The sequence below is a fragment of the Xenopus tropicalis genome, chromosome 2, assembly GCF_000004195.4.
Source record: "Xenopus tropicalis strain Nigerian chromosome 2, UCB_Xtro_10.0, whole genome shotgun sequence".
NCBI lineage: Eukaryota > Metazoa > Chordata > Amphibia > Anura > Pipidae > Xenopus > Xenopus tropicalis.
The window spans coordinates 86982710-87054798 of record NC_030678.2 but is presented as its reverse complement, the minus strand read 5'-3'; positions in this window follow the sequence as shown (position 1 = coordinate 87054798).

The following is a 72089-nucleotide window of genomic DNA, read 5'->3' as shown; positions in this document are numbered from 1 at the left end:
GCTGTCTTTTTTTACTAGTGAGATGCTTACCTTGCCTTGTCCCCTTAACGTTACAGTCCAAGGGATACATTTCAGGTAGTCCTGCTAGGAATAAAATAGTAACACACACATATAGTTATAACTAAGGAGGGAACGCTTCTTTCCTGTTTCCCTTGACTGCCTTACTCTCCTTCTGTGACTACCTGGGCTCCTTGACTGGCTTGTGGTAGAATCTCCCTTTCTGTGGTTACCATCTCTGAGCTCCTCCTGGATCATCAATACTTCCTCAAAATTCTAGGTAGGACCCGCTTTGAGAAAGTCAAATACTCCACCAACAGTGACATAGCCAATTGATGCTATGGTTGGGCAGTAGAGTTAAGTGAAGATGGGGTTGCCCAGTGGGAAGGGGGGGTATGAATTTTCTACTTCCTACAGTAGATTTGCTTATATTTTCTCTAATATCAGAGTTCTTGTATTTTACAGTTGCTTTCCATTTATTTTATTTTATAGGCCTTCCCCACTGTCGACTTGCCAGTCATAAACAGACTGAAAATATTTGCATGAGGAGGTGTATGAAGAATCATATTTCCCTAGGTACTATTTTATGTTGGATGTGTCTAATTGACTGAACAACATTGCAGTTAAAATATCATAACACCATCTAAAAAGGACATTTCTATTTTTAAATTACCTGCTTTCTTCTAGTTCCCCCAGATACTGCACTGTTGTAAATAGTAATAAAGAACGATTATAGAATCTAATTTATTTGAGGGAAATTACTCGTATAGTTACTCATAGTTAATACAATGGGAGGGAGTAAGAAAATGATCTTTTGTGATAACGCTTTTGGGAATTCACTAGGTTATCCCTTGAGAATCTGATAACCCCTTAAGTAGAGCAGTACAACTGTAGTCTGTAACAGAGATCCACTGTAATGATGTGACTTTATAGATGTCCTCGTTGGCTGGTTCCTGCACAAACCAAACCAAAATTTGGTGTATGGGTGGGGGGGCAACTTTCCCCTAGATACCTAGCGGGTAAGCAATAGAAAGAAAAGTTGCCGCATGTGTTGCATAGAAAAGGTATATAACCAATTTATTGTGGCCACAGAGTGTTAAAGCAGAATAATATTTCGGGTGGGAAAACCTCGCTTCATCAGAGATTATAGATATGTACACTGCTGCACTGCCCTGCTTAACCTACCTGTTGCTGGACTACAAACACTTTAACAACAATTAATGCATGCTAAGCACTATAGTCCAGCAACATCTGAGTTGTATTCTTAAAGTACTATAGGTGCATAAAACTTTATCTAGCTCTCTAGAACCAGCGGCAGCATAAATATGTAAACCATTCCACCAGTAATAATTCTAACTGCTCTGCAATTCTGGTTCCATGTTTTTTTTCTGCTTTCTACTTTGAGCACATTTTTCCAAGAACAGAATAAGTATTACCTTTTCCAGTATGTTAATGTGTAATATAATGAAGCCAAAATGACAAAATAATCTTGTATATAGAATAAAAGATGACATAGCAACAGTAATCAGCTTTCTTACTGGCATATTCTCTTACATCTATAATTAAATATCAGCAAAGTAGTCAGCTAAATTTTCCTTGTTGAATTCTCTTGTATGTGTAATTACAGTGACATGGGCTGTCCTGCAAATATTTTGTTCCCAGGCCCTCCCCACTTCCCCTGGAAATCATGGGTCACCCATAATGCAGGAAAAACTCATAGGTCATCCACTATTTGTTTTCCGTGACGTCACCCATGTACCACCCTACAGAGAAAGCAGACTCAGCCCCCCTGTGACCATGGGGTCTGCTTCCTCTATAGTTACACAACCATGTAATTAAGATTTTTTTGTCATCTTTTATAGAGAACTATAGGTTGGGTTTAGATCCCCTTTTTCTATTATCAAGCCAGCAAAATACATTGCACAATGGACAATCATTCCACTATATAGGAAACAGAAAGAAGAAGGCCCCAAATACAGCTGCTCTTGACTAACCCATGGATTACTTCTCAGATCCCCTAACATTTAGGGCCCTTGCATTTATCAAAAGATGTGTGCGAGTCACCATAATGATGCAATTAATCTCTACAACAATGTTAAGTTTAAATGAATCTTAAACGTTAAGTTTAAATGAATTACAGTGACTCATCATTTGACCACTTCCTTGACTGACAGAAACCTTCCCATGTCACCTAGTCTGTGTTCACCAGTAACTGTTCCAGACAGTGCATAATGGCACGGTGGCACTTTGTGTATGTGCTAGTGTGAAGGTCTAGTATTCTTTTCAAGAGTAATACTCGTCTTTTGACCTTGTCATAGGTGATACCTATACCTCTCTCAATTACAATTACCCTTATACTCATGCATGCTCTGGTTTTTCATATAGCAGCTTGATTTAGACAGTAGTTGGCCTTCAAAGTTATCTAGTCTTATCCAACCAAAAGCTCAGTCATTGGTTTGCCTATTCCTTGCAAAAACACTGTTAAAAGGAAGCAGTTAGATCACAATTAGTGATGAGAGAATTTTTTCGTCAGGCATGGATTCGCAGCGAATTTCCATATTTCGCCATTGGCAAATTGTTTTGTGAAAATTTGGCGCATCAAATCAGGCACAGTTGCGTCAAAAAAAAGTGTGTGGTCGTGGCAAAAAGCACAGGCGACAAAAAAAAAATAGCCGCGGGTGACAATAAAGACACAGACGACAAAAAAAAAATGTCCGACAAATGCATTTCGCAAATTTTTCACCATTTCATGAATTTTCTTGTTGTTTGGGACAGATTCGCTCATCACTAATCACTATGGATAGGGAATAGCTTCCAATAAATAAATGGACAAAAATGTCTACATTTCAACAACTTGCAAGCTATGGATCGCTAGACTCTAGAAACAACAAATCCCAACCATAACACAAATTACTATAGAAGTATCCTTTAATTTAAACTATGCAATAGCAACCCCAATTGATATTCATGAAAACCTTTTCTTTGCTATATGTCATTTATTATTTTTTCTGGTATGCCATATACTGAGATAAGAAATGTTATAAAAAATGAACTCTGTTCAAAAGTTAACTGCAATAAAAATACAGTTAAAAAAAGGTCTACATTTTAAATCTGTCACAGCATTACATTGAAGAGTGTACCATTCCGTGTCTGAGTGTACCTCAGGAGTAAATATGTAGTTATGTGTTTACTGGTATCACAGACTGTTACAATTAGAACTTCCAAAGGGAGAAAGAGAGAAATGTATTACCATTACCTAATTACATGCCGGTAACTCAAGCAGTGATAATGAAACAGAATATTTCTGAATATTAATTTCAATTCTGCAACAGAGACCTGTCAGTCATTGGTTATTACTGTGCAGATACAGTACACTGGAACACCATTGCAGCCATGGGAGTTGTGCTGATCTTGGCGAGAGACTTTGAGGGCATGAGAAATGTCCAAATTAATAGAGTAGTGAATTATAACTGTCCTACCAACCAATTTTATTTAGACTAAAAGGTCAGCTTTGCCATGGATTTTTTGCTGGATTATGCTTATTTCAAGGGGATACCTGCAGTTCACTTAATTTGTGTTATCTTTGTGTTATCTGTTTCTGGGCAAACACAAATGTCCCCCATACAGCTATGCTTGTGGAAAAATATTAATGGCTATTTTCTATGCCACCCAACACCCCCCCCCTTCTCCCATTTCACCAGGGTAAGGGTATTTTTACAATACTAAAAACAGAGAAGTAGAGTTATATGGCAGGTTGTGATCGGATAGCCATCAAGTAAACGAATAAAGCTTATAAAGGTAATAAAGACAATCATAGAAGCTAGGGAAAACAAAGCAAGAAGTGAATACATATACAGCCACCTCCTAATATTACATTAGACAAATTGAATTAAGGTGTAGGGTTAAAGTAACAGAAAGGGATATCTATATAGATATAAAATATGTATCAATATGACACAGAAGCCCTAACATTTCATGACACAGTGACCCCTGTGTTTCATGATTCTGTGATCACAGTGGTCCCAGCATTCCATGACAAAGTGGCAATATATGAACCAGCAGCAACAGTCACCAGCAATGGATGTCTCGATTATGGCAGCATTTTCTTAATGACATAGTGGCCCACTGCTCTAGCAATTTATGACACAGTGTTCCTTGCCAACTTAGCATTTTATTATACAGTGTACCCAAGCCCCAGAAGACCTGGATATGCTAGTGGAGCTTATTTATAAACACTGAGGAAATTAGTACATGGGCAGTAACGTAAAGGCCAATAGAGCCAAGAAAGGGTTATATAAATTATCTCTATATGCCAGGTATGTGTAGTACTGCATGTGATACTATGTTGTCCACAATACAGTTACATACCTCCCAACTGTCCCGATTTTCGGGGGACAGTCCCTCTTTTGACAGCTCGACCCGCAGTCCTGGATTCTTACTGAAAAGTCCCTCATTTCCCTTTGATCTCCTGAACTGAAGCTAAAAAAGATACAAATTTATTTAAAAAATAGCTTTTGGCAGAGAGCCCAGAAAGTTAAACAAGCTTCACCTGCATTTAGATACAAATGTTTCTCAAACTTAATTAAAAAGTAGCTTTTGGCAAAGAGCCCAGAAATATTAATGAGCGTCATCTGCACTTAGAAACATTGTTTCTCACATTTAATTAAATAAGTGGGCTTTTGGCAGAGAGCCTGGAAAGTTAAAAAGCCCCAATGCACTTAGATACAATTGTAACTAATAACCTAAACAGGTCTCTTGGGGGAACTGAGACTTGCAGCTTAAAGGGCAATTTCAGCTTTTTTAACCAAACTGTAATAACACATAAAATAAGACCGCAAAACCCACAGAAATGTGTTCAAATGTTAAATAACCTGCCACATTTAGTCAAATGGGAGTGGTATTTATGGGGGTGTGGTTACTAAAATGGGCATGGTCAAAATTTCTTTGTGTCACTCTTTCCATTTTCAAAATTTTGGGAGGTATGCAGTTATTGGCCATTGGTGCTCTGACAGAATACACACTAACCTGTGGCCTAACACACTGGACAGATTTTGCCCAGTGACTAATAACCTCTTCTTCTCCGTTATGGCACACAGAACTGTTCCTACTTACTATCCCTATATTACATCCCTTACATATGCTACAGGTATAGGATCCATTATCCAGAAAGCTATGAATTATGGGAAGGCCATCTCCCACAGACTGCATTTTAATCAAATAATTTACATTTTAAACATTATTTTCCTTTTTCTCTTAAATAATAAAACAGTACCTTGTACTATATCCCAACTAAGATCAAACAAATCCTTATTGGAGCAAAACAATCCTATTGGGCTTATTTAAAGTTTACATTTCAAGAAAACCCCAGGTCCTGAGAATTCTGGATAATAGGTCACATACTTAGCTGGTCCTCTTTATAGTGGCCCTGCAGCTCCAACTTCTCTAAGGTATAGGTTAATTTAGGATTAACTCCAATCCTGAATAGTGATCAGTGCCGAATTCCTTATCCGGACGTTCCAACGCCGCCCCCATTCTGCCCTACCCCGCACGCATGCGTGAACAACCCCCCCACGAGCATGCAAACATTTAAACTCCGAAGCCCCCGCATGGGAGCAAAATTTTCCCCAATGGCAAAATGCCAAACGAAAAAATGTGCTCATCACTAACCCTGAGGCTTTCTGTACCTCAGGGCTTACTGTGGCCACCTGCCTTACATTTTCCAGCAGCATCTACTGCCTCTTGAAGTGGAAGTCCATAGAGGCCAAGCACCTGTTGACTTCCCTTTATAAAGAAACCCTAACCAACTACAGAACCTGCAAAGGTTAATAGCTCCCCTTTGCCAACAGTAAACAGGCCCAGTCCTTGACTGGATTAACCCATCTGGGCACTACTTAAAGTAAAGGTGTACATTTTAAAAATGATGTTAAATTTTATTTTATAAATGTTTATATTAATAAAAAAAAACTGTTCATATATTAATATTAAATTAAACATTCCTGTTTCACTCTTTTGCAGCATATAATAGTCAAAAATGTGATATTAAGCATATTAGAGTAATGAGCAGGAACTATGTAGCTTGCCTCCTTGCAATACATTGTGTTTGATCTGAACATTCTATTGGTTTATTCCTATCTTAGGGTTATCAAAATTTTAAATAGCACATATTTTCTTTGCTATATTGTTTTTCAATCTCTGCTCTGATTCATTCTCTTGTATTTAATTGCTCAACGTACCTTTCGCTAAATAAGTGTAAAAACACTAGAAGGTACATGCCTAGGGCACTCATGGAGCAGTTCTATAATAACTAGCAGCACTCCTTTGATTCAGAAATATACATTTGATATTAATCTTGTTGCAGACAGTAGTTTGCTTGTGCTGAACTCTGCATGAGTCATTTCTCTACCCAAGCTGCCCGCTATGTGTGCTCAGTATTATTCTGCTCAGAATAAACTACATGTAAGGCTCATCCTGTTAGCAGGGAACCCACTGGGAAAATATCCTTGTCATGCACCTGTAACTGAATAACACATTCACAGCAGCACTACTTGAACACAAAGACTAGTTTTTTAGAGTCAGGGATTTTCAGATGCTAAAAAAGGGGGTACAAAACAAGCTTGGGGTCAATTATATGAGCTTATTGTCTTATGTAGAGCTCAAAATATTTGCCATCCATATTCTAGTTGGAGAATTGTTTTACCTAGCAAACATTAAAGGAGAAGGAAAGGTAAAAACTAAGTTAGCTTGATCAGAAAGGTCTATGTAAATACAGCCATAAGCACTTATAGAAACACTGCACTGACTTCTCTGACAAAAGATTTGTTGTGTCTGTTTTCCACTGCCAGAGACATGCAGCTCTCGCCTCTCTCCTGCTCCCCCCCCCAAGAATGCTAAGAACTCACTCCCCCCCCCCTTAGGAATGTGGATATGAGCCAATCAGTAGGAAGCTTCCTCATAGTCTTACAAACTGAGCATGTACACTGGTCTGGGTCTCGGTGGAGGAGCGAGGCATTATGGGAACTTTCTTTACACAGATCAGCGCCTTTTCTTTCTGTTTGGCTTCTGATCATCTGAACAGGTGATATATGGGGAGACTTATGGGCACTATTGAGAGAACTGAAGGTATGTCTGCAGCTTGAGATTAACTCTTTATTAGCCCTTCCTTCTCCTTTAAGTTGGAGAAAGGGCGGACCTTAAGACAAAGCAGAAGGATGGGCCTATTAGAGAAACTGAAACGGGTTAGGAAGACAGAGAGCCAAAGGGAGGATCAGATAGAAGGAAGAACATATTCGCATGGATTCGCAGCAAATCTCCACATTTCGCCATCGGCGTGAAAATTCGCTGTGAAAAAATTCTTTGCACATCAAAAAAAGTCACGTCAAAATGGGCACGGTCATGTCAAAATAGGCACGGTCATGTCAAAGTGGGCATGGTTGCATTAAAAAAAATTGTGCGACACCTGCTTTTCGGAGATTTTAAGTTTTCAGTGAAACAGAACAGATTCACTCATCACTACATATTGTAAAGGAGGCAGGGAAGAATAGGGCTCTAGGAGAGAGAAAACTGGGGAAAAAAGTGGATAAAAAAGTTGACTAATGAGGTAGAGAGTAGAAAGAGGGGAACAGTAGAAGATTAGAATAGAAGGTTTGAAATGTGGAGTTTAATGGGTTAACTACATAATAGCAGTGCGGCATGTGTCATTTGTGTTGCGGTCACCTAGATATATTCCTGTGTATAAATGTCTTTACTCATTGCTTTGTTTTAAAATAAATAATATACCAACCAGGTAGCAGGATATAAATACTGCCGTGGTGACTTGATGTAGATGCCTTTAACGGTTTCATTTGCCTTTACTACATACTGTATATTTAATGCTCAGTACCAACTTGCCTTTAAAATTTTGCTACATTGCTTCTGGTTGTGCTTTTGTAGAACAAGTGGTATAGTAAATGACCATGGTCAAATTGTGCCAAAACATGTTATGAGCAGTGTCAAAGATTCTCCCCCTTGTCCAAGAACCTCCCTCCCCCTGCCAAAGTTGAACTGCGTATTTGGTTGGGCTGAAAAAATGACTACACTGTGATGAATACTGTACTTCCCCTTAAATCCTGCCCTCCTAAAGATAACTGGTCTAAGAAATTAGAAATGTTTTATATAACATTTTTAAAATACCCAGTAGATCAAGAATTGTTATTATAGTACATCGCATTATACCTAGTTAAAAGTGTTTTACTAGTTTTCCAAGCATTTCACATCATGTTTGCTGCAGTACTAAAGTGATAATAATACATCAGTACCATGGCTGTAAAATTGGCGACACGTGCAGATATTATAGCCAGTGTTGCTGCAAATGCTCCAAAACTCACATTCTTAAGATTGTTTTTAAATGCATTTATGCACAAATTTATTTGTAAAGCACTAGTGGGAAACATAGCGCTGTGCAATTTTGTGATGCAGAAAGAACACACGGGGAGGACAAACAATAAAATAAATAACTAAACATACAAAAATGAAGTGCCATTCTGTAAGGGCACAATAGAAATGCAGTCCCTGCCCCATTGAACTAACAATCCCCCTCAATTGATAAAATGTGTCACTTTAATACATTTATAGACCATTCCCTACATTACATATGCTATTGCTGTTATTTACAGAATTGCATAACAGGAAATGTCTGTCTAATATATATATATCATGCTTTCAGGCTTGTAATTATTAGCAAGTGCTTTGTTGACCTGTTTTTGTCCCTCCCTTATTGCAGTGATTCATGCATCGTCCTCACTAGCTCTCCACATTATCCTTCCTTTTGAGACAAGATTACTGGCTGCTAGTAATTTTCAAATGGTTCTCTATATTTCTGCCTAGCTCACCAATCATTGTAATGAAAAAAGATAAACATCTGGAAGTGTGTTGGTCCAAACCTATGTGAAAAAAAAATTCAGTGATTGCTAAGGCTGCAGTGTTCTGCACTGTGATTTTCATGCACTTAAAACATTATGTTAAATTGTAGGGTTTTTATTTTAAATACTTTTGGAATATATTGGGAATATATATATATATATATATATATATAGCAAACCCAGGGCGGCACTCTGCTTCAGCTCTTAGCTCGGGTGCAAGGTAAATGATTTAAATATCCAAAAAAGACCAGCAACACCGAGTTATATTCCAAAAACAATCAATTGTTTATTAAAAACGCATGAACAGCTGTTCATGCGTTTTTAATACACAGTTGATTGTTTTTGGAATATAACTCGGTGCTGCTGGTCTTTTTTGGATATATATATGTATATATATTGTTGTGATAAATGTTTCATCATGTACCACCTACTGATAAACAATCCCAACATGGATAAACTCAGGAGGAGAATAAGTCTTTGAAGTATAGAGCTGATATCAGTGCAGAGGAAAGTGCACTAAATAAGCACTAATCTTCATATTTTATAATCAAAATGCATTTTTTATCCAGAATTCCAACAAAATAGTGGGTGCCTAAGTTGCATGTATCAGAACTTGTATGCAGGTACAAATTACTTTCCAATTTTTCCAGTTTAATTCGAGTGCAGATGTCACTTCCGATGTGCCAATGCACATGGGGTCAGTAGCAGCATTAGAGTCTTATTCACTCGGCCCAAATTCAAGTCAATCCATTGGGACCCTGGAATTATACAAGGCACTAGCTTATGGTATTTCCAGGATTTTATAGTGTCCATGTGTGTAATTGTATGCATTTCATCAGAACTGAATGCATGGGCACATAAGTGCTCAGTTAAAAGTGCAAGGAAAAAGTGAATAGTACCAAAGGGTGCTTTATTCTAGCATTTGTGCTTGAGTTTGGAAATGAGCCCTTTTAGTACTCATTGGACTGCTTCCTTTGGAAAAAATAAGTGCAGTACCTTTTCCATTCAATTGAAACTATTTCATTTGGATGCAAGGGTGGTCAACATTTTCTATTTATGCACCCTATCTTTAGAATAATAGTTATTTTATTTTTGTAAATGATGTAGCCCTGGATTGGACAAAAAAGGAAAAGTTAGTATAAAAAACATTATATGCTTTTTCCTTTTAGGGTTTTAAAAATAAAAGTGGCCACTTCACTTCAGGAATTTGTTTTATTTGTGATACAAATCATAGGTATGTACCTGGATGCAGTATATGCAAATGTTTTGCCCCCAGACAAAAAAGGTGAAAACAGCAATCAACAAAGCTACCAATGCTATTTTAGTATCTGATTTGGGAAATATAATACAATTTGCAAATTTGCTACTATTCTAATCACATATAGCAACCAATCAGCAGGAAGCTTTTTCTGGTCACCTTCTGAAAAGCATCTTATATGTTTCTATGGGTTACTGCACCTGGGCAAACTGTGCCGTTAATTACATTGGCGATAGAGTGTTCTTGGGATCAGTAGTAAACTAGAATATAACTCGATGGCTTCTTGCTGGGTCCAAAGGTTAAATAAACCAGAACGCAGGATCCGGCATGCCTCATCAACTTACATTTGCAACTATGGGGAATGCAAACGTTTAACAAAAGTAAAAGCTAATTAAGTTTAACACTTTCAGTGACCCATTGGATTTAGCAATCAACCTCGCATCAAATTTCTGCTCCAAATGTAAATTTTTCTACCTAGTCACAGCCGGCATCCACAGATACGACAATATGTACCAAAAGAAACAGAATATAGTTTGCACTGCTCAAAATGTTAGCAATATTTTAATGATTTTAAACTCAGCTTTAGTCCCTGTTTATAAAGAGCTGAAGAACATATTAAAACCTGTTGAAACTTGCAGATTTTGATTTCTCTCTTTTCAGAAATCTTTCATTCAGATACAGCTTCAGCACTGACGGTTACTTCATCCTCATAAACAGCTTCAACACTGACATTGTCAGCTTAGACCTTTTATTTCCTAAGAGGAAAGAGTCCCTTTGGGGCAAAATGAGAATAGAAATAATTGATATCTTATTATCTGTATAGTTTACTGGCAAAGTTTTGAACCCAAAATTGGCAGTGTGTCTGAAAGTATTTAAACGTAGTCTAATCCAGTACCAATAGAGAATATTGGTCCTTTACAGTTCTACAAGTCTCTGCTCTACTTACTCTCTGCTTGACAAATCTAAATGTAGTTTTGTATAAAATTATCTTTGTGACACCAGCAAAATACCCATCTCATTCTTATTGCTATTCTTTTTTTTATCTTTCCTAATTTCTGTAGGTCCTAGCAGTTACATAAGGCATTGGGGAAGCACCCATCACAATGTATACATTCTAGAGAAGGATATTTCCCAATGGGAGTTCTATCACATTCCTTGAGAGTGCAACAAACACAATTCATTCTTTTCCTTTACATCTTCTTTCCTTATCTCATGTTCATGCTTTCCTGTTATTATTACAATTTATTTAGGAAAATGAAAACTTCAAAAGCGTATTTGGTTTGCTTAGTAATTTCATATGGATGGAAAAGAGAATAGCTGAATACCAAATTCAAATAAGGTTATCACTTGCAAAATAGTATGGGTTAAGTCACTGTCTGACATGAGAAAATATATTTTTTGCCAGGACTATGAATAAGAGATAAGTAAATACCTTTTTTATATAAATAAGTTAATAAATGTAAGTATGTTTAAGGTTTTTACAGATAAAACCCTCAGTGCCAGCTGTGAGCTGAACAAATAGAGATTTCCCTTTCATTATAAAGCTTCCCTCACACTTGTAATAAAAGTCAGAGAGATTTAAGGAGAATAGGGTCTCCGAAGGGCAGGAAAGTGCTATTTTATTCTCAAAGTCATAAAAGCCCATTGAGGTGTAAGATAGGAAAGTGAGCATGGTTTAGAAGAGGTCAAAACAAAGATCTTTCTAGATAAAAGTGTCTGTTTTATGAAATGGATGAGCATGCTCATTTCTAAAAGCATCACAGATGTTGTGTACACGCTAAACTTTTTCTGCCGCACTAACAGAGCATTAACTCAGAAAATAAAGTTTTTCTGCTATTATCTTTATTCTTCCATTGAGCTACACATGGTACACAGCGTTTTAGGGACTTATTTGAAGTTCCTGATCCAGAGAACTTTGATCCAGTTTGGATGCTTGAGGAATATCTCATCCAGAATCCTCATCATTTATTTATATAGTGCCAGCAAGTTACACAGAGTGTTGCATCATTTATAACAAACAGGGGTCTTGCAATAATTTAACAAACAAAGGTTACAGAAAAAGATAAACATGGAAGCAAAAGTAGAGGAATACATTTCTGTTGGTATAAATCAAATTTATATTTGATGATATATTCAATGATTGTGTTCTTATAGAGCAGCACTTTCCAGTTTCACTTTGAGAAAGGCTGGGAGGCCAGTCAAAATGTTAGTATTTTCTTCAGTAAATCTTCTCACTTTGGATAAGGTCTGAGGGAGTGGTGCTTTGGGACCAGATCAATTCAAAGGTATGTGGGTTTAAAATTTTCACACCTTATTATGAAGGGACGGGGAGGTGTCAGGGGAGGTGGTGAGATTTTCTCTTTGGCCACTTTTCAATACCATAACCATTCCTTGTGCCCCAATTGCTAAAGTTAAAGGGGTGAGAAAAGCAAGCATGAGTGGGGAGTATCACTTAGTTTTGCATGTGTTTTTCTCCATTCTAAGAGTAATGGCACACAGGGTGTTTTCCTACCCTCATTAAAGAGCATTTTGTTATTTATTATTACCCCTACTAATTATATTGCATTACAATTAATCCAACTGTGGTGAGGCAGGAACAGTTTGTATGTGAAATAGCCACAGTGATTGCTGGCTGTTTGGTATCAGCTTGTTCAGTGTTGCCTCAATAAAATTCTACACATCCATTAATCTCAGACTCATAGCTAGGCTTTGTGAGGAGATAAGGAAGTAGTTAAGAATGAAAAATAGAAATAGCTTCTCCAAGTAGAACAGAAATTTATAACAGTTAAGCTCAGCATATACAAAAATATCGTTTCGTTTGGTGAGGTTGCCTGATTTGGCTACCCCTGCACTGGGCCAGATCTAGCAATGAGCTGCCAAACCCTAAGGGGCACATTTACTAAGCCACGAACGGGCCGAATGCGTCCGATTGCGTTTTTTTCGTAATGATCGGTATTTTGCGTTTTTTTCGGAAAAATGTCGCGACTTTTTCGTTACTAATACGATTTGTGCGAAAAAAAGCGAGTTTTTCGTAGCCATTCCGAAAGTTGCGCAAAATCTGGCGATTTTTCGTAGCGTTAAAACTTGCGCAAAAAGTTGCGCTTTTTTCGTAGCGTTAAAACTTGCACGAAACGTCGCACCTTTTGAGCAACTTTCGGAATGGCTACGAAAAACTCAAGTTTTTTCGCGCAAATCGTATTGGTAACGAAAAAGTCGTAAAGACGCCGAAAAAATCGCAAAAAATACAAAAAAGTCGCAAAATGTTCGTTTTCAAATCGGAATTTTTCCAATTCGGTTCAGATTCGTGTCTTAGTAAATGTGCCCCTAACAGTCTGGATAAAACACACTTTAATATTGTGTACATTGTATTGTAGCATCATTATATTTTATCTTTTAGTAAATATAACACTTATATTGTGAAGCACAAATTCCCTTTAGTATTTGTGACGCCAGGTTTGTAGTGAACAATCTGAGGTTCCATATAGGACAGAGCAGTACTGGAACTTAAAATAACAGGCGTTTGAATTTACCATTTACTTAATGCCAGTGTCATTTGATCCTAAAGAAATGACCTGCTATAAATATTATCACAAAACTAAGAATTAAGTAAAAGAGTATGAGACATAAAAAAGGTGGAAAAGGTGGCAAACCATTAACCTTTTGCATTAGTCTCTATTAACCTTAGGTAAAGCCGTTTAGGAGGAATGTTCTCATAAGTTTCTTGTTGTGCTTGTAACCAATGTGCAGAGTACTAGGCAACTCTTACTTTTATAAATAATTGCACTATAAAGCATTTTTCTCTTGCAAAAACACAGATCTTTTATTATTTTTGACTAGGATTCCAGCTACCTTAAATAAAGCATTTGGACGTCATTTGGTTCTGAAACAGAATATTTACATCACTCAAGATTAATTTGAGTTAGCAATGTTATTTAGGAAGAGATGTTAAGTAAGACAGAAGCTTTAGACTACAGAATTTTTTAAAAAAACTGTAGTATGGTAATAGAAATCTTCAGTGCACAGATTTATAGTAAATAAATAATAACATAGAAATATACATGGTGGCACAGTAGCTGGGAGGACTCTAAAGGAAAGGTATCAATTCCTCTAGAACAATTACAGAGTAGATGTGCAAAATTACATTGTCTGTGTTTGCTGAGGCTGGAAAAGCCAGTAAAGGTTTTGGGATTAATAAATCATCACCTGTGGAAAAAGGGGATGGGCCATGAATGAGCTGTCCAGGAAGTAGTAACCAGGAGTGGGTGCAACTTTTTTTTTATTAGTTTCACAAAAAATCCGCCAATGACAAAATGCGGAAATTCGTCAAAAATCCATGCCTCGCAAATTATTTAGCCCCTTCACTGCACCTAATTGTACCAGAAATTTGGTTTTGAAGAATGTGTTAATAATACTGATGTGAAGTGTGTTATATCATTAGACCATAGTGTTTAGGTGAATAGCGAATCTGTCCCATTTTCATATTTGAAAACCATTGAAAAGATTTTTGAAATGGCGAAAAATTTGCGAAAAATCAAAATGACGTGTCAATTTTTCGGGAATTTTTCACCTTTACGCAAATTTTTTCAATGTCTCATGAATTTTTTGCGGAGGCAAAACAGGACAGATTCACTTAAAAAAATGACACGCGGGACAATTATTTGTCTCAGTTTTTCCGGGGCAAATTTTTGTGCCAGTTTTGTGAAACAATCCGCCAATGGCGAAACAAGAAAATTTCCGTGAATCCATGCCTGCAGAAAAATTTTGCTCATCACTAAATTTGACCTATTAGATTAGATTCATGTTGTTGCATTGGGAGGTTAGTAAGTAGCTGAGGGCAGGGTAGGATTGGCTCATGCTTTTAGTTGTATTTGAGAAATCAGTTGTTTTGTATGGCTCGACAAAGGAGCATGTAGTTTTTAAATGTTTGTATCTGTTTCTATTGAAAACCATTTTAAGGCGTGCAAAGTAGCAATGCGCAAAGGTTTTCTCCAGGTATGGCTTTGCTGCGAGCTTCTGTATTTCGCCAATTTTTTGCAGCAATGACAAAAACAGTTGAGAAAAAAGTTGTGGTCATGTCAAAAACGTGATCACATCTAAAAAAGTAAAGCACATCAAAGACGTTGTAGTGAATCATTTACCCCCTACTGTAAAATATAAGGATATTATGGGGTACATTTACTAATCCACGAATCCGAATCCAAAAAATTCGGATTGGAAATGAACATTTTGCGACTTTTTTGTATTATTTGCGATTTTTGTCGTTGCTGTTACGACTTTTTTGTAAATTGTCGCGACTTTTTCATAGCCGTTACGACTTGCGCGAATTGTCGCGGCTTTTTCGTAGCCGTTACGATTTGCTCGTATATTGTCGCGACTTTTTCGTATTTAGCGCTCGTAAACGGCAGGCAAAACGTTCAGACTTTGCATGGAAGCCACAGAGGAATTCCCATGACTATTATAAAGCATTATGCTTTTATATAGGGCATGTTTAAATATGATAAATTCATTGTATTAAATAAGGGGAACACTGATTAGCAACAGTAGAGTTAAGTAAGAGGTGACTTATTTATTTAGGGAGACGATCCTGATCGTAAATACAAGATTATGAAAAGTGCTGTTCTTGCATTACTGTACCAGTTCTGGCAAATATCAGTGCAGTGGAAGCAAGAAATAAATCAGTTTAGTGCACAGGTTCTTTGTGTTAGAGTTTATAAAGTAAAACTGTCTTAAATACAGAAATCCCTAATGCCCCAGACAGGCAGGATAACTTAAGCACTGTAACATAAATACATCAGATAATCAATAGAGTTCATTAACCAACTGATTGGTAAGCGACACAGCATACGCCTTGCCCCAGCTTGGTTAGTGGCCAAATTGCTAAAGAGATTTTAACCAGCAGGTTTGGATAAATCATCTTAATGTTCCCACTGCGCTAATATAATCTTCCACATTGTATTGATATTCCCATCTTTCACTCACACACAATCCAACGTGCAGACTGGGCTAAATGTGCACAATACAATAGTGTTGATTGCAAGTAAATGTCAGTTTAATTTATAAATTAACATCAGGTCTTTCATTTACATTTTTCTAGCCACTGTCACTGTCTTCTGAGTGCAGCTACAGAAAGCAGTTATCTATACTGTACAAAAGCCTTGTAACTCTTTTTTGTTATTAAAGCATCCTTTCACTTGAGAAAGATAAAAAAAGGGAGCCCTTTTTTTTTGCCTTTTGAGGGCCCTCGTCTCATAATTATCATACAGATACGCTGTTGTATAAGCTATCTAACAATACTTCCAAGAATACGTAGAAAGGCAAATACATGATCATCTCAAATCTAATTTTGTTTGTCCTAAAGCTGAATATCCACGAGTATCATGGGTAGTAATTTAACATTCTACTCCTATTCTCCTGTTCTCCCCATAGCTTGCTTTCAGTCTGGTTTGTTATAATACATATATTACAATCTGAAGTCAGAAAATAAATTATTTGCAAATTTCTCCCTAAATGACCTTTAAGATTAACCCTCCCTGTTACTGCAGGCATTTGTCAACCACTGGGGAGAGCCCCTGTAAGAATTGCCCAAAATAACTAGTAAATATGTATGACCCGTTTCAGAATTCTGTACTACTACCAAAAATCAAGCTTTTTTTTTGGTAGTAGTACAGAAGTGAAAGAACATGATTTCTGGCAGTATTGCAGAATTTCTCAAAGAATGTAAGTTTAATGAACATTATTTGCTATAAATTTCTCCCCTGGGAGGACCATGAAACAGTATTTTGTATTCTACGTTGATATTCTAATTATGTAATAAATTAATACCTCTATGTTGTTTTATTGTTGGATTAGATGTAACACTAATGTTTGGGGGGAATTGCTATTAATACAATTACCAGATTTTTTAAATCCCATACATTTTCCATTCAGTCCCCATTTAAAAGATTTATGCTGCGCTGTGGAAATCTATTTAGATTTGTGCATTTTCCCTGGTGCCTCATTAGCACTACTTAACAGAATGCCCAACTCATAGCTTTAGTTTTCTCAATATTGTTGTTTTTTTCTGGAAACAGTTTCCAATTTGCTTCATGCTATTGTGCATTAAAATGTAGCATGGCTTTTTCCACCCCCTAAGGAACCTGCATGCATGGGGCACTTAAACATAACCTAAGCCCTGTCTGTGCTTTAGTACCACAACTTGTTGCGTTGTCTTCCATCTAATTTAATTGCTGCAGAATATTGATACTGACATTATCTGAATAGGGATGCTTGGTCTTTTAAATATATAGCAATCTATTTTGGATACAAAAAAAAATCCTCTCCTTGCACTCTCTATCTAAGATATACAGTTCTGTCAATACATTTTACCCAAGCAGCTCAAACTTACAGATGGGCTTAACTTTTAGCATTCATCTATAGACAGCTATTCATTATTTACATACTAATTTGAAATATGCATACAGTGCTTTCACTTTCAGAAAGGATATTATTATACTGTTCAAATCCAAATATAATCTTCTTCTGAATATAAAAATACTGGATTTTTAAATTATTATTTAAGTAAATGCAGCATAGAAGAGTATAGTATTTTGTGTAATGTTTCAGTGCACCAAATCTGTAGGTTTAGGGTCATCTAAAATTAATATCACCAATATAACTAGAAAACCATGGCATCTACTGAATGGTAGTGTGTTGGGGGTATCCTTAATGGAGAAGGATCTAGGGGTTTTTGTTGATAACAAGTTGTCTAATGCCAGGCAGTGTCATTCTGTGGCTACTAAAGCAAATAAAGTGCTGTCTTGTATAAAAAAGGTCAAAAGTTTTGTCAAAGTCTGGTGTAACAGCCGAAACGTTAGTTCACTCTTCTGGCAATAAATAATTTCTTATCTTCATAAGACCTGTGAGTGCGGCTTCCGAGTTCTTTTCCTGTACATTTTTGCTGAATTCTGCACCCAGGCGATTTGAACTTTTTGTTTCGTGAGTGCCGGTAGCCCTGCTATTGCTATATATATATATATATATATATATATATATATATGCTCTTATTTCATTTGTCACAGCTAATGGCGGGTGATAGTCCTTGGCCATTTAATCTCTGGTGTTGTTTGATGGTTTCCACATGCCCACTGCGCAGTGGCCGGCATTCGTTTTAAAACAGCTATAAAGTTAATTAAGATTTTGGTAAAGTTTGAAATACATGGCAAGGACTATTGTGATGTTTGGATTCGTAATAAAGCTGTGGCCGAACTCCACCCACATAACAGTGTCAGTGTGTTTTATTGTGTCAACTGGGTACATCAGGGTAAGGTCGGAAGGGAGGGAATAAGTCTCCACAGTCTGAATACAGATGAAGTACCACATATCTCAGATTGTGATTGCTAAAGCCAATGCCACACAAAGGTTTTTTGGATATTTGGCCACCTTATGTTTGGAAGCACTCAAAATGTAGCTCCTAAGTTCCATAAATCAACCCCTTTATTAGGTGTGTTGGAATCACCTGAAAACAGAGCACGTGCTGGCATTTATCACATTCAAACCTTTTCTCAAATAATTATTTCTTAACTTCTATGCATATTTTAAATCCTAAATGCTTACCCTAAGTTTTACCGGCATTGAATCTTACCCAAAGGGAGATGCCCCTTTCGTGGATTCTATTGTTAAACATAATTTAGTGTTATCTGCCAGCACACACATGTTTTTTTCTGTACCTGCTTATAACAGAGTCAATTAAAATTGTTCCTACTGCAATTTCCAACATTGACAGCAACCCTCTGTACCCTTTACATCAGTGTACTAATAGTTACATAATCTGCAAAACCACTGCCTTTTAAGAAAATGTATGATTATGTTCACTAAGGCATAATCATAAATGTGATTTCTTAATAAACTTTTAAAAGAACTTTCCTTTTACAGGCTTTAAGCTTACAGGTTTATAATTAGCAGGTTCACATGGTTTTTATAATGGAATCACAGTTCATTGTTTTCCTTTAGTTCATTGACAATATGTGAATATACCAATATACTAGACAAGAAGAAGTCTGTGAACATTTTAAATTATAATAATTAAGCATTTCAGGAGCACATAAACTGCCACCCATAGGCAACCTGTATGATCCAAGTTCAAGTGCCACTCATGGACAGCTTGTGCAATCTAAGTAAATACACTGTTATACCATAGTGTAAACCATGCATCACTGGTTGTTTTATTGTATATACCGAGTAAAGTTAGCCCTTTCAGTGACCCTGAATTAAAGTGTTTCTATATTCAGTGTAGGAGTGCTCTCGATCAACTTTTTTTCAAAGTTATTTTTTTTGTACTTCTGATAATATACAGTACTTTGAATTCTTTGGTATGTTGTCCTTACTTTGTGCAGCCATTTAATTCCTTTTCTATATATGCTCCCCTGATTAATGCTGAGAAACACTTTAAGCAGAGGTACCTAACCTTTGTCACCCGTGAGCCACATTCAAATATAAAAAACAGTTGGGGAGCAACAAAAGCATGAAAAAAAAAAAAAAAAAAGTTCCTGAGGGTGTAAAATAATGGGAGGTAATTGTCTAATTACCCTACGTGGGCCTACAGGAGACTCTGCTTGGCATTACACTGGGTTTTTGTGAAACCAAAACGTGCCTCCAAGACAGAAATTCAAAAATTAAAACCTGCTTTGAGGCTACTGGGAACAACATCCAAGGGGTTGGTGAGCAACATGTTTAGTGGGGTTACACAGAGTTCTGTATTGGGTCCTCTTTTATTTAATTTGTTAATAAATGGGGGTGGGCATTGTAAGTAATGTGTCAGTGTTTGCAGATAACACAAAATTATGCAGGCCAATTAATTTTATCCAGGATCTGGCATTTTTGCAACAGGGCCTGGCACATCAGTTTTAGTGTTGATAAATATAAGTTTATTTACATTAGGATGTAAAAATATGCAAGCCACTTATACCCTTAACCCTTTCACTGCCAGACGTTTTGGACAAGCAGAACTTCTACTGCCAGACAGTTTTTGAACATTTTGCACTGTTTCATTTTAGGGGCCTTTCCTAGGGAGGACTTTTAGTTTACCCAGGAAAACAATATGTTGTTTTTTTAAGGACAACCCAAGCTTTTAAAATATGGTAGAATTTTTGTGTAATTCCAATTCTGTAACAAGATATAGGCTTCTAAATATCTAAAAAAATAAAAATAAATTTTCCATAATATAAACACATACACCAGAAACAGAAATTATTTTATGCATGAAAAAAAACTGATTTGGAAAGTCCCATGTCTCCTGAATGTGCCAATACCAAATATATATAGCTTTATGGAGATTTCTCACTTGTATAGGCCAAAAACTCCCAGCAGTACACTACCAAATTTCCAAAGCACTGCTCCAGAAAGCTGAATACTTTAGATTTTAAGGCCCAAAATTCCACTAACAGAAGGTTTATCCCAGAAAATAATACATTTTTAGAAAGAACAGATTCTGGGGAATCCAGAAAAGGCACAACTGTCTGTCTACTCCAAACTACCAAGTTGCAATGCTTTCCTAAAGTTATTGGTTTTTATCAAAATTTTTGAAATTTTTTAAAAATCACTTCAAAGCTTTCAGTCTATAGTATCTTATCTCCTACAGGTCATAAAGTAACAAGATAAAACACCCTAAATATGAATGCCAGGGGTCCACTGAACAGTTTGATGCCCAATATGTATAGGTTTAACACTAGATAACACTAGTAAAAAGTACATTCACCCCAGAAAGCCATATATTTTTGGAAAGTATACATTCCCTCGAATCTAAAATAGGTACCCATGTCTTTCTACTCCAAAGTACCAAGCCGTAAAGCTTTCCTAAAGTTGGCAATTTTGATAACATTTCCAAAAATCCACTCAAAGCTTCCAGTTTCCAGCATCTTATCTCCCACGTATCATTAGGTACCAAGGTAAAACACCCCGAATTTGAACGCCAGGGGTCCGCTGAACAGTTTGATGCCCAATATGTATAGGTTTACCTAAATATGTGGCATGTAGGGGCCCCAATGTGAACATACCCCCATATGATCAATCATTTTTGTCATTTCAGCTTCTGCAAAATCAACACATTTACATCATTATATGTGGGATAATTCTAGTAAAAAGTACATTCACCCCAGGAAGTCATATATTTTTGGAAAGTACACATTCCCTCGAATCTAAAATGGGTACCCATGTCTTTCTACTCCAAAGTACCAAGCCGTAAAGCTTTCCTAAATTTGGCAAAATTATAACGTTTCCAAAAATCCACTCAAAGCTTCCAGTTTCCAGCATCTTATCTCCCACGTATCATTAGGTACCATGGTAAAACACCCTGAATTTGAACGCCAGGGGCCCACTGAACAGTTTGATGCCCAATATGTATAGGTTTACCTAAATATGTGGCATGTAGGGGCCCCAATGGGAACATACCCCCATATGATCTGTCATTTCTGTCATTTCAGCTTCTGCAAAATCAACACATTTACATTATTATATGTGGCATAATGCTAGTAAAAAGTACATTCACCCCAGAAAGTCATATATTTTTGGAAAGTACACATTCCCCCAAATCTAAAATGGGTACCCATGTCTTTCTACTCCAAAGTACCAAGCCGCAAAGCTTTCCTAAGTTTGCCGATTTTTATGGCATTTCCAAAAATCACCTCAAAACTTCCACTATGCAGCATCTTATTTTCTACAGGTCATTAGGTACAAAGATAAAACACCCTAAATATGAACCCCAGAGGTCTACTGAACAGTTTTATGCCCAGTGTACATAGGTTTTTCAAAGCACATGGCACTTAGAGACCCCCCAAATATACCTTGTGCACACTAAATTCATAAACACACGGCAGTTTTATGAGGGGTAAAAGCTGCAGAAATGTAGGGTGAACCCTAAAAACCCTATATTTTTGGAAAGTACACAATCTGACAAATCCAACATGGATAAAGAGTCCTTTCTACACCAAAGTACCAATCTGCAAAGCTTTCCTAAATTTAGTGGTTTTTATGACATTTCAGAAAATCGCTAAAAATGTTGCAATTTGCCGCATTTATCTCACACAATTTCTTGCATACAATGGCAAATCACCCCAAATAGGAACACCTAGGGTCTACTGAACAGTTTGATGCCCAATATACATAGATATACCAAAGTCTGTGGTGTGTACTGAACCCAAAATTAAAATAGCACATATGGATTTCTCGCCTGCCAACTCAGCTTTTGCACCCTGACAGCGTATTATGTACTGTAACCCCCCCTAACTATACAGAGACCCCCAGAAAATCATATATTTTTGGAAAGTACACATTCTGATGAATTCAAAATAAAAAAAATAAAATCGCACTTACCTACCCTGAAGATCAGATCGCTTGCCTGCTCCTCCATGCTGCAGTCCGTGGCGCTGGGGGTGGAAGGAGGATGCGATTGCGCCTGCTGCTTGTAGGACGGTCCTGCGACAATCGCATCGCAGGACCGACCCGCCAACCCCCTCGGCTCGTTGCCGAAGGGGTTGGGGGCACATCTGTCTCTCGGCCAAAGCCGCCGGTGCAGAGAGAATCGCTTAGGTACCAATAACGTAGCTACTACGTTGTTGGCACTTAACTGCTTTTTTACAACAACGTAGTACCTACGTTGTTGGGAGGGAAAGGGTTAAAGGACATGTAAACCCTACATTTTCCTACCATGTACATAGGCAGATTTTCAATAAGGCTAGGGGAGTTTCTTCACTGCTCTGGAACCCTTCATATCAGGGAATCTTCTTGAATTCCTGCATAGCTCCAGTTCTGTTGCAATCATCTGTGCTCTAATTGGATCTTTCTTCTTGTAGCTTCTCCAATTAGAGCATGGCTCTCTTGACAGACAGTAAAACTAACCAACAAGGCATATATGTAGGCAGGGCTGGGGAGATATTACAAACTGAAAGCACTGGAGAAATGGAGACTGGTAAGAAGGATCAGCAAGCTGTAAACTTTACCTAAGATCCTCACCAACTCTGAACTTTTGCTGCAAATTTCATCCCACTCCCACAGGTACTATACTGTATCATCATCCCACTCCCACAGGTACTATACTGTATCATCATCCCACTCCCACAGGTACTGTACTGTATCATCATCATACCCCACAGGTACTACACTGTATATGCTCTAATGGCTGAATCACTGACTGAAATTGAATAGTTATTTGTTACCTATAATATCCCTGTCACCCTTGCTCCAGTCCTTAATTAACTCTTTTCCCCTGAAAAAGCTAATTGGGCTTTTATATATATTTTGTTGCTGTTGTTTTTTGCCTTTACATTTTTTTTACTTACTTTTGTCATTGTTTTGTTCATTTCTAGTTATTTACAGTGTAGCCCTCATGAGACTGCATAGCTGGTGCCAATGTTATGGTGCGAGGGCCTGCCTGAATATCTGCCATCAGTACCCACTGCATCTCATTGCATATAATGTGCTGGTTTTGTAAATACAGACTGCATTTGACTGTATATAATGTGTCTGGGATGTCAGTACCCACTGTCTTTCTTGCTATAAAACTAACTAAAACACCTTTAAGCTAACTGATCGCAAACACAAATGGATGGAGAACCCCTCACAGGGGGTATGCACTTTTGCACAGTATCCCAGGAAGTCGGTGGGAACCGCAAGAAGTAGTGTGGAGGGTAATTTTTACACCAGCAGCGAATCCACATTAGCTTTAACTCAGTCTTTGTATGTCCCATATTTAGCCTCCCAAAACAAAAAAGTCGCCCTTTGCGCACCGTCACATTTTTCTAAAACAAATAGCAGCTTTTCACCCTCAGCCATTTGCCCTCTGACATCATCAGCAACATATACATTTGCAAACATCACATGTGTGCTGTAAATTTCATGCAACGAAAAATGCAGGCTTACAAAGGCAGAACTTAAGCTGAGCTCAGGATAGGAGGTTAGGGGAAAAAACATGTTTCTCCAGTTTCTCCAGCAGAGTCCACAGCTAGAGCAGAGTTTCTATGGAAAGAAAAATTGAGATAAAATTATTCACTGCTAGATTTGTGGGCATGTTTAGTAACCTGAGTTGAGAAGAACTGAGCATGCTCAGTTAGCCAAGAGCCGAAGCAAATTCCTAAGGAAAGGTAGGGGGGTTAGAGGAAGAGAAGGAATCCTAAGTGATTAAGGGGATTCTGCAGTTTTACTATCAACCTTTTAAGGCTGTTCGTTGATTCAATTTTTTAGTGGGGGGTTTAGGTGTCCTTTAATGGGACAACATTAGGCAAATGCATGATGGAGAAGGACCTAAAGGTACCTGTGGATAATAAACTTGGCTTTAGCAAGCAATGCTAGTCAGGGGCTGCAAAGGCAAAAAAAGGTTTTGAGCTGTATTAGAAGGGACATAGATTTGCGGGAGGAGCGGGTTATTCTTCCAATTTACAGAGTACTGGTAAATCCCCATCTAAAATATGCCATGCAGTTTTGGTCCCAGCACTCAAACAGGATATTATTGAAATAGAGTCCAAAGAAGGGTAATAAAGTTGGTAAAGAGAAAGGAAGGTCTCAGCTATGAAGAAAGGCTGGGCAAGTTGGGAATGTAGAATGAGGTTTCTATACTTTTCTTACTTAGGTAATTGGATTAGGGTGGTCCATTGTCTGTTCTGATGGGAGAACTTGGGAGTATAAACAATTCACTGGTTTTAAAAGAGAAAGAAAGGAATTAATAAGTAGTAACACTGAACATTTGTAAATATCAGAAGAAGGCATTTCACAAGGGTGACTGTACAGCAGAATTTTAATGCTGTTCTCAGAGATAATGACTTCTCCTTCTCAATTAGCTGCAGAGACAAAGCTGAATTTCCTTCAAGCACACAAAGATCAGGTCTAAAAAGCATTTGAATTTCAAAGGAATGCCACTTTTCTGTCAAAGTAAACAGTAGGGAACATGGCGTGAGAGATCCTGGCTTTATGATGATACTGAACTCGTTGCTCTTTTGCTCTGCTCCCTCCTTCATCAGATCTGGAACAATTGTGTTTTTTCCCTTCACAAACAGAATTACTTGTAAATGTGTTCCTTGTGGGACATACCACAGAACATCAGAAATTATTCAAGCAGAGCAATGTCAGCAATAGAGTCATCGCGAAACTTGGGAATATGACATGTCTGCATGATTGCATATTCCTTATCCATCATTGCTTTTAACTGTCTCTTGCTCTGGGGGACACAGGATCAGCACAATAATGCTGGAGTTCTAACATTCTGACTTAGTAATGCTTCTCTTAACATTCCTAGATGTAAAAATATAACATGTTAACTGCAAGCTGAATATTATATACTACTTTTGCTAAGGCCACTATCATGTACAACAGGTATTCTATGTGTATCATTATACTTACAGACATATAAGCATACTGCAGGCTACAGATAGAAATGAATTACAACTCCGTTGATATAAGGGTTGACCCTCAAAACATGTTGTGTATGACGACACAATAAAACCAGTTTGCAGAGGAGGTCTGCAGTTCAAGCCTGTTTGGTCAAAGACATATACTAGTAATAGTGATATTGTACTTCTATGGGGATTAGCCTCATGCCAGTCTCTGCTGGGGGGGGGGGCTTGAGTACAGAAATGCACAAATTAAATGTCTATATGAGCTCTTGTGCCTGATTCAGGTCACATATAGGTTTAGTTTCAAATACCAATATTTTCTAGCTATACTAGTGATTGTTTTTATGAAGATGACCCATTTTATGTTTCTAATTATCCAGTTTTTCAAGGCCAGGAGTACACTAGAACCCCCCCCCCCCCAGACAAACGACAACGGAACTACATTTTTAGGTACAAAATTGAGACTATGAAATATGTATTGATTTCCATGTAACTATTTTAATATCTAAATTGAGGACATTTTTTACAAGGTGCTCACAGTAAGCAATGGGGAATAAATGGAGGTTATTTTGGCATTCTGAGAAGGTTATTTCAGCGTAGAAAAACATGTTGAGAAAAGTGTTACATGGACATAAGGCAGTCCTAAATGCATTTGTTGGTTGGAACACAGTTCATTTACAGCTGAACACAGAGTAATTATTTACAATTGCAATGTAGTAGAAAGTGTGCGCATCACTAGCAGTCAGTGTATATGCCGTCATTTATAGAATAACAATAGCAGCAGGACTGAAAGTAAAACGCATTTTTTCTAATGTTTGAGCATAAAACAGGATGTTCTGTTACGTAATAGAATACTATTTCAATAAAAGGATCTGTTTATGATTATGATATCTGTCTTTTCAAATCATGGAAGAATGGGCAATATGGCTGACATGTATGTGAAATTACAAAATATAAATTACAGCCATTCCTTAAAAAATGAACACCTTTTTTTAATATCAACCTATGTACAAAAACTATCCAGATTTTCAATCCCCCAGGGATGTGCAAGCATATATTATTTGCTTTTCTTGAGTTTAGTACAAAGTATGCACGTTTGGATCCAATAGAATCTTGTTACGAACTGTCTTATGGATCCACCTCTAGCAAATCATTGATTAATACATTAGAAAAGCAATGTGCTGTAGGACAATATAGCAGCAATTTGAGACTTAAGAAAATGCAGTAATGCTGAGGGGAACTAAAGCCCAGTGAAAGTACCAGATGAAATCATTTACTTTTGGCAGGGTAGACTAGAAACAGGAATGTATTTCTTGGCACAAACAGCTGCAGCCTTGGGCAAAATAACCAAGTGGCTTTGAGAGAAGCTGACAGAACTCACAGCTTTCACATGAACTATTCTTTCTAAACCTGCTTCTCCGAAAAGCTCATACTGGCTTCCACATCATTCCAGCTAGATAAGAAAGACTTAATAGATTTAGCAGTTAGTCATTTAAGATCAATTTCACTCAACGATTGCAACAGGTCACCCACCTACTGTAAGCACAAATTCCTGTAATCATGTCTATCAGACATAGTAGTAATGGAGATGAACCCAAGTGCTTATTGTTTAATATCGCAGGCCCCTTGGAAAGAAGACTATGTATTCTGAGCGCGTCTTGTGGCAGCCTACAAAGGAATCAGGGAAAAAGCCAAAATCATCACAAGCAATCATATGTGTAATATAACTTTGATCGTCCTGATGTTTATACTAACGGAGGAGCAAAAATGTGAAGCATGAACCATCCTGAGTTGTGATATGTTTCAATAAGTTACAAATACAATGAAATAAACTAAAATACTGTATTTGTCCTACCCAAAATCACCCAGTGGATTTGAGAGAAACTGGAAGCACTCACCTATTCTTCTAAACCCTGTTCTATAAAATACTCACTTTGGACTCTGCATCATTGCAGCAAGATACAAAATACTTCACAGGTTAAGCAGTTAGGCTTCTAAGATCAAATTCACTGAACAATTGTTACAGGTCACCCACCTACTCATGTGTAACAGTCTTAGTAGTAATGGAGATGAACTGAAGAGCTTATTGTTTAATAGCGTAGGTCTCTTGGAAAGAAGACTATGCATTCCAAGCTCGTCTTGTGGCAGCCTACAAAAGAATCAGGGAGTAAGCCAAAATCAACAGAAGCAGTCATGTGTAATACAATTATATTCATCCTGATGTTTATACTCACTGATAATCAAAAAGGTGTAAGAAGCATGAACCATTTTCAGTTGTGATATCTAAACTGAGGTTTGTTGAAACAAGTAGAAATACACCTTTCTTTCAATTTTGGGGTCAGTCCTTCTTCTGTTTGGTGCTAAAACTCACAACAAGAGATAATTTAGGTTTTTCATCTCATGTTTCTAAATGTTCTGTCCAATGTCACTCAATTTGACCTTCTCTTGAGCCATAGTATAAAGTAGAAAATGCAAAGTAAAAAATTTCTTACTAATGCGAAATTCAAATGAAACATTCGTATGTGTATATATGTTTGCTGGGTTCATTTGAATTGTTTGAGTTTGATGTACTTTGGTCTTTTTTTAACCCAATGTAACAATGTATTGGGGTGTGTCTTTGTAAAGTCATATGTTGACAGGATTTAACACCAACATATTACTCTATATTTGTATATTTCCAGTGTGAGACTGACATGCAGCACAGATTTGCTATGCTGTTACAGGAATCTTACTCTTTTTTTAGTGGGTTTTCCATGTGTCCACCTCTATCTGCCATATAAGAAATAGTTCTGGTTTTGAATGCACATTTTAGGTGAGCCAAAACTTTAACTCACTATAAAGTTGCTATTGAGTACTTACTATTAAAGGGATACTGTCCTGATTTTTATGGTGTACTATCTATTTCTAAATTATACTGTTTACATAGAAAATAATTCACTCTAACATTAAATTTTATTCTTGAACCAACAAATTTTATTTTATTTTATTTTAGTTGTACTGCTGGTGTGTGGGCAGCCATCTCAGTGCATTGTGCCTGAGCTTTCAAAAAGAGACAGTGCTACATTAGAATTGCTTTCTGGTAACCTATTGTTTCTCCCATGTAACTGGAGGAGACCCAAGCCAGACTTGGATTTCTTACTATTGAGTGCTATTCTGATAGCTACTGGGAGCTGCTTTCTTGCTACCTTCCCATTGTTCTGCTGATTGGCTGCTGGGAGGGGGGTGATATCACTCCAACTTGCAGTAAAGTGTGACTCAAGTTTATCAGAGCACAGGTCACATGACTGTAGAACCCTGGGAAATTAAGAATAAGGCTAGCCCCATGTGAAATTTCAAATATTGAAAAAATTTGTTTGTGTTTTTGATAAACGTATATCAATGCAGGATTCTGCTGGAGAAGCTCTATTAACTGGTGCGTTTTGAAAAAAACGTGTTTTCCCATGACAGTATTCCTCTAAGTAGATACTCTAAAAAACATGTTACAAATACTTATTGAACTACCTACAGTTATTTTGTTAGCATTTTAATGTGTTTTAAAAGTATCAGTATCACTTTAGTTTCCCAGTAAAATTGCAGTAAGGGATAGACTGTGTACACAGACAGTTACAGTATATCTAGCTGACTGATCTTAGTTTACTGATTAGTATTCAATCACAGCTAAGGGCTTTTTATGTTTAAAATGTTACTGTAAGGGTGTAGATGCATAATGTCATATAAAATAATGTGTGTGCATGCAGCAGTAAGGGTTATCCTCTAGTTCCCAAAAGCAGAAAGTGATGTTGTGCTTTGTGATTATGCTGCATAGTCATATCTTTTTGCTGCACAGAGGAACATGAAACAGAAATATGGAGCTAATATGCCAAGTTTACGTTGCTTATCCACTCTGTTCTAACATGCAATCAGCAATGCCCAAGTAAATGTCGAGAAGGCCATCTGCATTGCAATAACAACGTTCTTGCTGTGAACAGCAGAAGAAATGCTTATTAACACTGATCATCTGGTGAATGTGCTTCAGTGTAAACCAACAAAGAGCAAAAAAAAACTCAATTCTGCAAACTTCAATAAATACTGTATACCATGCATAGGATCTGCCATCCACAGTGAATATTTCTAGAAGAGGTATTCTTTTTAAAACCATTTAAGGCCCATTCTCTGAACACAACCAAAAAGGCAAAACTACATTTTGGATGAACATTACTACCTTAACCCCTTACATGTGGATTTCTGCCTTGTTTAGAACTAATGTGTATGTGAAATAAATTAATTTCCAGCTCTGCAAGAACTAGGTGAAATAGCACTTTAAAAGAGCCCCATTCACTTAAGTGGAAGAGGTTAGGACTGACTTAACTTGACCTCCTGACTTGACCTCCTCTGATGAAGCACCCAATGGTGCGAAACGCGTTAGGAGAGTGGGTGCCATGAGGCACTGGGATGTACCTATCCATTGTTTGGTATAGTATGTTTACTGTTTAATTTTGAATTGTTTGTTTAATTTTGAGCCAATAAATGTTTTGTTTATTTCACTGAAATATGTTGTTATTTGTTCATATATTGATTCAGGACCTATCAGTGGGATATAACTTATAGATTCTCTTTCTTAATCTAATCTACTATTATAATTAGGACTGACTTAGACAGAGTATGGCACTGTAATAATACAGATACCTTCTAGTATGAGCAATAATGCCTAGGACAGCAAACATTAAATCATGTAACATATCAAACACTGGACAGAATTGCCTCCGGGCAGTGTATCAAGGCAACCAATTAAATTTTTGCTTTTATTGTCCTCCCTGCAGATGACTATAAAAACTAAGCACTGATTGGTTGCTACTGATTACTGCCCAGGTGCAAATTTATTCATTGTTGATAAATGAGCACCCGTGTTTGTAATAGGGATACAGAGTTTTTCCAACTCAGGAAAAAAACTGTTTTACTAGCGGCAGAAAAATTTGCAAAACTACAGAAAAATTTGTGAAACGGTGAAAACGAAACGCAAATTTTTGGTTGTGCACGACCGCACCCATTCCAATGATCTTGTCGCCAATATTGTCACATCCACGTCTATTTAGCCAAATTTAGGCAAATGTTTTGGAAGTTTTGCAAAACAATTCACCTTGGGTGAAATGCCTAAATTCGCTGCGAATCCATGCAAAGAAATTTACTCATCCCTATTATTTATGTTTGTGAGAAGACTACTAGAAATATTTCAACTGAAGAAATAGTTAGCAGTAACTGCAAGATCTAACAACTTCTGCATTTGTAAATAACCTGCGCAGTGCAGTCGGTATGATTCTGCATTTACCTTCAGCTTCCAGCATCTATAGGAGGATGCTAGAAAGTATAGTTTAACAGCTGGACAGCCCTAGGGTAACTCTGACCTATGTATGCTTTAGTCTTAATCTGATTAGGCAGCCTTGCCTATTCAAGCCACTTAATATCCAAGTTAGCATAGATAATTCCAGGAACCTCTATAATTCATTCTATGTTTTATAATGAAATAAAATATGGGTCAAGATTTTTGTTTGAACTTTTTGTTTTATGTCTAAAATCTTTGAACAATCTGAATAGTCCTCATAATATGATCCTTGCACGTGAAAATAAGAATGCACAAGACTTGAATGATGCCGGAGGGTCACCTTGTGCTGAACCTTACAGGATAATGGTTTCCAAGAGGTGAACAAGTGACACACAGCTCTCTGTTATGTTACTATCAGCTGATCCTGCCACTTCCTATATTTGTCTCTCCCACGCACAGACTCAGGCTTGCTTTTTTCACTAGTGATGCATCTGTTTAGATAGGGAATGCATGAAGCACTGAGAATGATACAAGGCAGGGTGGAGCTAAATGAACAGCAGATATATTTGTACAGAAAGCAAAGATGGGCCCATGTTGACTTAGCTGTGGATGTGTCGTAGCTGCATCATTTAGCCTTTATGTGAACTGAATAAAAATACATTTATAGAAAAACAAAAGTCATGTATTTTTAGTTTCTTAAAAACAAAAGTGCATGCAAAATATCTAAAGATGGCATAGTACACAGATAGCTTCTGTTTGACATGTACAGAGGGAGAAATCTTTTGTGATAAATGTGGCACACACAGTAGACCATAGGGTTGATTCACTAAAGTGCGATAACGATTATCGCATGCTTTTTTCGTTCAAATTGACGCAAAAAAACGTGTGATTCACAAGTATTATCGCGTGCGTAAAGTCGCATATCCCATGGGTTAAATTTCGCGCTACCGCATGTGTTCATTTTAATGCTTTGCGTTAATTTGCACGCAGAAATAATACTAACACATGATTCACAAACACTTAGGGGCACATTTACTAAGACACGAATCTGAACCGAATTGGAAAAATTCCGATTTGAAAACGAACATTTTGCGACTTTTTCGTATTTTTTGCGATTTTTTCGGCGTCTTTACGACTTTTCGGAAATTGTCGCGACTTTTTCGTTACCAATACGATTTGCGCGAAAAAACGCGAGTTTTTCGTAGCCATTCCGAAAGTTGCGCAAAATCTGGCGATTTTTTTGTAGCGTTAAAACTTGCGCGAAAAGTTGCGCCTTTTTCGTAGCGTTAAAACTTAAAAGGTGCGGCGTTTCGTGCAAGTTTTAACGCTACGAAAAAATCGCAACTTTTTGCGCAAGTTTTAACGCTACGAAAAATCGCAAGATTTTGCGCAACTTTCGGAATGGCTACGAAAAACTCGCGTTTTTTCGCACAAATCGTATTAGTAACGAAAAAGTCGCGACAATTTTCCGAAAAAATCGCAAAATACCGATCATTACGAAAAAAACGCAATCGGACGCATTCGGCCCGTTCGTGGGTTAGTAAATGTGCCCCTTAGACATGCTAAATATCGCATTTGTCTGTGCGAAAAATAACACCTTCTTAAGGCAGGCGGTAATTATAGAAAAGTACAGTTAATGAGTTTTTGGCAATAAAATATGGACTTTGCAGTGTGATTTATTCAAGTATGTGTTGGCCCTAGAGTGATGCAGCCTCCAGTTTGCAGGGAAATAGTCATTTTCATAAAAGTAGTTTTACGAAAGTAATGCCGTGTATGGCTAATATGGTGTGCGTTTTTTCGCGCGCGTTCCATCAAATACCGCACGAAAATAGTCTTCGTGACTTAAATAACGCAAGCAGCATCACGTCTAAATTAGCACAAGTATGCTTTTAGTGAATCGTGCGTTAAGACGCGAAAAATTAGACACGATAAAATTTTAACGCATACTAGAAATAACGCACTTTTTTGAATCCGCCCTCATATATTTTATTAGAAAGGGTGTGTGCAAGATGCAACAGAGATGTAAGATTGGTTTATCCATGTATAAGCAAAGATTTATAGAAAATATGAAACGATGCACCTTTTTATGTATCTTAGGTGGAGAAATTGAGAGGTCTGTGCCCTGACATCTATGCATAATGACACAGTAGTAATTAAAGGACTCGTCTCTTAATCACAGTGCCAATGTAATTGTATGTTAAGAGAAGTATAAACCCTAACATTGCTTTAGAAATTGTCCCTTGTACAAGTACTGATATGCATATTACTGTCTAAGTAATAGAGAGGGTAATGTTACACTATTTAGAACTAATCCGTGGCACCTAGGATCTTGGTGGTTCCTATCCAATTGGACTCAGCCAGTTGCAACTCCTGGTAGAGAATGTGTTACACAGGACATTCTCTTTCAGGTGGTCCTATGCTATAGAGTGTACTAAGGGTTAACCAGGCTGAATGCACACACAGAATAGATCTCACAATAACTTGGGCCCAGTGGTTTTTGAAACAAACAGTGAAAATTTTATTTGCTGGTAATTTAATTGTCTTTTTGTCATCATCTTCACAGATGGATGCTTACAGTAGTGCCTCACTGACATGAATCTCACTATCCCTGATCCTAACTGCTTAAGTTTCTATTCTGGTAGGTGTTACTGCGGAGTATTAACCCTTCTGATCTCCTCACTGGAGCCTTATGCTGCTCTACTAACTACCCTAAGCCTAACTTCCACTCCAAGATTAATCTATTACAGATTCTCTCCTGGCAATCACTGCTCCTACTGAGAACTTTTCAACATTACCAAACTACCAAAGTTTGCTCGAGGTCTAGTGACCCATAGCAAGAAACAATCTGATGTTTGCTGTCAAACAGCGGATTGGAAAATGCAGCTTGTTTATACTGTAGGTTGTTGTGGCAAGATAATATGATCTGTGTGTGTGTTTTTTCCTATGGCTTTTGCTCATTAATGAGATTTTTGGTACAGGTACACATGTCCTGAAAACTATGTATTTGGTTAGAAGAAAGTGAACTTTGATTCTCCTAATATTTATATATATATGAAAAAAACAAATTATTTATACTTCAGGGAAAGGGGAGATCTGTGTATGACTTTGTACTGACAGCAGAGGATAGAAATATTTTGCACATTTCACTCTTTATTATAGGGTGAGCATTATAATAAGAGAAGCAATCTCCTGCACCTGTATATATATATATATATATAAAGGTGTAAAAAGAAATTGATCCATTTCCTGTGTATGAAAGACATAAGTGGTATGTGTCCATATAATTGTGTTTTGGCCGAGAGAGAGGCAGGTGAAAGATCATTCCTACATTCTATCTGTGAGGCGGAAGTGAGATAAAACGTTCAAGTGGCTTCATAATAAGAATGGTAGAATCAAATATTCCTGGCATTGCTGGGAACTTGAAAGGCCTATGTGTTATAGGAAGGATAGAGCGTGTGTCAGGTATTTGTCCTTCACTTCTCTTTCTATTCCCAGTTGTCAGTTTTTTTGATTAGTCTGATTCCTCTGTTCATGAAAAGAAAATGAAGAGAAAAAAAAACACATTGATACTCTGTGAAATTTGCATAACACTGTAACGCTAATTAGCCAGAGCATGGTAATTATGAACACCTGTAGGACGGGGGAATCAGCCACAGAATATCAATCCTTGGATAGCAGAAGCAATCTGAATACGGGGAAAAAGAAACTGAAAAAGCACTCTTTTTCTAGTAATCATAAGAGTCTTAGCAGATGCAGGAGCCACAGGTCACAGGGTTTGGGTCAGACAGAGAATTCCCAATAAATAATTGAGTCTATAGTTACACTCATTGCTAATTATTTTGGGAAATATATGTATGTGATTTTACATTAAAGTACCACTACAGACATAAGAAAATACACTGGAAAGGTAATCTACGAGAGGATGCTATGCCCAACATAGAATCCCCTCAGCTTTGTCTTTTAGGTAATAGTTGGGATAGTTTGCTATCGCCCTTTGGTTTAAGTTAAATATCTATCGTAAATGTTTATTTAATGGATATTGTAAAATAGCATTGGATGGAACGTATATCCCTGCCTTCTAAGCTTTTTTTATGTTCTTTAATTTTTCCTAACGCATAAGTTTGTTAAAGACTCAATTAAAAAGAATCTTAGAAAATTATGTATTAATTAGATTTGATTGGTCTTCTGCAGTGCTAGAAAATTAAATATTAGATTGGCTGCTGGGCCCCTTGATTTATATCTCTTTATCAAGCAAGGCTTAAATTGCAGGCACAATATTATAGAAAGACCATGGACTTTTTGGGTGAAGACACCTGGAGCTACTTTGCAGCAGCTACTTGTAAACTCCAGAAAATACCCTGCCATAGACAATATTGAGAATTGACTCACTAAAACACACTGACATTATCAGTAAATGATCAGTATTGTCTATTTTGTAGCCATGATAAGTAGCTGCTAATAGTAGCTCCGTGTGTCTTCACCCTTAGGGCTCTGGCACGCGGGGGAGATTAGTCGCCCGCGACAAAACTCCCTGTTCGCGGGCGACTAATCTCCCCGAGTTGCCATGACCCGCCATCCCGCCGGCGAACATGTAAGTCGCCGGCGGGATGGCACACACGGCGGCGCGATTTCCCGAAATCGCCGAAAAAGACTCGCGCGTCTTCAAAAAATTGAAGTGATATATTTTTTTTTTAGCATCCCCTTTAGACAAATAATGCAAATGCAAATAATGCAAACAGAGTAAGTGTGCCTTTAAACGGGCTACATACATATGTGGTCAACACTAGCGAGATAAATAGAGCTGTCATAGAAAATGTGTTTTTGCATCAGCAATGCAGTCCCAGGAGTCCCACATATAATTAAATCTTCATTGTTATTACTGACAAAGGCTGCACAGATGAAAGCTCATTATACAGAGCTTAGTATCTGACCCTAGAGTTACTCTAGTGGGGTGGTAGTAAATGTGACAACAAACCTCTCCTAATTTGCACAGTTAAAAGGGCTGTAAACCCTCCAAATAATGTTTGCACCCCTTTGCTCTCCAAGGATGGCAACTAGTGATGAGTGAATCTGTCTTGTTTCGCTTTGCCAAAAAATTTAAGAAACTGTGGAAAACTTTTTATATGCACGTTACTTTTTTGCCATAATTATGAGGTTAATCACTTGAGATTTAAAAATATGCATGGTGCCTACACCCATAATGGAACCATGATAGGGCAAGCTTTGATGGAGAAGGATTTAAGAATACTTGTGGAGAATAAACTTAGCTGCAATAAGCAGCAATGGTAAGCAAGAAATTATCCTAGGAGATTTGGGGATTTATTGTGTAATTATTTCATTTTAAAAACAAGCATAAGGTCTTATATGGAATATGCAGTACAGATTCGGTCTTGGAAGAGCAACTACATTGGCCAACCCATGACTTAGAAAATTACAGGGAGGCCCATTCTAAAGATTCTACTTTTGCTAAATGCACATTTTGCTGGATATATAATTTTCTTGTCATTCCTCTAGAACAGGGGTCCCCAAACTTTTTACTCGTGAGCCACAGTCAAATATAAAAAGACTAGGAGAGCAACACAAGCATCATAAAAAGTTCATGGAGGTGCCGAATAAGGGATAAGACTGGCTATTTGGGAGCCTCTATGCACACTATCAGCTTACATGAGGCTTTATTTGGTAGGAAATCTTTTTTTTATTCAACCAAAACTTGCCACCAAGTCTGGAATTCAAAAATAACTATCTGGTTTGAGGGCACTGAGAGCAACATCCAAGCGGTTTGTGAGAAACATGTTGCTCACAAGCCACTGGTTGGGGATCACTGCTCTAGAATATATAAGAACAGTGCTGTCCAACTACTGTGGTACCAAGAGCCAGAATTTTTCTGGAAGCCAGTTTTGACCACTCCCCTTTTTTTTAAACCACACCTATGTTATCACAAGAGCTTTTAAGGCCATACCCACATTAATAGTGATAGCACAGCAAAACCCCAAATGGTGGGAGTAGGGATATCACCCTTCATTCATATGTGAAATAATTACATTATGTCATATTAAGACACACCTTTAAATCCATATGCCTCCTCCTACCCTGTGGATAGCACAGCTACCCCCAGCATATAAGTACACACCTCAGGGGCCATATAATGACTATTTTCAAATGCTAACAGAATCCCAGAACAAATCCCTGCCAGGTTCGCCTCCCACAGGCAGCATAGGGCTGGCAGAGTATGACACAAACAGGCAGCATAGGGCAGGAAGAGTATGGCACACACAGGTATCATAGGGCAGGTGTGAACAGGTGAACAATGTGGGTACTTACAGTCTGAGCCTGAGGTGTGAACAATGCTGTCATTAAAAGGTGTGAACAGTACAGGGGATTACATGTTTAAACAATACAGAGCTTTATAGCCTGAATACTGATACCATTTAAAGATTAAAAAAGTAAGCAGTCACAGCAGCCAGACAGGTGGAGGGCCACACGGGGGGGGTAACTCTTTAGCATGTAGTAAACTAAAACTTTATTTAAATTGACTCCTAGTACAAAATTAATTCAAGGACTGTGGATTCAAAATGGAATTTTAACCCCCTTAGAGAGGTTGCACATGGTTGCACGTGGTTGCACATGGGATTAGCCATAACAAAAGTGTGTAAAAGATTACACAAACTAGCTATGGCAAGAATAACTTCCTCCAAAACAGAAAAAGCATATATTCATAGCTATCATCTTATATACACATTCAAAAAGCAGTCTTGGAAAATGAAACAAGAGAGCTTCATTGACCTTAATTGTTACTTAACAGTTGGTTGAAACCCTATCATAAAATAATATGTGGCAGGTAAACCCACCCAGTAATGCTGCAGCCAGTTGCACTACAGACCATGGGATGTTAGACAAAAAAGACACTTCTCACAGTTTCTTCTAACGTAATGACTTTTGAATACAGTGATTGCACCGATTAGATCCCAGCTGCTTTAACCCCCTTTTGGGTTCCAATGGGTAAAGTGGCACAGTAAATGAGTGCTTGTGTAGAACCACACATACAGATGTTGTTATTGAGCTACTGAGTATGTAAGTTTTGGATGCTGATTTTTGTTTTCCGATGCCTATAAGAAGGCATTCTCTGCAGATAGCAGCGGCAGTTGGTCTTTATTCTAAAGTGCCCTTTATTGCTTTGGTTTCATACTTAACACCAAGACAGACAGGTTTGTAAATTACATTTCTGTCTGGCTGAAATACGAATGTACTTACACTATTTTAAAGTGTTAGGGGAAAGATGAAACAGGGTTTCTTCCAAGCAGAATGAGCACCACACACCTTATGGAAAAAACTTTCTGAAACATTACTGTCCTTGCAGATCGATACAAGAGACACAGTGTTTCGGGAGACGAATCCTCCTTTCATCAGCTGCTGCTGTTTGCCTATTGATTTAGAAAAAAAAAGTACAGTATGTGTCTGAATTTCCGCACCTAAAATGATGTCCACAGTTATTCCTTGTAAGGAGAAATGTCTGTGAGGTAAAATAATACAAAGCATTCTGTATCTCCCAGAAACCTCACAGTATATCACATAGACTTTCTAGAGAAAGGTCACAGCATCAAATGGAAGAAGTGCAGATGTCATCCAATTGAATTCTAACTGACTTCAAATAGAATCAACACTACGCACAGGTTGCTAAGAAAAAGAATAGAAAAGTAGCAACAGAAGTGATTTCCTCAAAGTAGCAAATGTAATCATTATAGTGACATGTTTACGAGCTCAGTCCCCTGAGACCAATGATTATTAATGGCAGTTTAGCTGATACACTGCCAACCCTTTCAAGTTCCCAGCTATGCCACATTGGCTTCTTTACAAGTCACAACAAAATGCTGTTTAGGTGTTGACTGAAAAAGGGACTTTAAATCTTCACAGTCTAGTGTCAACTAAGCAGCCTTGAGCCATGTCCTGTTAAGTCTATGCCAGGATGGAGCTTTCGCCACAGTATCTACAAAAGTTCCAGATTAGCTGATGTCTGCATGTGAAAAGTAGAGGGAGTAGGATATAGCACCAAATGATGGTGTTGGGGAATCATTGGCATAATGAGACCAAAAATGGAGCACAATTTTGTGAATAAGACAAAGGCCTAAACTAAGACCCCAATTTTGCTTCTTTTTTAACTGTTTTGCCCAGAGAGCAACATGTATTACAGTTCACTATATAAATATATATAGCTTCAATTTTTAAGCCAAAGTAACAAAAATGTTAACCTGTTATTCCTCTCTAAAACATGTATCAAATTGTTGCAAATTAATGAGCTGATACCACATATTTTCTTCAACTGTGATTTAGATTTAAATTTAGGTTAATCATTGCAAACTGTGGTAAAAATATCCATAGCTCTTTGTCTAAGATTCTGCCTCTGATATTAGTGGCGTTTTCTCCAAACATATTCACTGACTCCCTCCTCTTGAATTCTTGCAACAATGTTAAGGGTGAAGACACATGTAGCTACTTAGTAGCAGCTATTTATCATGGCTACTAAACAGCAGCAAATTCCCTGCCACAGACAACACTGAGAATTGCCTCTGCTAAAACACACATAGAGACAATTATCAGTAAATTATCAGCATTGTCTACTTCTGTAGCCAAAACAATTAGCTGCTACTAGTGGCTATATGTGTCTTCAGCCTAAATGAGAACCAGGCCTTTATAATCTATGATAGTGATATAACTCTTGTTTTTAGCCTTTGCATTAATGTCTTGCCCTGCAGATCACAATAAAATCTATTTCTAGCCACTACATTAGTAATACTAATAACATATACCATATTAAAGGTTATTTTGATATCTGCCAGTAACCCCAATCATGCAAAGTGAAAAATAATAAATGATTTGGGGCAACAAGAACAAAATAATAACACTTAACTGCATATTATGCAAAAGACTATACTGCACAAGTGACAGAAATTCATTTAATGTGTTTGTAGCAGACTGGTAGCACCTAAAAAGAATTGTTTTAATATTTTCTTTTATAAAATATAGCCATAGAAAGTAAATACCTTGATGGCCAAGTGGTATGCATGCATAATCTGCTAGTGATAAAGCTGTTTGTGTGCAGGAATGATTTTGCTAATCTCCGTTTATAGCTTTTGTTCTTAGTAAATTAATTGTTCTCATTAGCTGAGTGAATAAAAACACAGCAAAATCACTATCTGATTTAAACATAAAGTCAAGTCAATACTCTAGTAAAAAAAAATGGAAAGAGATCTAATTGTTCAATGCTGCACAGACAGACTAGGCCCATTGTCCATTATCCTCATGCTAAAAGGGTAACTGATGTTTGACAAAGGATTAGGATAGAAGTAATGTACCTTTTGCATAAGCGTTGCTGATCCAGACCAGAGGCACAGCAGCCCTGTGACAGTCATCCATGCCACTCTTATTAAATTTAACACCCATCTTTCATTTCTTAGAGGCCCTGTCTCTAAGGCTCATGGCTCTGTGCATGCAGATGACCCAGGGTGACTAAAGGCATTTTAATGTTGTTATATTATGGCAGTGGAAGAGGCCAGTTTCTATACCTGTTACCGCTGGAATATTTCATTAATATTATAGCCTGGGTGACTAAAGGCATTTCTAGACTTAAAGACTTTTATCACTATGAACAATCATATTAAACTTTAAACTCACATAAGAAAAAGGATCTCTAACTGTTCATTTATTAAGAATGGCAAATTAGCTCAAACAAGGAAAAAACTCTGCCTGCTTCTTACACGATTACTATTTAGTCAGTTTGAAAGGATACCTTAAAAATATACATGCAGATGGGTTGATAATCAGCTCCCATTGATCCTGCATACCTCTTTTCTTTGCAGTGCACATCATTGTAATGACAGTTAGTGATGAGCAGATCTGTCCCGTTTCGCTTCGCCAATAAATTCGCGAATCTTTCAAAAGATTCACGAAACGGCAAAAAAATCACGAAACGGCGAAAATGTTGCACGGAAAAAAATCGCGACTATTCTTTTGATGCCTGTGACTATTCTTGCGACTATTCTTTTGACACCCGCTACTATTCTTGCGCCAATTTTTGGACGCGCGACTATTCTTGCGACAATTTTTGGGTGCGCTGCAAATTTTTCCGCAGTGAATTTTTTCATCCGTTTCGCGAAACAATCCGCCAATGGCGAAACGTGGATATTCGACGCGAATCCATGCCTGGTGAAACATTTCGCCCATCACTAATGACAGTAAATGGCAAATGCAAAAGGGGAGGATGCATTGATTGTCTATTGCTAGCATTATAGGCATCTACATTGTTACTTTGTTGTAATTTCGCTACAGCAATCAACTATGTCCAGAAGCACAAAAAACATTTACTTTTTTAAACAACTCTGTAGAGTTACGGCCATTAAGAGAGATTTTTCTAAAGATGCACTGATGCCACAGTTTTTGGATTCAGCCAAATATCAAATCCTTGACAAAACATTTGGATGAATACTGAACCGTTTCCAAATCCTCATCTGAAAATATCAACAGTAGTTCACATTGTCAACCTTTATCTATCCACTGCTTAACAGTTACATGGCTTTGGTAGTTATATATTATATATATACATATTAGGCTTAACATTACAGATTCAACCAAATCTGAATCCTGAAGTAAATGATGAATTACTTCCTACGGTTTTTCAAAGCTAAGATTACAGGGCTCATTTATTATGTAGCTCTGTACTTATAGAAGGAAAGAGGGTTACCAATTCATTAGGAACCCCCACCTAGTGATTATAATTGCTTACCTTGTGCCCTGGGCTGACATTCCCTTTCACTGAAAAGAGCACTGACCCAAGGTACTATTCTAGTAAGTGTTGTGCCACCATCATCTTTGCTATCTCTGGGATCGTTGCTCGGCCCTGAGCTAACAAATTGTAATTAAAATAAAAAGGACAGCCCTCTTAAGCTCACTATATAAATGATATATAAAAAGTGTTTGTAGCTTAAAATTTCATATACATTTAATTGAGGTGATTAACTGGTTTAAAGAATGCTGTCATTTATATTCAAAGAATAACAGTAAAAAATCATTAAGATAAAATATTTAGTGCTTTGCTCAATAAATACTGTAGTAGATCTCCTCACTTGCTTTACATAAAATGCAAAATAAGAGAAAAAGCAACCATCTCAAGGCCTCCTTAAATAGCTAGTGCCTGTGTGAGTGGTAAACCACATGTCCCCACTATAATCAACTTACAATTTCATATTTATACAATATATTACTATTGCGCACCCAAGTGAAAGTAAAAGGATCACTTCATTCCAAAAATTCATATAACCAAACATTAAATTGATTAAATCTGTGTGTGTTGGAATTGTAATTATACAGTAGATCTGCTCACTTACTTAACATTGATTCTAAGGTTAGGTAAAAGGAAATGTGGCCAGATGAGTGGAGATATCCCAAAGAAACAACTAGCATAATTATTCTAATAAGACCCAAGAGATACCATTAACAGGGAGAAGGCAGTCCGCCTTGGATTATGGTCTCGGTATTTACCTTATCTATATCAAAAGAGCTGCCTGACCTAAAAAACCACAAATCCTAGGTTTCTTGAAAAAAAGTAGGAAGAGAAGGCAGATAGTATTGTTAGAATTAAATTAGAAAATTACCAGTTAAAAATTCTGTGCAGACGCTTTCTATTACACAAAAAATACCTCGGCTGTGTCATCTCTTTGCCCTCCATTCTAGGAGTTTAAAGGGGAGGTGATCATGGGAAGGAAACCCAGTTTTTCTCCTTAACCTTCAATCTTTATAGAATATCCTACAACCTGAAGATCATCCACTAACTTTTTAAACACTGCCAGGACAGATTCTGATGAGATAAGAACGGCAGACTGGTTTTTTCCTTATTGGGTCTCATTAGTGTAGAGGGTTTCCCTCCATGGAGTCATTTGCTTTGCATACAAATGAGTAGAGGGTATTCCATTAAAAGCTTTTTTTTCAATTTCTTTTTATATACTGTATCTTTGATGTTTCCATTGATTTAAAGCATAAGAACACATCCCCAACAACATTGCTACTTATTGAGCCAGCCAATTTGAGACAACTTTTATGATTAGAGACAGGGATGACACACAAGAAGCCACTTTCTCTTCAAGGAGTCAGCTTCTATAATTCAACCTCTATCCCAATTGAATGTAATTATTCTGTAATAGATTGTCTGTGTTTGAGCTGCTGTCTGAGCTAACATATGCATCTTGCTGATCAATGGGGAATTCTTGGTGTATATCATTGCACAGAGCAGCTCCATATTACCTGCAATTAGCTAAGTCCCAGGGGGAGAGAAGTAAAGTGCAATTTAATACATCTTGTCCCCAGGGAGCCTGTCATTCATATAAAAGCCACTTGAAAGCTGTTTCCACCTGCATGTAGTTCAGTCACTGTGCAAACCCTGATTATGCTGTCAAGATTTCCTGAAAGCATAGCACATACAAGGAAAACCCTCCCAGTAAAGATAGTGGACTCTTATACAACAGTGTAGGTCAGATCTTACTGGCACTGTATAGAATGCCCAGAGGCAAGTAGTTTTGATATGGACATAAAAGGAGGGGAGACCAAGGTGTCGATTTTAGCTGAGCATTACACTAACCCTCCCATAGCCTTTTGGCGTTGATGACTTGACGGTGCAATGGCTTAGGTTCTGGGGGAGGGGTAAGTGACTGGAGTACCAGTGGTGGTGATGGTCTTCCTGGGTGGTGCAGTCAGCAAAAGAGTGACAAAGGCTGTTGTGTCAGACAGGTAATGCCTTGGAACAGACTGTCAGAAGGGGCCCTGAGGAAAGCGTGTAACTGGTGGGCAGAAATTTTTTTCATAAGCATTTTCGTGAAATCGTTGTATCTAATCCGAATTTTACCCATTTTGAGATTCGAACTGGTACTTTGATGAATCTGCCCCCAAGTCTCCCTTTACTTTTTAAATGCTAGAACATAGAGAAAATCCTTCTCCTGCCCAGGCCCAGGTCTGTCCCACTCTTTTCACATGTGCACAATGACCATTGGCAATAAGGGATATGGTGTGTGAATTTTTCATGTATAGGGCCGAGCAATATGGGAATTCATAAAACATTTTACACTAAATGCAAACCAAAACACTCATTTTTATAATTCACAGTGATCAAGCATCCCTTATATTATAGACTGTTTAGCCCTAACACAGATTTTTGCAGAATCTGTTCCAGGCCTATTCATAGTCCATTTCTCAGTCGTCCTATTTTCTGTATAAAAAATCCTGGAACTGGAAATTTAAGTAGTATATACTTCACATTCTTTTTGGACATGTTCTTTAGGCCCCTAAGGAAGCTGAACAGTTTAGACAGGTTTAAACAGTACATGTTTTAGAAGCAGGATCTTTTCTGTCTGTGAAGTAATGGGAAAATGTAAAATTTATTGTGTTCAATCACTTTTAATTGCAAAAATAGATGTAAAGTCTTGCCAGGCAAAGCATATGTGGTCATCAAATACAATTTGCTGTGTGGCAGTATTTGTTGGGAATAAAAATAAATACAAAAACTAGATTGCTCTGACTTCCCCTTCCATTCCAACCTATAAGACTTTTTCATCCTAAGCAATCATCTGAAACCAGGTTAGATGTTGACTGCTCCGAATGATTAAGCTGGGACCCTACATGTGATCCCTCCTGTCACATGGTATGTGACCATACTTTATCACTGGGCCATGAGATTTGATTCTGTGAGTGCAAAGACTCCTTGGGTTCCTAGATTAATAACTTTTTGCATTAAATAAATCATCTAAGATCACAATGCCATTGGAATCAAAAGTAAAACAGTGACTTATTAAGGCTGTTCATTGTTGACGTATTGTGCTTTTCAAACTGTGTAAAAATGGTAGAGTTGCACAAAGAATACCCATAATTATAATATTGCATGGGCTATTCTATAAATTACATATAATGTTGTACAACCCAGTGGCATGGCTGCAGAATAATATTTTTGAAAAAGCAATTTTACTGTACTAACAATTAGCAAGTTAATATGTCAATATTCATGGTGCAATAGTTACAAATACAACTCATTTTGTAAAGAATTTTTGTAGAATATAGTGGCACCTTATTGGACAGTAATGTTTCTTTTTCAGATGAACAATGTTAGCCATTATCATTGCCATTGCAAGAGCACACACACTGATGGATTTTTTTACTGACTGTACAGTGTTGCCCATTACAGCTAAATGTAAGAATCACCATCGCACAATGTACAACTTCTACACTCATTAAATATCAATGGCATATCTACTAAACTTTACAATGCTTTGCTCAAAGCCAGCCATGGATGGCCATAGAACCATTCTTACCATTTAGCAAGTAACTTGCTCACCCTGTGACATTTTCTGGGAAAAGTAATAGCAACAATATTGTTAAAATTGTAATAAATTACCACCTATTTAGTCAACAGAAATCACACAAGTATAGAACAGGATACAATTACTGTCTGAAAACATTGCTAGGAGGGATGTATTGTGATAATTGGGCCTAAAAGACTTAATTGTGGCAATTCTTATTGATTATATTGGGAAACAATCTGACACGATTTTGTTACTGTAAGTTTTCCCAGAACAGGAAGGGATTAGCTCTCCACATGTGCTAACCTAGAAATACAGAAGCTATATAGAAAAGCTCGATATTTAGCACTCCTTTTAAAATTAGTGCTATAAGCAGAATATTAATAAAAAGTATTCATGTTGGTTAGGATAGAGGTGAGTAAATCAGACACATTCCTAATCTTCAGAAATTCTCAACCACAACCATAAACTGAGCAGCTAACAAATGGCCTCTTAATCACTGCAGTACAAATAAATTCTCATTGGTGACTTCCTCATGAAAATTTGCCAAAACAATTTGCTCAACTCTATAAACAGAGAGAGAGATAGAGAGAGAGAGATGGTAATCTGTAAGTTATAACTCTAACATGATATTTTTTTGTGACTTTCCTCTTTTTTCTCTTTTTCTACTGTTGGATTCAGAGCTTATTTTTCTAATAAAAAAAACGCCTATTCTTTAGGTGTATTGTGTGCAATATAATTGCTCTTCTCAGGTGGTCAGGCAAGTCCTCCGGTTTGGTTGGTCCCTCCCCACACAGCCGAGGCGTCTGATTGCAGCTGAACAATACCTGCCCTGCAGTGCCTTATTGCTCATACTGTACATGCTCATTTCCATTCCAACACCAATTACGCATGCTAAGGCGCACTGACACGAGCTGCAGTAAATAAGTATGTCCTCTCCTTGAAACCAGGGAGGGGAAAGGAAGGAGGTATAAAGCCAAGTAAACCAGGGTTTGCAGCAATAGATCCTATTAATGCTAATGCAGAATGTATATTCTGTATGTTGCTGATGTTTTTTCCTTCCTTCTTCTCTCTAAGGGAATTAATTCTGTATTTTAGTCTTGTCTTGCTTTTTATGTATTTGTCTTGCTAACCAACCTAAGAATATTTATTAACAGCGCTTAGTATGTCTCCACTTTTAGGAATATAAAATTAACACAAGCACACTAAATGGAATTGACCTGTGTAACATATCATTATATTTGTTACATTGCTTACTGTGATATAAACTTTACATTTCTGGCCAATCAACTTTTATAATATGTCATAATATTCCCACTGGTAAAACACTGGTCATGTGCCCCTTCCAGACAGATTCACCTTTGAAAGTCACAAACAGCACCGATGCTTTTCCTATACCTTGTCTTCTACAGACAGAATGCAGTGTACAAATTGTCATAAATTTACAAAAAAAGTATGCTACATATCAGTATTTATATTAAAAGGAATTAATTCAAGTATTTTAGAGTACTTGTTAAGTCATTTTATGCCAAATATAAATATAATATAAACAAAAGGTGTAGCATTTTCAATGTAAAAGTATTTTTATAGGTGAGGTATAGCGCCCATTGAGACCTGTGTATGTCACTGCTTTCTAACTTGCTAGTCTGACTGAAGGGCAAGTTAGGACACAGAAGATGGGGCTGCCTAGATACCTCCTTCTGCCCGCCCATAATGAATACAGTGTTCCTAATGCAGACATCACTGCATCCATTCATTTAGAAAGGTCACAGATCTCTCTTAAAAATGGAGCACAGATGACTGCAGCAATTTTTCATAGAAGGAAGGCAGTGTGCTGAGTGATTTATTATTTTTTTGTTTTTGCAATTGCACACTGCCTTCATGCTTGTAAATGGCCCTTCAGGTCTCACCAGTTTTGATAAGAGACAAATGTTTTCCATAGGTTGCATGGAAACAGTCGCAAGGATTTGTACAGCTTACAGCTAATTTATAAGGGGCCAGGAGCCAGGATGTCAGGAATGATAAGACCTGTAGAATTATTGGCCTTAGAGGCCCACTTGTACCTGATTCTTCCAGACTGCAACACTAACAGGTGCAATGGATGATAATGCTTGCCATGAGAAGATGGGAAGAACATGGCTCCCAAGCTAGGCGTCTGCCAAGGAACACACACATACCCTCTTCCTCCTGTCTGTCCTTTATTTAGCACTTTTGAATACAGACAGGGAAGGCACAAATTCCACTGCAGGTGAACATTTTTAAAAATGGTTTCCTTTTTCTCTGTAATAATAAAACAGTACCTTGTACTTGATCCAAACTAAGATATAATTAATCCTTATTGGAACCAAAACAATCCTATTGGGTTTAATTACTGTTTAAATAATTTTTTAGCAGACTTAAGGTAGGGGATTCAAATGGAGGAAAGACCCCTTATCTGGAAAACCCCAGGTCCCAAGCATTCTGCATAACGGGCCCCATACCTGTATACCATTTGACATGAAGGGCAATGTTCATAGGTCTCTCTGTAAAATAGGCCACCCATAGGTAAGAGTTTGCTAGTTTTATTTCTAATCCTACTCTTGAATTTGTGATGCCATTTGAATTTGTAATTCCCATCACAGCATGCGAACACTGGAGATATAAATACTGTATGGTTTTGTTTGCTATTTTGTTTCTGCTTAATAAATTGCTAAATTTTGACTGATTCCATTTTTTATTGGTCATCTCTGTTTCCAACAAAATACTGTACCCTTTTCCCTTCTGTACTTTATACGGAAAAATAATTGTGTTGTGCTTTCAGCTTCCTAAGTGGCACACTGATCACTAAAGCACAGAGTTCTTTTCTGTACAATGGAATCCCTCTGGATTACATTGGACTACAGTGAATTATATCTCATACATAAAAATCACACCATTTACTACAGTGCAATTTGGATAACTAGGGTCGTGATGTAATGGAATAACTGAATATCAAATATGAAAGCTTATGGCGGGCAGAGAAAAGCAAAAAAAAAAAAACCTATTACTAAAATTGGCTTTGCTTCACAAATGCAATTTCCAACATTTATCAGGATGCCAACTCACCTTAAAGTAGTGTTAAAGATATTTGCTGCTTTTGCTTATTTATTTTTTTTACACCACTCTTTTTTATATCCCTGGAGGGAATGAATTAAATTACCAATAATGCATGCTATACTGAAAGAGACAATAAATAAGGTATATCTGCATCATGAAGCGCATTGTGATTTACCTAAGTGTAATGTGTGTAAAGAGAAAATTCGCACATATTTCAGGCTACCACCAAATGTTTTTATAATGGTTGGTGCCTCAAGACCACAATGTACCTGTTTACTTTCATCAGACTCTGTGGCACAATGTAATATGTAATGAAATACATAAAGCAAATGGATACACAAGTTTATAGCTAGTGTGGCCTTTATATAATGGTGGAGCAGAGGTTAATATTGCTGCCTCACATTTCATCCCATGTCTGATTCTGATTAAGGAACTATCTGCAAGTATCAAGTTTTTATGGTTTGCCTGTGTGCTTTTCCTTCTGTATGCAGGTTCCAACAATGCAAAGAAAAAAAATACAGACATAATCAGTGGCTGCTGATACAACTAACTGTTGTTTGCGAACTTAGATTGTAAGCTCCATGTGACAGGGGATAAGGTAAATGATGAGAATTCTCTGTAAAGTGCTGCAATCATGTATAAATAAATTTTTCACACTACCACTAGAGTTCCAATTATTATAAATCACTAACAGCTCATTTGCCTTCTTGGAACATACCTTGCAAGGTGCTACACTGTTTATTTACCCATACAAATACCCAAGGAACCATATAGATAGCACACAATGGGCCTGATTCACTAAAGTTTATCGCACGCTTTTTTGCGGTAAAAAAGACGCGACAATTAGCGCGCGATTCACTACAGCCTTACCGCATGCGATAAGTCGCATTTTCGCATGCGGTATTTCTCGCGCTAGTTTTACCGCATGCGTTCATTTCCGTGCTGAAAAGAATACGATCGCATGATTCACTATAACTTTTGCGCGCTAAATATCGCATTCGGCTATGCGAAAATTAACACCTACTACAGGCAGGCGAAAAATTATACAAAAGTACAGTAAATGATTTTTTGCAATAAAATATGGACTTACAGTGTTATTTATTCAAGTATGTGTTTCCCCTAGAGTGACGCAGCCGCCAGTTTGCTGCGAAATGTTCATTTTTAATACAGTAATTTTCTGCAAGTATTGGCATGTATGGCTAACATGGCGTGCATTCATTTGCGCGACTATTTATATTTGGCTACAAGTGATGAAATGTTTCACCAGGCATGGATTTGCAGCGAATTTTTGGACGTGCGTTGAATTTTTTTGCAGCGGATTTTCTCATGCGTTTCGCAAAACAATCCGCCAATGGCAAAACGCCTGAAAAAATTTGCCACACAAAAATTCACCGCACATACAAAAATTTATACAAGCGTCAAAAAATAATAGTCACAGCAACAATTTTTTTGCCCGCACAACATTTTTGCCGTTTCCTGGATCTTTCGAAAGATTTGCTAATTTTTCACTAAAGATAACCAGAACACATTTGCTCATCACTAGTGGCTACTATTTATAAGCATCTACTATTTATATGCTACCATTTATATGCACCATTTATATGTGGCTAATATTTATATACACCATTTTTATGCGGCGACAATTTTTATGCACTATTTCTAAGCTACCATTCATATCCGGTGACTATTCGCGGGCGTAATTTAGCACATGTACCAGCAAATACCGCATTGAAATAGTCTTCGCGAGTTAAATAACGCATGCAATATCGCGCGTAAAAAAGCGCGAGTATGCTTATAGTGAATCGTGCAAAAAATCGCCAAAATTAAGCCGCGGTAAAAATTTTAGCGCACAATAAAAATAGCGCACGTTTTATCGCCCTTTAGTGAATCAGGCCCAATAACTCCAATATATCAAGCACATCAACCTCTGCTTACAGTATAGGGCTGAGTTTATAAAAGCAACACTGTCACCTAATAAAATTCAGACTTTTAGTAACAGAAAGTAAATCTTTCCTACTGCATCCCTTGTTCTCTGTTGAACTTAATTACACATGGAAAACAATACACCAATGAGAATATGCAAACAAATTCAGAAGTGAGAATGCAGATTATCTGCACTACTAAGATTATTATGTCATAGTGACTTCATCATATTACACTGGAATCAAACACGGGTATAAAAAAACAGACTTGTTTTGTGCTAGGAAAATTGTATTGAATATGACAGCATATACCCCTTATTAACATGAACACAAAGGGGCCAATTCATTAAAACACAACTTCGAACCCTGAATGGGAAAAATTCGGATTGGATACGATAATTTCTGAATATCGCAAATATCACGAAAATGCTTACGAAAAAATTGTATTAGTCACGATATTATTGTATTGGCGATCCAAAAGTCATGAAATTTTTGTACCGAACGATTGTAAACAGTGGTAGAACCTTTCCGAATTTTGCAAGCAAGCGCACGAAAAAGTTTTGTGGGCATATGAAAAAATTGTCAGGCGTGAAAAAAACAGCGAAAATATGCTCGGAGCATTCGAATGAACACTCCGAGCATTCATGTCTTAATAAATCTCCCCCAAAGTGTAGGGCTTGTGTTGGACATAATTTTTTCCTATTGTTTTAATTAAATAATATATAATTATTTCTGGCACTAAACAAGAATTTGAAGCCAGATTCAAGTTCATTTGACTTCCTATCACTTTCTGATCCTGAAGAACTTCAAAGGAGCTGCTAAAACTTATTAGCAGTCTACTGAGAAGCCACTGATAGTGAGTAGTGATGAGCGAATTTTTTCGCCAGGCATGGATTCGCAGCGAATTTCTGCTTTTTGCCATTGGCAAATTGTTTTGCAAAACTTCCATGAAAATTCGGTGGCAAAAAATTAGCTGCGCATAAAAAATTTTTTGGCGTGCGTCAAATTGGGCACAGTCACGTCAAACTGGGTGCGGTCGCATCAAATTGGGCGCGGTTGCATCAAAAAAGACGTGGGCGATCAGTTCCGTATATTTTTCTTGGGACAGATTTGCTCATTACTAATAGTGGGCTGCTTATAGGCTGCTGCATAGAGAAGGGAGGGGTTTGTTTGCTTAACTATGAAAAAAATCCCCTGTTTATAAAGGAAGGGGGCTAAGTTCAGGATAAATAGCTCAACTTTCAAATTAGTGAAACTGCTGAAAAATTAGCAAACCGCATTGAAGTCAATAGGATTTTTTTTTTACCCACGACAAATTTTTACACGCAGTTTATTAAAGCCAATGGCCATTTTTTCTAACTCCCAATGCATTAAAGTCAATGACATTAAAGTCAATGACTTTTTTTTCTCGGCTCCATTTCTGTCTTTATGACATTTTTGTCTTGGAGACATTTTTCACAGCAAATGTTTGCTGCAGTTTTGCTGTAAATCCATGCCTGGCGAAAAAAAAGTCACTCATCACTATTTATAGTGTTGAAGAATAGGAAAATGTAGATTTTATTTAATTAAAACAATAGGCAGAATGTAATTAAAATACTTAATTATTGTGTTCATTTTTAGCAAAGGTGCTTTTAAGCTATTGTTCATTAGTTTTTTGTTGCAGGAGCAATGAACATGGAGTCGGAATTATACTGTCAGGCTGGATCCTCATTATTTTGCATTTAAATGCAGCTATGGGCCCCCGAGAGCTGGATATATAGCATGTGGTCTGTTAGTTGTTATGGAACCACAACTCCCACCATCCTGCGGTCAGCAAGTTAGACATTGTGCAATGGGGCAAATAGACATCAGTGCAATAAAATAATATGAGATGCTAAAAACATTTATGACTAGCTGTAAGGTATGTTGGTTTAATAATCATAATGCAAGTACATAAACCCTGATGCTTGCCTATGATTTTAGATGGTTTCTGCAATCTGGTCATCCTTCATGAATTCAAAAAGCAAATAGGATCTGCCAGTTATACATGTATTCTTTATCCTTATATATTTTATTTGTGTGTATAACTTATTGCTATCATAAAAAGCTTTATCTCAGTGTGAAGATGTGTTAAGAATATCGTAAAATTAATTGGTCTGGGAAATAACTATAAAACCATCACTCTAATGCCGTTTCTTTAAACTTTAAAATGTATCCTGCTATTATACATTCATAAACAGAGAGTGTTGTTACTCCCGTTCGTACACTTTGGTCCTTGCCACAACTGACCCTAGATACAGTATGTCAGTGTCATTAGTGCATTTAGCACAATTCTCCCTTCATTCCCACTCATTTATCTAAGCAAGGAGAGCAAATGTAGGCTCATAAGAGTACTGCAATGTAATACAGCAAGCAGTCGAGAAGTGTATAAATAATGATCACTTAATGCTATGCAAATAGGCCTTATTTTCTTTACCTTATATATTATTCATTTTGAATAGACTGGGCCGACTAGGAAAGTAACTGTAATGGAATCAGACAGTTTAAAACGATAAACCGCAATGTAAATTTCTTCTACAAGGGAAACAAAGAAGAAAAAAAGTCTGTTATATGGTTTAAATGTCTTTAATACATTGGTCTGCAATACCCTTAAGTACAGTCAGCTCCAAACTGATTTTTGTGGGAATATATTACTTCAAAAGTTATTTTAGATCATAAGTCCAAGATAGACACCGTGTCCTTCAGCTGCAATGTGTGAAGTTTTTTATTTGTGGAAAGGTCTGTAACTGAATAAGAGAGGTTGAAGCACTTCCCTGATATGTCATATTTGCCTGCACTGAGTGAACTTGCATTCTTTAGATTGCTTGCTATTGGGGCCTTGCAGGCAGCCTGGCTTTCTCTGCCTTGGTCTATTCATTACGTTGATGTACCTTTGTATATCTTGCAGGTAGAAAAGCTAATTGCAGACTTTTTTTATTGCCTATGGGACAACTGCAGGAGAAATATTAAGAAAAATTTTGACCCCCACTGAGGCAACAGGACGAATCTGAAGGAATCCGTCAAACTTAATGCTATGTAGTAACTAGTTACCAACATTAATGTAAAATGTTTGTTTTTTCTTTTAACTGGACCAATAATTATAACCGCATATGTGCACACGTGAGACCCATTTGGAGCAGAAATCTGCTTGGTGAAAGGTAAAGGCAGTATGGTTCAGTTACAGGCATTTTACTACCAGAGTAAAAGTACCAGTAGATAGTCATCTTCATAACCATTTATTTATATAGTGCCAGTATAGCCCTACTCACAAGAACTTACAACCTTAAGTGGCATAACTATATGTAATAACATTTTGAGAGAGGCGCACATCCACCCCTGCTCAGTCCCACCCACCTGTGTGCCAACCTGCCTCTTGCTTCTCATGCTCCCTGCTGGCTCTCCCCTTGGGTTTGCGGTTACGCCACTGCCAGGAGATAATGCACCAGGAAGTTTCTATTACCCTGGAAGTTTCTTTATAATCTGATATAGGTTGTTTCTAAATGGTAGCGTTCATATGTTTTAAAAGCACTATATTGTTTGGATATTAATCTAAAAAAGTGAACCTTTTCATTTCATAACTGTGTTTCCCTTATTTGGGGAATTCATACCAATTAAACAATCACTACAGAGATTTGCAAAAAACATTAACAGAAAATAATAATGAGCATATTATGAAAGCTTGAAATATCATAGAAAAGTATGAAATGTACTGAAACCAGAAGTCAGCAGATTCTGCAGCTGAAGGGCCCTGGAGCACATGGGGCACAACTTTAAGTATACATGTGGAAAACAGTTCTTCCTGTCTCCAGGGATATGTAAATTCTAGTTATGCCAATTGAAAAAATGCATTTTTAATTAAAAAGGCGAATTCCTTCTCAAGGAGTGACTGCAATCTGTTGGACACTTTGGATGGGTCTGCAAGTGGGGTACATACAGATGGTGATTTCACACAGCACAAACTGAGTAGCAAGCAAATGAATTGCAGAATAAAAAGCAACTTTTCCATTATACCATCAACATTAATAACTTCATACACTGATAAAACATTATAAGGAAAATATGTGCATCTTCCACTTTGTACTACTCTGCAAAGCAATACTCTACAGAGAAGGGGGGTTTCTCAACTCTGATGGTATTCTCTGCAGCTTTTTTGACTAGGGAATTATGATATTTTAGACTTATTTTAATGTCAAGCAGTGTAATGCGCACACATAAATAATAGGAGAAGAGGGATTCTTAAAGTATTTAGTTTAACTGCACCCTCAGTTATTATTATTAATGATTATAATTATTAATTAAAAGTATAATACAAACAGCCCAAAATCACCAAAAGAACATTGACCGCAGGCCCAGGGGTGGGGGCAAAGGAATAAACTAACTGTCTAGAGGCTACCCAATTGCATCCCAGTGTGCTTACAGCCCACACTTTTCTGGGCATGTGATCAGAAGAAACCTGGTGAAAAACAATCTCAAAAATAGTGGCTATAAAGGAAAGTCCAAAATCTCGCCAAGCATTTCTCAAAAGTTCAAAATTAACATGCAGATAAAATATTATTTTTTTGTTTGACTATAAATATACTCTTTTCAAGCTGGCCTACAGCATTTTTCTTTACATTGATGAATGTACATCTGGGTGACAATTTTATTCTTCCCCTTTAACTGGAGAGTTGATTTTAGATATTTAATAAAAGTTAAGCTTTATTCTTCAGACCCTGGCAGCCATTTTGGTGGGAGGGTGTAGTTAAACTGAATACTTTAAGGAGCTCTCTTCTCCTATTATTTATTTGGTGAATATATTTTTTCAGTTGTACACCACCTGACTCTTTGTGGTATTGTAAATAATACACATACGTACCTGCAGTTTAATCAGTATATTTTACCTCTTTTGTCCATTTGGTAGATAATATTCCTGTCTCAAAAAAATTCTAGGCAGTTTTATTTATTATTGGCATTTATTAGCTTTTAAAACTACCAAATGCCATAGTCAATTGACCCTAATACCACATCAGTAGTAAATATGTGATTGCACGTTTGGCTAAGAACACTTTGGCTCTCTTGCCATTCGCCTTTGTTATGATACATTAGTGTTTATTTGCAAATGCAGCTGCAATTGCAGACCCACAAAAAATCAACTTATTTTTAGGGGTCCCTCTGTGTGCTGTACTTGGCGCAGCAGACTTGTGCCTAGTGAATGAAGCATTACTTTAATGCCCAGCGCTGGCAGTGAAGCAATCCCTAGAAAGTGCGGAGGGACTGTGGAGCCAAGTAACTGCCTAATTCCCTCTGTGCATAATAGGGTTACTTACTCAGCTTGTTTTCCCATGAAAAGCAGCCGCCTTGCTCACCCCTACTCTTCCCGGCATGCCCCTTGCTGCGTCCCCCTCCTTCTGCCTGGTGTGTCTGGAGCCGCATCTCCCTCCCTCCCTCCCTGTTTCAGGCACATTTGTCCTAAGACTTTTAGGTTTGGTTAGCTATATATGTGTAACCCTTTCTTGGCACACTCACTTATTTTGGGCTGTAACAGGAGAATTTGTTCTCTTTGACTTTAAAGATACTGGGAACTGGGATTCAGCGCAGTGCCTCCACCTAGTGGACACTGAGGAACACACCTCAAGGGACTTTCCACTAGGAATAATCACACACAGGTTTGCAGCAATATCAAACTGACTATCCTGCACTGAGGAACCTGTGCAGTCTATCCACTGCTGGCACAGTCATAGGTGCCCAGTCCCCACTTGGATCCAGATAAACCACAACCCTTTTTGTCAGTTCAGTCCCTTCCCCAAGAGCTCTTAAGTCCCCCCAGGTAGCGCTACCTGCCCCCTATGGAAAGATGGCTGTTCCCACGTAGCAGGCAAATGAACAATACATTTTCTCACCAGGGGACACACACAGAGATTCCACAGAGGACTTTGTACTCCCTGGCATCCCAGCAGACTCTTATCCTTTCAATCTGAACGCACAACACTTTGTACTGGCTGCTCACTCTGGATCTCTCTTTCAACCCATTCCTCCCCAGCACCTCATAAACAAAACAATAAGCCAGTAACAAGACAGTAGCTCCCTGACACTTTCATTACTAAAAGCCCTATAGTGGAAGATATGTGAATAGCACTTAACAGTAAAATACCCAAGTCCAGCTTGGGTATTTTAGAAGAAACAATAGGTTACCTGAAAGCAGTTCTATTGTGTAGCGCTGGCTATTTCTGAAAATTAAGACACAATGCACTGAGATAGCTGCCTACACACCAATATTACAGCTAAAAAGATATTCAATTATTGGTTCAAGAATACCATTTTAAATTGTAGAATAAATGATTTGCTATGTACACCCTATGTTTATTAAGGAAAACAACACCATAAAAATCAGCAGTAAACTTCATTTGTAGCAGTTTCAACCCAATGGATGTGATGCACCATACAAAAGCAGTATTATCAGTTTCTGTAATAAGCTGTTACCTCTAAGTGAGTTATTTCTTTTGATGGCTACCCAACCTTTACTTTAATATACAGTTAATTGCCCAGCTTAATTGCTGCAATTTGAGCATCTACAAATTAGTAAAGCAGCATGTGTCATTTAAGTAAATATGGACCCAGTGTCATTATGCTGAGTAGCATCATCCCCTCCAGTTAAACACTCTGGTAGTTTTATTCGTTATCATTATATAGATACCCAACCTCACTACAGAAAATTAGCACACATAATTCTAAGTCACAAATAACATATGCTGTCAGAAATGTCTATGCATTTCTCAGCCAATACAGATGACCAGGGTTAGCCAGAACACTGTGTAAAGTTAAAGGGCTAAGATGACAATGGGAGGAGAAAAGCTGCTATGGTCTATTTCATATATCTTGGGAAATTCTGGAGGCAACATTAAGTATGTTGGATGGAAATTAAGGATATGGTTATGCCAAGACTTATTTGCAACCCAATTGCAGGACTAAAAACACTTTAACTGCAATCTTATCTCACCTTCCTATTGACTGCAATGCATTTGGCATAATTTTAGCACATTTTCGGCATTTTGCAAATTTTCTCACTGGTTTTATACATTTTTATGTGATGTCAATAAGACCATAGTTGCTTATTGCTATCTGTAAACCATGGGTATTACACAGCATCTTTGTTCAGTTTATGTTCATATGATGCTGAGAATTATGGTTAACATGTTCTCTGCAGCCTCTTGCATTATGGTTCTTCTTATGTCATTCTTATTCAAACCCAGATGAAACTGGTCACAATGCCTGTTTAGTCAGCTGATGCTGACTGAATCTGTGGACATTGGCTACATTTAGAGAGAAAACATGGGCTTCTAAGGAGATGGCTCTGCCAGATATCAATCAAGCAATTATCACATGGTATCATGGATGCAATCCTCTCCTAATGACTCTTCACAGTCCCCGTCATGATCCAACCACTGCCTTTGAGGCCAAACAAGCCAGTTTGACCCGAACTGAGTTAGCAGGGATATTTGCATGTCCGTGTTTCCATCTGAATGTTGAATGTGTAATGTGGCTTGTGCTGAGACTCATTCATAGAAGACTTGGAAAAAGGCACAGAATTACAGGGAGGCAAGCACAGGCACGATATTTTTTACGTAATGTGCCCTGTGATCCTGCCAAGGTTTGTTCAGCTGCACACAACAAGTAATGCTTTGATGAAATTATTGAAATTGCCATTCTCATAAGAGTTACTTCAATGGTGTCAAGTGTAGTTGTAGCTTGTGGTCTATAATGCTATCATACAGAGCACCAGCCCTCTACCTGCAAGCTCTAGATTCATTTCAAGTACCCTGTTGTTTTGCAACAAAGCAGCTGTGTATTATTAGCATCTGAGCACTGAAGGAAAGAGGGAAAACAGTATCAAAACATTTTAAATGCAATAGATTTTATAAAAATCTAGTCATTCTTTACCCCACAAAAATTAATAAATGTTAGTTTGAGTGTTTTCCTGCTCATTTGTGATATTACAATTAACTACCTAAAGCAAGCTGGTCTGAAATAGTTGGAATTTTATTGAGCTCTTTTCTTCTAACAATTTGTGAATTTCTGTTCTCCCATGTGACAACAACTGAATACAAATGGGTTTCTTCTCTCAGGCCTTATTCCTGCTTAAATATGTGCAAAAACAAGCAATTGGGCAATGCCTCTGCTGCATTGGGTCTCCCTTTCTCTGTGAAGCCAGCTGTCTGCAGACAGTTTTCCTGGAGCTGAACAAGAAGAACTCATTAGCTAATGAAACCCTCAGTAGACTTTCTGATACCAGTCATTCAGGCTTGTTAAGATTTTAGAATATCCTATACATCTCCTCTCCTTTGGGGTCTAACATACTGTAACTCAAACAGTCATTTATCAAAAGAAAATTCAGGGTACCCCTTACTTGAAGGCCTCTACAGAGTTTTAAAGAGAGTAGAAAGCTAATTGAAAGTTGCATGAGCCTGATTTAGTATTCCAAGACGCTATGATATAATATACATTACATGTAATAAATCCTAGAAGATTTTAATTAATTATGAAACTGCATGCTCTGTATTTTAATATATTCTGGATGAACAAATAGAAGGTGCTGCTCTATTGATGTCTAAAGAGAATACATCATCAATATGACTGCTCTCATTCATATGAGAGGTTTGAATGTCATTGCACTACTGTGTTTGAACTTTAGTAAGCCTTGCTAAACAGCTAACATTGCATTATTTTCTGCAGAATATTGTTGAAAACACAATGTCATGGGCTTGTACACTATTTATAGTTATCCTGTAATGATTTCATGAGAGTAATTGCAAAGCCATGTTTTACATGTAGTTAAGTCTGTGGTTTTGAAAGTAATCTCTTATACTGTAGGTACTGGTACCATTCTGTCTCATGAATCTAACACATTTTAGTATGGAAACCCCATCCCCTGCTGGTATTTACATCTATAGCCAGGTGATTAAAATAAAAGGATGAAATATAATTCTATTTCTGAGGCAATGCTGAAAGTATATGCTAAAAACAAGGGTATGAGTGGGCAAACAGAGGACCAAGACACAATGTGAACACAATGTGTTCTTTCTTGACAATTTCAAACTATCTTAAAGTAAAGAAACATCCTTTGTCTAGTGAACGGAGGCCCAATGACCAACATTCATCCCATCAGTGCCCTAAGGGCTTAGATGGAACCATCAGCCCCAGTAGATTTGTGTTACTGGGGGAACGTTAAGCTCAAGGACTACGGTATCAGCAGCCTATCCATCTAGGTAAACAGAGATGGAAAAGGGTATTGGAGCAAAGAGCAAAATTAATAAAAAACTGTTCCCTAAATTTGTAAATCGTAAAAAAAAGTGGTGGGACCATTTTTACCAAAAGGAGGTCAGTTTGTTAATGAGAGCAGGGAAAAAGCAGAGATTCTGAACTGTTATTTTACATTTATACAGCTAACGAACCAGTTAATGAAGGCCTCCTTTTTAATATACCCAGTTTTATTAAAATAAGTATTAATACATGGCTGACTTAGGAGGAAAATCAAAAGAGACTAGAATATGTAGGTAAGGTAAACAAAGTTCCAGGACCAAATAGTATTCATCCCAGGGTTCTAAATGAGCTTAGCTCTGTGATTGCAAAACCTCTTTGCTTAATTTTTTAGTATTCCTTGAGGTCTGGCACAGTGCCAAGAGATTGGCGGATTGGTAATGTGGTGCCACAATTTAAAAAAGTATCCTGTTTTCAGCTTGAAAACTATAGGCCTGTTAGTCTGACATCAGTGGTAGGAAAGCTTTTATGAATAATGAATCCATTTAAAATCACAATGCTATGATATGTTTGTGCCAGCATGGTTTTATACGGAATAGGTATGGGCAATATCATTCAGAGGCTAGTAAAGCAAATAATGTACTGTCTTGCAAGGGCAATGAAAACTCAACTCGAGGAATGAAAACATATATTTTATAGCTCCCTAGTAGGTTCTCACTTTGAGTATATTGTGCAGTTTGGGTCTCCAGTCCTTAAAGGAGAAGTAACAGCTTAGATCACTTTGGGATGCCAGTTGTTAGGTTGTAACAATTGTAATTCTTTTCTCTTTTGAATCCTGTGTAGGCAACACATGCACAGGGAGAAAGATTTCTTTTTGCTAAAGTTTGGCTTTTTGGGTGTGTACATGCACACCCAGCACAGGAGGAAGGGGATCGCTCTCTTGCATGTACCCTGGGCCAGTGAAGTTTCTGCTAACGGTAGCACCAGCCCAGTGGTATCAGGTAAGTGAATGCAATCATTTTGTACCACCCCAGTGATTGGACCTTTCCTTTTCCTTTAAAAAAAATATTAACAAGCTGGAGATTACAGAGGTGTGCAACTAAACTGGTAAAAGGGATTGGGGATTTATAGTATGAGGGTTGACTGTCATGGTTGGGGTTGTTTTCTCTGGAGAAAAAGTGAGGGCTTGAGAGGGACGGGACATGATAACTCTGTACAAGTACATTAGAGGACATTATAGACAGATATCGGGGGATATATTTCCCATAGAAAAGATCTACGCACAAGAGACCACCCCTTTAAACTTGGGGAACTGAACTTTCATTTGAAGCAACGTCATTGTTTCTTCATGGTGAGGGCAGTGAGGTTGGAGAATGCCTTGGCAGATTAAGAGGGGCTTGGATGATTTTTTCAACATACATAATAACTAAGTCTATTGTGATCTTAAGCTATACAGTTAGTATTGATATATACGTATAGTATATCGTTTATATATCTGTGTAAAAGGTAGGTCTTTATAAGTATGTGTATATATATGCACTAGAGGTCATTTGAAGGGTTAAACTTGACAGACTTTGATCATTTTTCAGCCCAACTTAACTATGTAACTATGTATGTAAATCCCACCAGTTGCTGCCATTAATTATTATGAACTTGACTTTTACAAAAAGACCATCTTAAATATATTGCAATATATGGACATACAATACATGTTTTGCCTAAAGGGGAGGGCATTTATAGTAGCTTACTGCACAAAATATATATTGACAATACGTGAGCGCAGAGGAACCTTTGTTCTTTGTATGAGTTTTTTGGTCACAAGATCATTGCACCCCCTTAATGATTTAAAATTTAGTGATGAGCACAACCTGCCCTTTTTGCTATAGTTTATACAGAAGCAGTGGCCAACTCCATGTTGTAGGTCCTACCCTTCCCAGCTACAGTTGGGTGATCCCAATGATGGCCAATAAAAGATCAACCATTTGGAATTTTAAACTCAGTCCCTGTGAAATTTGTATAATGAAGCAGTAGAATTCTTAATGAATCAGATGAAAGTACCGTATATACTCGAGTATAAGCCGAGTTTTTCAGCACCAAAAATGTGCTGAAAAAGTATTCTCGGCTTATACTAGAGTATATACGGTAACTTTGCCTTCGTTGAGGGATTGTGGGAGTTGTAGTTCCCAGGCACGGTCACACGGCTGCACGGATAGCCAGCAAACTCACCCACGGTGGAGATGTAAGAGGGGAGCGTATTCTCTGTAAATCAGGTGAGAATACAGGTTTTACCAACGTCCGAGTCCCCAGTCATCACTAACTTCACCACCAGGCTGGGACGCGGCGGAGCAGATACGGCTATTGCTCGATACCTTGCACTGGCCGCTCCCCGCCTCACGGACCGAGCCGCCCCATTCCCCCCTCCCCAGGTAGGTCCGTACAGGCAGCGCTAACCCGCGGCTTGGGCAGAGCAGAGAGGCAGCAGGCAGGGCTCTTCCGCACTGGCACATTGTGCAATCTTTCCATTGCCGTAATGTTGCACAGGGAAACGCTCTGCACGCACAGGTTCCGGTTCTGTTGAGCAGTTTAGTCGCTTGTCATGTTTCCAGAGTTGCTGCTACCTGGTGTGAATGCTGCACATGTGCAATATTACTGCCTGTTACCTGCAGCTTTAATTGCATCAATATCCAGTTCTGGTAATACAGAATCAGTGTATCCCTGGCCCTGGCTTGGGACAGACCTACATACACTACACTGGCCAGGCTGCCTGCTCTTGAGATTCTGCCTTTATTCTGCTCATAGCAGCAGAAGCAGCATTTCTACTGAGCAGGCGACTTCTTTCATGTGTGCTTATGTCACTTAATTAGTATGTGTAGCATGCTGTCTTGCGAGATTCTCACTCTCTGCTTCTGGGTAATGGAAGTGAAAAGCTCAAATGCTAAATGCATATTCTGCTTATTAAACTTATATGAAGGACATATATTTTTGTGAATGCATTATAGCAGGAAAGTAGATATTTGCAAATTCCTATCTATTTAGTAGGGCTGATGCACTCTCACAAATAGAAGTTATTAGACAGTATAGACAGTTAAAAAAAAACTTAGCAGCAGCGGCTGCATTTCTCACCCTAGGCTTATACTCGAGTCAATAAGTTTTTCCAGTTTTCTTAGGTAAAATTAGGTACCTCGGCTTATATTCGGATCGGCTTATACTCGAGTATATACGGTAAGTGTAGAACTTGCCAGACTGGGGATGACTTTTATGTAGTTGGTTAGCTTGAATATATTGCAATATATGGACAAACAATGCCTGTTTTGTTTAAAGGGGAGGTTATTTTTTAGTAACTTAATGCACAGAATGTCTTAATGTCCTATATATATATACTGTATATTGATAATGGGTGAGGGCAGAGGACTTTTTGTTCCTTGCTTAATAAAATTAATAGAAAACGATATCACTGACCTCTAGGTTTCTTAGCCTGGTAAAATGTTATGGCTTATGGGTCAATTAGGCCTGTTACAAATCTGGTATTAGCAGTGGGGTAGGGTTTCTATACTAGAATTGGTTTTATTGAGCAGACAGAATGGCACCAGTACCCCTATGGGCTATAGTAATATTACCAGGACCATATTTATATATAGGCACCCTAGGGCCTTAAATCTTGCCAAGTCTAATTTAACCCCTTGTATGCAATTACACCAAATCAAGTTTCCAATATAGAAATAGTGTACAAGCCCATGACATATTAACATCTGAAAATGCATGATTCCCATGTGATATAAAGTGCCATTTGAATTCTTCTTTACATCAATTCAGAATGTGTGAACTAAGCACACAAAAAGCCAAAGCCACACAGCTGAAACATAAACCCTATATTTCCTTAGTACCATCATTAAGCATCTGTAATATTCAATATAATATTTGCCATCTCTCAAAACTTGTTTGGCTTTGGTCTGTAATCTTTCTTAAAATATTATTCCTCAGGACCCGAGAAAAGAATTATTGTGACCTCCACACTGTACAGGGAAATCTTCAGCCTGCACATTGTGGCCCCAGTAGAATAGATGTCACAATTCACATCAGTAAAACTCTTATACAAGGACTGCGAGGCATCATTCATAGACATAAATTATGGAGTACGCTTGGCATGAGCCACGAGTGAATAATGGGTAATATCCATGTATTGTTACACATGTGTTATCTGCTGATAAGAAGAAATTACCAGTGACCCAGCTGTCCTCTGCTGAACCTTGAAATTACTTGGACTTGATGTGATGTATTTGATGGAAAGAGCAACAACCTCTTGTTTACTTAAAGATGATTTTGGTCTTTTATCAGTCAGAAGAGAATGCTGTCAACCTGTGTTTTTTTAAATTCCTCCTCCTCCTTATTGCCCAAAGTGTGGCTTTGTATTTTAAATCAATATTTATTTTATTTATCTGCCAGGCATTTGTATGTTTTTGTTCCCAATGACCTTCTTGGGAGGCATTTTGACTCAAAAATGTAAATAATAATAATGCACATGTACCTAGGCAGCAAAATCTTGTCCTGGTTTTATTGGTACTGTCAGTTACAGTATATGTCATTCATATTTATCACTCAGAATTTTGTAGTCAATGGAAAACACCAGTTTTTTGTTGTTTTTTTTTAAATAAATAAGCCCCAAATGAAATACATTTTGCTAATTATCCATAAAATATTTAGCAAACAATTTACAAAACTGCCTTTTTTAACTAAACATTTAATATTACCATATATATATTTACTATTCCTCAGCCTTTTATATTTCTATCACAGTTAACACCCAGTCCTCATCTATTTGCATAATTATATAAAATATAAGGATATTATCCCCGAAATCGCCCTGCCGCGTCTGCCATCCCACCGGCGACTTACATGTTCGCCGGTGGGATGGCAGGGGGAAGGCAACTCGGGGAGATTAGTCGCCCGCGAACAGGGAGTTTTGCCGCGGGCGACTTATCTCCCCGTGTGCCAGAGCCCTTATACTTCTGCATATGTTTACTCAGTGCCATTGTGTCCTTCCTGCCTCTTTTGATCAGTTGTGTGATAATGACTAATATTTTAGTGAGCTTTTTCTTTTTGGGTCGAGCACAAAGGATTCTTATCTAACTTTTTATGGTGTATGAGAACCACACCCCCCTACTAATAAAGGGTGGCAATTTTGCTAGGATGTTTCATTTTCCAAAAATATATTTTAGCTGATGGATTGCAATGTTCACAGGTTAGTGAAGATTAGACCAAATTTTAAATAAACAGTGGAGTTTATTTAACTGTCTCAAATACAATAATAACACTGGGAAATTGCTACCCGAGATTGTTGTGTTATTCAACTACTTAAATTAAAAACTACAGTTGGCAATGAACTGAATTGTAAATAAAAATGTTGCCCTGCGTTTCAGTAGGGTTAATACAGGCTTAACACAGTAAAGCAATTCATGGTGTTAAGCCCTTTTATTTGTCAAGAGAGGCACTTAAGAAATAGACTGGAAAGCAATTTGTCATTAAGCGCCCAAAGTCTACAAATATTTATTGAGCTGATCTGATTTGGGCCAAGCTGTGTTGTGTCATATATAGAAAAATGAAATGAAAGTGTAAAAAATAACTGTATGAATGTCTCTTCTTAGTGAAATTAAACTAACAATGTTTCAGAGAGTGCAATGTGTTCCAAATATTTCCATGCACAGAGAAGGCTTTATTCAAAGAAAAACCTGACTAAAGCCATCCAACAATTTGCAGAATTTAGGAAATATAACATGGTACCCAATATCTTTTAGTAGTAATTGTCCGAATTAACCCCTTAAATTACACAACACACTAGAGGAGAATAAACTGGAGGTCCACACAGGCTTGCAGATGAACCCAGGAACAACTATATTCACAGTCACCAGTAAAGCTCATATAAGTTATGAAAATACAGCAGTTATTATTAATAAAACAGACAAGGGTTTACAGACTACTAGGCCCTTTTGTTGCCTACTTTCCTGCCTCTTCTCTTCAGGGCAGGTGTTCCATACGTCACAGATTACAGGCACATGTAAGCCCAACTAAGTTTGCCCAAGTGCAACGTGTGTAACACACACATAGCAACCACATTATTATTTAACCAAACATTTCCACAGATTTCATGACATTTCTAGCTGGTATGATTATAATTAAATATACATTTATATATCAGGGCTCGTCAACAAAAAAGGGTCAAGATATAAAATATAAAAAGAAATAAAAACAGACACAAAGTCCCATGATTTTATCATTTTAACCTTGCTCCCATGAATTTAGGTTCCAAAAGGCACAACTGCAGTCTTTATGCTCTACGAATGAAGCCTGCTTATGGCAGCTATGAAGTTCCATGTGTCAGAGGTGGGCACTTCTTAGTCCAGGACAAGAAACACAGCACAGATAAAGCTCCAACATTAGCTCCAGAGGGCTGGGAATTTGCTCCTGCATTTGCACCTAGCTCTTTTTAAACAAATCCAATGATTCTGAAGTATAAGTACCAAGTACTATTTTGCATGAAGAAAACCGTACATTTTTCTTTCATCGTCATCCCTATCCTCCAGTTTCTTGTACTATAATTATTTTTTATTTTTGCCAATCAAATACACTATGGTCAGGGTGTGACTGATTTGAACATAGCTGTACCTGTAATTATAACAGTAAAGGAAGCGTCTTGATTTGGGTGTCTTTTTCTGACTAGAAGTTTCCTGCCTAATATTTTTTATCAAAATATTGTTTCTTTTTTGCAATGTACTGAATATAACTTTACCAATGTATTACGTGCTATTTGTAAATAATATTACTTTATTATGCAGGCTCTTGTTTTTCTTTGTAATTTGTCATAACTTAGAACAGCCAAGACAGAATAATTAATATTTGCAGTTGGTCCCTGTAATATTTGTTGGACATGCAATATGTCACGGGAAGACTCAGTAATTGTGTTTACATTATAAGAGTCCCAGCTGTGTAGGATCAGAGTATGAAGCATGACTGAGATCTCACTTAGCTTCTGGAAGCAGACATTGGCATTATGGGGTTTTATCTGGAAGGAGTTCTAACCAGATTGCACAGGCTCCACATCTGACACATATTTTTGAATAAATTCCTTCATGTGAAATTTGGGCACGATTTTCCTCTTTTAGAAGAGTTTACAGTTTTGCCGCAACAGAGTGAGAACAAAGGGCCCTCAACACTTGGGGGAAAGAACACAGAAAAGCACATGAATGCATAATAAAACTGCAACACAAACTTTAATCCTCTCTGTGTCCATAGACACAATGGAGTAGTCAATTAGCATTTTTCTAATTTTCCTCAGTTTTTGTTTGCTTTAAATTATTTGCCTGATCTGAGGGAGCATAAACCATAATAAATGATAGCAAAATTAAAACACCAAACACATATTGATTTCAAAACTTGCCAAAAATGTTATCGCTATAATATATTTTAGGGGTTATTTACACAAGTGCAAAAGCACTCCCCTTAGTGCTACTTTACCCCCCTTGAGTTGCTGCTCTGTTTATAGCAGAAGAATTAGGGAAATCTAGGGTAGATGGTCATTGTGAACAAAACAGGAAGAACAAGGTGCACCTGAGGAAGGGGTTGTTTCTTGAAACCTTGTACCACATTTTTGCTGCAACAAATATTATAGAGGGAAGAGCTGGTATGCATTGGTGTGCTTCTTCCCTATTTTGAATGTAAATGAAACAATAAGAGTCCCATTGACACATTTGTCAAGGAAAATAGATTTGTCAATTCAGCTAAGCTCCACTACTTTGAGTTTTGAGCAATGTTGGACTCTAACTCCCCACTAAATTGGCAATCTTCGCTGTAAATTGCAAGTAGGTACAGTATTAAGGATTTAGACAGTTTTATTTCTGTGTTGAAATGAATCATTCCAGTAGGGAAAACAAATTGTTAAATATGAAATACTAATTTTTTAAGTGGTTGCCCCTTGATTTATTTGTCGTGAAGTCTTTTATGTTATGTCATTATTGACCTACTTTTATACTAACAACCACAAGATGGATTTCATGATAAACTAAATGTGAAGGCCATGGAACTATTTTATGATTTCAGCACTAGGCAGTGATATGGGTTTCTGGTACATGGCTCTGTATTTTCTCAAGATTCTAGTCAGTCTTCCCAGCATTCCAGGGTGGTGCCTTTACTGCTCAAGCTATAAAGCATTCTGCACCTGTTGTAAATAGGCTGGGAGGAGGAGGAATAGCATACAGAGAACTGTTACCTAGAGAACACATCTGCCTTTCTGGTATTTAGATTTATACGGCAGACTGCACTGGTTATTGTGCAACCATGCAGTCTGTATCTAAACTGATTGCCACACATTTTATTATGTTTGTTTTGTATGTGTGCAGCTATATGCTACATATGAATTGGTTGCAATGCATAGTATAAAATGTATAAATTTCTATATATGCCCAGCAGGTCTCTTAATGGTTGCTGCTAAAAGAGCAAGTTTACCTTGAAATTAACTTTTAGCATAGCATGAATGGTGATATTTTAAGACAATTTGCAATTAGCCTTTATTTTTAATCATTGTGGATTTTGTGTCATTTACTAGAGATGTAGCGAACTGTTCGCCGGAGAACTAATTCGCACGAAAATCGAGTGTTCTCAAGTTCGCAAGTTCGCGAACTTTTAGCGAAGTTCGCAATTTTGGGTTCGCCTTAGCTGGAGCCAAATTCTGACCTCTCACCCCAGAGCCAGCAGATACATGGCAGCCAATCAGGCAGCTCTCCCTCCTGGACCACCCCCGGACCACTCCCTTCCATATATAAACCGAAGCCCAGCAGCCATTTTACATTCTGCCTGTGTGTGCTTGATGAGTTAGCATAGGGAGAGAGCTGTGCAGGGGTTTGAGGGACAGTTTAGGTAGCTTTGCTGACTAGTAATCTACTTTCTACTGCTCTGTATGTAGCTGCTGTGGGCAGCTGTCCTGCTGATCTCATCTGCTGTAACCCAATAGTCCTTGTAAGGACTGCTTTTATTTTCTGATTACTGTTACTCTTCTTTTCATTGTGTACTGCAGCTCCGTCTGTGTGTGTTGGAGACAGGTGTGCTGCTCATAGTAGTGCACTAAGCACCAACCACACATTGAACCGGCTGTAAACTTTACACGACTTGATTGGCATGTAGACGCCGGACGTTTTAAAGCAGTTTATTACACAAGTTTAGAAATGTAGTGTGATTTCTGCCCTTTACAGCACAAAACGCAATGCTGTGTCAACAACGTATTTTTCAGATAAATTTTTGCCCTTGATCCCCCTCCTGCATGTCACTGTCCAGGTCGTGGCACCCTTTAAACAACTTTAAAATCAGGTTTCTGGCCAGAAATGGCTTTTCTAGGTTTTAAAGTTCGCCTTCCCATTGAAGTCTATGGGGTTCGCAAAGTTCGCAAAAGTTCGCACTTTTTGGCAGAAGTTCGCGAACGGGTTCGCGAACTTTTTTTGTGAGGTTCGCTACATCTCTATCATTTACCTTTTATAACTGTTCTGACCACCCATGTGCTATGGAGAACCTGTCAGAAGAGGACTGCCTCAATGCCCCAATACAGTTCTCATCTGACAACGTTTTTTAACCTGCCTATTAAAATTTTGGACAGACACTGGTCAGACAAGCCGCTGGAAAGGCTCCATGCCTGTCAGCCTTTATTAGCTTGTGTATAGCCACCTCTAGTCACCACACTGATTCTTGTGCTTGACTTCCCTAACCTATGGGCCAGTAACAGATATATAAAATTAAGTAACAGTGGCTTCTGCTTACTAACTAAGGAGAATAAAACTAGTAAGGAGTTAAAGCCATAGGGGTATTAACCCTATAGGAGCAATAGCACACTCTTATAGTAAACTGTGAGTGAGTGAGTGTTTTCATATGGCAAAATTCATTGTCTGTGGTTTTTGAACATCTCACTCATAAGTCAGTATGGGATAAGTATCCTTGTTTGTCTCGGAGACCTTGGCTACATAGGAAAGCTCCCAGATTGTTTCAAAAGCTCTGCACACTTGGCCAATCAGACAGGCACTTGAAAGGTAATCTTCTTTAACACAAACCAGCAAAAAAGAAAAATGACTTGCAGCATAGTTTTCACTTCTGAGTCATGGCCTGGCATCAGCGATGTACACAATCATCGATCATATTATTTCTGAGAAGAGGGTGTGAAACCTGACAGTTCCTGCCAAAACAAGGACGATTTTATTCCTTAAACTGTAATATCACCTGCAAAGAATTTGCAATAAGCTGATTACGAATACATGCTTTCTCTAACAATTTCTTCTTAGCAGATATTAATGTTATATAAGATCCAGAGTATTTTTTTAAGATCACACTGAACATTGATAAACAGTTATCACAAATGTTCTCTTCCAGCAATGATCATTTTCTCTGTGTCCTGGATTCCCTGCAGGGAATGCTCTGGTCAATCCAGTTTCCATTACCTGTAGTCCTTTGAAGGCTTGTTGGAAAAATGCAATCATTTCTGGAGGACATTATTGGTACCTCAAGATAGTACTGGTTCTAAATGTATTAGTTCTGCACATCCTGCTTTGATATGTGTTATCGCATGTTCACTGCAAAGTATTGTAGGTAGAATAAACATAAAGCTTCTGTACACATAAAGCATATGCATCATACATTTCTTTAGAGTTATAGGTGGAAATAACTTTTTTAAATAGAAACAAGCAGGCATAAAAGAAACTTATGTCATAGGAATGTACATTACCATGTAAACAAGTCTTAATGGAAATGGAATTTCTATGTGAATCTCTATGTGGGTACTTTGGAGAACAACCAATCATGAGAGAGGAAATGCTAGACAACATGAACAATGTACACAGTCCACTAATATACAATAAAAACTGAAGGACAATGAACAAACAAGGACAGTATGAGTGGGAGACAAGGTAATATGTACAGTGTAAGGCCATAAAGCCACCAGCAGCAATGAAAAATAAGAACATATAAACACACAAAGGGAGTTTGGTTTGTACTAATTTAGAAAAATATAAACAGGTAATCTTTATTCTTAATCCACAGACCTTTAAGACATTTTTACAAGTGTAGGGAACTGGTAAATTATGCCTTTTCCCACTCTGTGGTCCCCTAGTTCTCTAGACAGCTATAAGGGTCCTTAATGTAATGGGAAGTAAGTCCCTTGTTCCTGGGTCATAGCATGACCCCTTGTGCATTTACACACTTTGGCCATAGGGTGTCACTGTGGGTATAAAAGGCTGAGCAGCCATGAGGCAAAAAGCCATTTTGTGGAGCTCTCTCCACAAGAGGAGAGCTCTACTCTGAATAGGTAGCTTTAGAAAGAATAGGCAGTTCCTGTTATAGATCACACTAGGTGTGATAGACAGGCAGGGCTATTTAGTGAGCCGCATTTGCTCCAACCAGGATTGTAGAGGCATTATAAGCCGGGTGTAATACTGCCCAGAGTAGGGTAACAGTGTACAGACCTAGGGTTAGATAGTGATCACCCCGGTTCCACTGGAAGCATATACCTGAAAGCTGGGAGTTAACCCCTTGTGCCCTACAGCTAAAGGGTCAGTGTGACATATTCTTGTAAGTACTGCCTATGCTGTGAAATGCTACTGCCTGCCTATTCTGTAATTACTCCTAAGTGGTTGTGTAAATAAACAGTTCATGGTTTCAATGTTAAGAACCACTGGCGCCCATTTATTGAGAAATACAACACATATCCACCTGGCCTCCATACAAAGCGAGGGCTCACCCCTGAAGGATACAGTCTCATCCTGGGTAAAATACGGTGTAGCTTGTGGTAATTAAAGGGCTAATTTACTATAAGCTTACATTTGGCGCGGCCAAAGTGGGGCCTGTACCAGGTGTTGTGTTGTGAGAAAGACGCTGGCAGGAAACTTCTGTGGTTCTTAGTTTCCGCACGCCACGTCTACTAATAATTAAGGTACAATGGAGGCAGAGCAGAAAAACCCTGAGATAGGAAGTGAAATGGATGACATGACCATGATAGAGCACCGTGAAGTATATGAATGGGCAGTGTATGAGAAAATAAATCCACGGCAAGCATTTGCTGTGGACCGAGTACACAGGGACAAACCCTTGGACCTTGTCGATAAAAATGTGGAAAGTTATGACAAGTTGTCCGGCTCTTATCGGCTTGCTGACAAGACATCACGAAAAAAGGGGTGTTTAACATTATTATATAGGGCTCCGAGGGATGTGTTTGATAACACAGGGCCCTATACTATTTTCCCAGAGGGTGCCTTTCCTGATGGCTGCCCGGTTGTATACTCCAAGCGATGCAGGTCTGAGACAGAGAAGGGTGGTGTGAAAGTGGAAGCACCGACACCCATGGCAGTATCAGAGGGTGTGGAGCGTATGAAAATAAGAGAGTCTGGCCCTCTCACAAACTATAGTCCTCAGACCGTTGTGGTAGCAAAGACTAAATACCCAAAGCTGAAGGTTTTCTCAGGGATGGCCCCTGTCCCTGAGGGAGAGCAGGAGTTTGAGGAATGGCAAGAAGCTGCTATCCAAATGATAGAAGAATGCCCCTGCTCAGAGAGGGAGAAAAAGATTAGGCTAACTGAAAATCTGCTTCCCCCTGCTAGCCGAGTGGTAAAGATGTTTTGCAAAGCCCACCCTGACGCTTCAGTTAGAGACTGTTTAAGGGCGCTAGAGGATGTATATG